Here is a 72,089-nt window from a genome sequence, read left to right on the forward strand (position 1 = left end):
AGTAAGAATTGTCAGCAAGGATTCATCAACACTTTCTTACTGGAGATTTTAATGCTGGGGAACCTTTCAGATATCAAATTTCAGTTCTTATCACAGGGATCAAGTTCCATTTGAAGCAGAAATTCAATATTAGTTGCACACTAATTGCTTGTGAAATTTTTCTGAATTTGACAGAATAATCACAGAGAGTTGGCTTTAAAGGGTCACTATACCCCGAAGAACGCTGTCATCTACAATGACAAGAATCTTCAACTCGACTCTCGTGTCAGAAGTTGGATGAAGTTGTGAATTCTTTCTCTCACACAGGGCAGGCGAATGGCCTTGACACAGTGTGAACTCACGGATGGGTCAGAAGGTTAGATGTATTCGGGAACCCTTTCTCCCACACGGCAGATGAATATTCTTTCCGCAGTTTGAACATGCTGATGGATCAGTCGCTGTGACAGTTGAGTAAATCCTTGTCTCAAATGGAGCAGGGGAATGAATAGCTTCTCCCCAGTATGAACCTGATCTACCAGTCACTCTGAGTGAATCCTGTCTCACAGAGACAACAGGTGAATGTTCTCTCACTTGTGTGAAATAGCTGGTGTTCAGCAGAGCTGTTGACTGAGTGAATCTTTTCCCAAACTGAGTGCAGGAGAATGGCTTCTCTCCAGAGTGACTGTGCGGATGAATTTCCAACAGGAATGAGTATATGAATGCCTTTCCACAATCCCCATGTTTACATGGTTTCCCTGTGGTACTGGTGTTGTTGCTTGTCTCCAGGTTGGGTGATGAGTTCAAGCCTTGCCCACACACAAGCATAGCCCCAGGGTAGTGGGAAATGGGAACTTACTGTCTGTAAGGGTGACAGAAGGAGAAACTCTCCAAATATTGAAGATGCTGTTATGAAGTTGAAGGCGTATACTGTACCTTTAAGGGAGAGTGAAGGCTGTTTTGGCAGTGAGAGCAACTGCTGTGTGACTGACTAGCAGTCTCAGAGTGTACTGGAAAATTGAAAATATGCAACATTTGGTTGTAAATTAGATACCTCAGTATTTTGACCACAATTTGAATTCAGCCAATCTGTTTAAATTATGCCCCAGTACACTAAAACGCAGAGAGAGAGAGAGACTACCATCCAAAACACTCTCGATCAACGGTACTTTTTTTACCCTTGCAGCAGAAGTCCAAAGACGACTAAGGGAGATCTGCAATCAGGTCTCCTCTCTTCCTCCTTCTCTCCAGAGAAAAAAGTCTGAGCTTTGTCAATCTCTCTTCATAAGGCAAGCCTTTCAGTCCAGGCAGCATCCCAGCAAACCTTCTTTCCACTCTCCCCAAAGCCTCTGTATCTTTCCTACAGTAGGGCAACCAGAACTGGACACAATATTCCAAGTGTGGTCTCACCAGGGACTTGTACAGTTGTAGCAAAACCTCACGGCTCTTAAACTTGATCCCCCTGTTAATGAAAGCCAAAACACCATATGCTTTCTTAATAACCCTATCCACTTGGGAGGAAAATCTGCGGGAACTATGTACTTGAACACCAAGATCCCTCTGTTCCTCCACATTGTCAACAATCCTGTCTTTAATCCTATATTCAGCATTCGAGTTCGACCTTTCAAATTGCATCATTTCGCATTTATCCAGGTTGAATTCTATCTGCCAGTTCACAGCCCAGCTCTGCACCCTGCCTATGTTGCGCTACAGCCTGCAATAACCCTCAATACTATTAACGGCACCTCCAACCTTTGTGTCATCTGCAAATTTACTAACCCATCCCTCATCCAAGTCATTTAGAAAAACTACAAAGAGCAGAGACCCAAGAACAGAGCCCTGTGGGACACCACTTAAGACTGATCTCCAGGCAGAACTTTCCATCTCACCTTCTGTCAGCTAACCAATTCTGAATCCAAATAGCTAAATCTCCCTGTAACCCATACCTCCTGACTTTATGGATGAGACCACCTTATCAAATGCCTTGCTGAAGTCCTCATACACCACATCCTCTTCATCGATCTGTCCTGTCACCTCCTCAAAGAACTCAATAAGATTTATGAGGCATGACCTTCCCCTCACAAAGCCACGCTGACTGCCTTTAATCACGCTATGCTTTTCCAAATCGTCATAAATCCTATCCCTCAGAATTCTTTCCAAAACCTTGCTGACCACAAACATAAGACTGACTGGTCTGTAATTGCCAGGGATTTCCCTATTACCCGTCTTGAAAAGGGGAACAACATTGGCCTCCTAGCAATCCTTCTGTATGACTCCCGTGGAGAGTGAGGATGCAAAAATCTTCACCAGCGGCTTAGCAACCTCCTTTCTTGCTTCCCGGAGTAGCCTCGGATAAATCTGGTCTGGTCCTGGGGACTTAAGAATCTTAATGTTTGCCAAAATTTCCAGCACATCAACCTCATCAATTTTGATCGGTTCCAGCCTGTATCCCAGCTCCTCAAAGTTCTCATTCACAACAAGGTTCCTTTCCTTAATGAAAACCAAAGCAAAAAAACTCATTTAGGGCTTCCCCTATCTGCTCAGATTCCAAGCACAAGTTCACTCCGCTATCCCTGATTGGCCCTACCTTCTCCCTGATCATTCTCTATTCCTCACGTAGGAGTAAAATGCCTTTGGATTCTCCCTAATCCTTCTTGCCAAGCCTTTTTCGTGCCCCCTCCTGGCTCTCCTCAGTCCAATTACTGAGCTCCTCTCTAACTCGCCTGTAATAATCTAAAGCTGTGTAATAATCTAATCCTTGCTTCCTCCACCTAACGTAAGCTGTCCTCTACCTTTTGCCGAGACGTTCCTCTGTCCTCGTCATCCAAGGTTCCTTAATCTGACCCCTTCTTACCTGTCTCACAGGAACAACTTCGTGCATCACTTGCAACAACTTCTCCTTAAATAGTCTCCACATGTCTGCTGTGCCCTATCTGTGGAACAATTGCTCTCAGTTTGTACTTCCCAACTCCTGTCTGATCGCATCATAATTTCATTTTCCCCAATTAAAATGTTCATTTAAATGTTCATTTTTGTTTAATGTTTCATATTCACTATTAGGGCTAAAGAATAAAATTGATAATTTTCTTTAAATAGTGGAATTTGGGAGTCCTCTGTCTCTCATACCTTAACATATTACGAGGCAAGGTGAGTTTTTCTGTGTGTTTGGTTTAAATTGCAGAAGGGCTTAAGGATCTTATTCTGTTCTGTAGATCTCTGTAACTCTATGCTGTCCAGGTCCTGTCTGCTGCGAATGGTGCAAAGCTTTTTCTAGGCTGAGCATCTGGTTGTAACACTTCTGCTTTCAATTTCAAAGACCGATAGCATTCAGTTCCTGATTAATTGTGTTGTATCAGATTTTGACTGCTTTTGGTTTGGTTTGAGTTTCCTTTCTCTAGCTCTCTCCTGATGCCCTGTAAAAGAAGTTTATAAAAGTGATCACTGTCAATACAGGAGAGAAGTTCAGACCATTCCAGTATTGGTGAATTATTTGTCCCTGTCCTGTCCCCCCACCCCCCGAGCTGTGAATGCCTGTCCCCCTCCATCCCCCAGAGCTGTGAATGACTGTCCCCCACCCCCTCCCCCAGATCTGTGAATCCCTGTCCCCCACCCCGTCCCCCTCCCCCAGAAGGGATTGCTCGCTCATTCAACCTGCTGAGACACCAACGTGTTCATAAGAAACTGCAGCAATGAGATTGTGCTGTTAACCACATCCAGGCCCAAGCCATGTTCACTGAGTCTGTTTATGCTCAGGTTAATTAACCTGTGTGAGACAGATTTAATATTTTGGATAAAAGTCAAATAAATTAGTTTTGCATTAGCTATATTGAGCCATTTTAGCATCTCTGACACAAGTTAGTTCATTTTTGAAGGGATCACCCCCACTGTGGTATTTCACCATTGGCCCTATTGAAGGTTGAAGGTTCATGGATTAAGAACTCCAGAAATGGACTGGAGGACAGTCAAGTTTCAGTATCTTAAGGAATAGCTGGTGAGAAACAAGAGAAAACCTGACTGAAGTCTGGGCTTTCCTTGTCAGTGTAAGTCTGGGGTGAATGATGCCTAACTCCCTGATCTGTCTGACATTGAACCAGTTTGGTACAAGATGGGCTCAGTTTCTACGAGAATAGGGACAAATATTCTTCACAACTGAAGGCAATAAATATAGTCATTAGAGAAGTGGAAATGACTTTAAAAAGAAGATAGTGAATTATTGTTATAGAACTGAACAAAACCAAAATGTTGCTTAAAGAAAAACAAAATTGAACATTTCTGCCCTACACTGGTCAGGATTAGAAGACAAGTAAGCAAACTGAAACAGGGAGAACCAATTAATGAGTGATAAGGATTGACATGGAGATGGAGCAAAAGCTATCAGGATTTGGGTAATCCAAGATGGAGGATGGGAAAAGTTTTGGCTGTAAGAACTGCTCGCTTTTGGAGTATTTTACGTGTTGGAAGTGAATTCTCCGAATTCCACAAGCAGAAATTACTGTTGTTAAGCTGTTGCATTGTTTTGGAAGTTTGGGAGAAAAGATCAAAACAATGGCTCTTTAAAAAGGAGGAAGTGAACACATGGTCAGGGAGAGAAACAGAGAGGGAGAGAGGGACAGAGACAGAGACAGAGAGAAAGAAACTTACACTGCTAACTGACACAGCAGTGAATCTGCACAGTTACTGCCTTTGCTGTTTGAGTTCAAGTGTTTCCAGATATTGGAGTGTGTTGAAGAAAAATTGACAAACAGCGACATTCACAGCTGACATTCGAGGAACCTATGTTGGAGAGCACACAGCACAGGAGGAGATAAGTGCATGGTTTTTAAGTGTAATATTGCTGTTATTTTTAATGGTGAGTGTTTTTTTTTGAGATCTGTCCTTTGATTAAAATTTAAAAATATGAAACATAGATAATAAATTAGACTGGAGTACTGTTTTTTTTTAGTGCATAAGACTATGCTATTTTCTGGAGGTTGTTAAGGTACAAAGATGGCCTTGAGTAGAGTGATGTGCTCTTCCTGTCAGCTGTTGGAGATTAGGGAGAGTTTCCTTCATACTGATGATTATGTCAGCAGTAAGTGTGTTTGGTTCTGAATCCTATCTGATCGCATCGATCAGTTGGAGCGGCAGTTTGAGGCAAGGAGGAATTTACAGGAAATGGGGCATCTGACGGATGGTAGTTTTAAGAAAGGGAGAAAAAACCAGGAAAAGTAGGAGAGGGAGGCAGGTAGTGCAGGAGGCTCCTGTGGTTAACCCCATCTCAAACAAGTATGTTGTTTTGGAAAATGTAGGGGGTGATTGCCTTTCAGGAGAGCGCAGCATGAACAGCCAAGTTTCTGGGACAGAGACAGGCTGTAATGTAACAAGGGGTATGTCAGGTACCAAGCGATCGATTGTGAGAGGGGACTCTCTAGTCAGAGGCACAGACAGATGTTTCTGCGGTCGACAGTGAGAAATCAGAATGGTGTGTTGTCTCCCTGTTTCCAGGATCAAGGCAGAATATTCTCAAAGGGCAGTGGGACCAGCAGCAGGTCACTGTGCACACTGGAACGAATGACACAGGAAGGAAAATGGATGAGATGCTGAAGAGAGGAGATAGAAAGCTAGGCAGGAATTTTAAAAGGAGGTCCTTGAGGGTAGTAATATCTGGATTACTCCCGATGCTGTGAGCTAGTGAGGCTAGGAATAGGAGGATCAAGAAGATGAACGTCTAGGAAAAAGTGAAGACCGCAGACGTTGGAGATCAGAGTCGAGAACGTGGTGCTGGAAAAGCACAACAGGTCAGGCAGCATTTGAGCAGCAGGAGAATCAACATTTTAGGAAAAGGCCCTTTATCAGGAATGAGGCTGTGAGCCAAGGGGGTGGAGAGATAACTGGGAGGGGGGGTGGGCCTGGGGAAAGGTAGATGAGAGTGCATTAGATGGATGGAGTTGGAGGTAAAGGTGAAAGGTCGGGGGGAGGGTGGAGTGGATAGGTGGGAAGGAAGATTGACAGATAGGACAGGTCATGAGGGTGGTGCTGATTTGGAAAGTTGGGGCTGGGATTGGGGGGATGGTGAGGGGGAGGAGAAAAGAGGAAACTGGTGAAATCCACATTGATAGTGTGTGGTTGCAATGTCCCAAGGCAGAATGTGAAACATTCTTTCTCCAGGTGTCGAGTGGTTAGGGCTTAGTGATAGAGGGGGACCAGGAACTGCATGTCCTCGGCGGAGTGGGAGGGGGGGAGGTGTTGAGAGGTTTTCAGCCACAGTGGTGGGGTTGGTTGGTGCGGGTGTCCTGGAGATGTTCTCTGAAGCGCTCAGCGAGGAGGCGACCTGTATCCCCAATGTAAAGGACACTGCATCGGGAGCAATGGATCCAGTAAATGACGTGTGTGGAAGTGCAGCGAAAGCTCTGTTGGACGTGGAAGGCTGCTTTGGGGCATTTGGGAAGTGAGAGGGAGTTGGGGGCACAGGTTTTGCAATTCCTGTGGTGACAGAGGAAGGTGCCAGGAGGGGAGGGTGGGTTGGTGGGGTGTGGGGTGTGGGGTGTGGACTTGACAAGGGAGTGGCGGAGGGAATGGTCTTTACAGAATACAAATAAGTGTGTGGAGGGAAATATATCTGTGGTGCTGGGGTCCATTAGTTGGTGGCGGAGGATGATGAAATGTATCCGGAGGTTGGTGGGGTGGAATGTGAAGATCAGGGGGATTCTGTCCTCGTTTAGCTGTGGGAGCCAGTGGGTTTGTAGAAGATGTCTGTGTTGAGTTGGACACTGTTGATGGAGATGGAGCGGTCCAGGAACGAGAGGGAAGGTGGTGTCTGAGATTAATGTGTAGCCACATTTTAGATCATTGGAAGATCTTCCGGGGCTGAAGTGACCCATATAAGAGGGATGAATTGCACCTGAATTCGAAAGGGACTAATATACTGGCAGGGAGATTGCTGCAACTGCTTGGGAGGAATTAAATGAATAAGGTGGGCAAGGGGATGGGACCCAGGGCGATTGTGAGGAAAGAGATCAATCTGACATTGGTACAGTTGGAAAAAGGAGCAAGTCAAACAGTCAGGGCAGGCAGGAAGGATTACGGAGGATATTCCTGGGAATACATCCGGGAATTCATTTGGGTGGAAGTGAGAAATAAGAAAGGGACTATTACCTTTTTGGGATTGTACCATGGAGCTCCACGTAATCAGCGGGGAATTGAGTAACAAATTTGTAAGGAGATCTCAGTTATCTATAAGAATAATAGTGTGTTATGGTAGGGAATTTTAACATTCTCAATGCAGACTGGAACTGGCATAATGCTAAGGGTTTAGATTGGATTAGATAAGGTTTAATTAGATTAGATTTACTTACGCTGTGGAATACAGGACATTTGGCCCAACGAGTCCACACCGATCCTCCGAAGAGCAACCCACCCAAACCCATTCCCTTACATTTACCCCTTCACCTAACACTACAGGCAACTTCGCGTTGCCAATTCACCTAACCTGCACATATTTGGACTATGGGAGGAAACCGGATCACCCAAGGAGTGGAATTTGTTAAGTGTGTACAAGAAGATTTTCTGATTCAGTATGTGGATGTACCTACTAGAGAAGGTGCAAAGCTTGACCTTCCCTTGGGAAATAAGGCAGGGCAGGTGTCAGTGGGGGAGCACTTTGGTGCCAGTGACCATAATTCGATTAGTTTTAAAATAGTACTGGCAAAGGATAGGCAGGATCAAACTGTTAAAGTTCTAAATTGGATAAAGGACAATTTTGGCAGTATGAGGGAAGAACTTTGAAAATGTGATTATGTGCGGATTTTTGCAGGTGAAGGGATGGTTGGAAAATGAGTAGCCTTCAAAAATGAGATATTGAGACAGTATGTTCCTATTGGGGTGAAAGGCAAGGGTGGGAGGTATGGGGAATGCTGGATGACTCGAGAACTTGAAGGTTTGCTCAAGAAAGAGAAGGAAGCATACGTCAGGTATAGACAGTAGAGATTGAGTGAATTCTTCAAGTATAAGGGCAGTAGGAGTATACTTAAGAGGGAAATCAGGAGGACAAAAAGGGAGCAGGAGATACATTTGGCAAACTGGGTTAAGGAGAATCCAAAATGATTCTACAAAAAAAGCATTAAGGACAAAAGGGTAACTAGGGAGAGGATAGGGCACTTCAAAGATCAGCAAAGCAGCCTATGCATCAAACTGCAAGAGATGGGAGGGGGATATTAAAGGAGTATTTGTGTCAGTGTTTACTGTGGAGAAGGGCATGGAAGAAATAGAATGTGGGGAAATAAACAGTGACATCTTGAAAAATGTCCACATTACAGAGGAGAAGATGCTGGATGTCTTAAAACACATAAATGTGGGTAAATCCCCAGGACCTGATCAGGTGTACGCTTGAACTCTGTGGGAAGCTAGAAGTGATTGCTGGACCCATTGCTGAGATATTTTTATCATCGATAGTCACGATGAGGTGCTGGAAGGCAGCAGGTTGGCTAACATGGTGCCACTATTGAGGAAAGGTGGTATGGAAAGCCAGGGAGCTATAGCCCAGTGAGCCTGATATCTGTGGGGGTGGGGTGGGGGGGGGGGTGCATTGCAGTTGAAGGGAATCTTGAGGGACAGAATGTATTTGGAAAGGCAAAGACTGATTAGGGATAGTCAACATGGCGTTGTGCATGGGAAATCATGTCTCTCAAACTTGATTGAGTTTTTTGAATAAGGAGCAAAGAGATTTGATGAGGGCAGAGCAGTAGGCATGATTTATATGAACCTCAGTAAGGCGTTCGACAAGGTTCCCCATGGGAAACTGGTTAGCAAGGTTAGATCTCATGGAATACAGGGAGAACTAGCCACTTGGATACAGAACTGGCTTGAAGGTAGAAGACAGAGGATGGTGGTAGATGTTTGATTTTCAGACTGGAGGCCTGTGACCAGTGATGTGCCACCAGGATCAGTGCTGGATCCACTGCTTTTCATCACTTACATTTAAGATTTGGATGTGAACATAGAAGGTATATGTAGTAAGTTTGCAGATGACACCAACATTGTAGGTGTAATGGATAGCAAAGAAGCTTACCTCAAATTATAACGGGATCTTGATCAGATGGGCCAATAGAGCAAAGGTTGGTAGATGGAGTTTAATTTAGATAAATGCAAGGTGCTGCATTTTGGAAAGGCAAATCAGGGCTGGGCTTACACACTTCACGGTAATGTCCTGGGGAGTGTTGTTGATCAAAGAAACCTTGGAGTTCATAGATCCGTGGAAGTGGAGTCCCAGGAAGGCAGCATAGTGAAGAAGGCATTGAGTATGCTTCCCTTTGTTGGTCAGAACATTGAGTATAGGAGTTCGGAGGTCATGCTGCGGCTATACAGGGCAATGGTTAGGCCACTGTTAGAATATTGCGTGCAATTTCCCTCATAAAGGAAGGAAACTGTGAAACTTGAAAGGTTTCAGAAAAGATATACAAGGATGTTGCCAGGGTTGGAGGGTTTGAGCGACAAGGAAATGCTGAAGAAGCTGCAGCTGTTTTCCCTGGAGTGTCGGGGGCTGAGGCGTGACCTTATAGAGGTTTGTAAAATCATTGAGGCATGGATAGGGTAAATAAGGTTTTCTTTGTTTAAAGGCAAATGTGACATTGATGTTCCAGATGTGATGCAACTGGTTAAAGCACTCTGCATTAAGCCAAACAGAATTCACTTAAACACTCCGGTTGAAACACAAACAAAAGAAAGTGGCATTAAACGATTGGAAAACATAACCGACTACTTGATACAGTAACTTACTAATTTCCTGATCCAATGTTATAACATCTCATAAACACACCCCTTGGCAAAAAGGTAAATTCAAACTCGTATTCTTACAGGCAGGAGGGAACAACATCCAGAGAAATGCCCGAGTGCTCAGTTAGGAATCATTTACTGAAGCTTGCAACCTTCTGATACTCAAAACATCTTGGGAATGCTGCAGCTCGACCAAAACTAGAAGAACCTGAACTGGCCACTCCTTTTCCATTGTTAAACTTATTTAAAGAAAAAGCTGCAAACACTCTGGACTCTTCAGCACCTCTACCCTTACAATCTCTCTTCAAAAAAACACAGGACAAAAATAACCTTTTTATGATAACAGCATCCTCACATCACCACACCCCCCCACTCCCCCTGCCCCCGACAGACACACACACACACGCACACACAGAGGCATGGTCTCTCTCTCTCTCTCTCTCTCACTCTCTCTCTCTGACTCACTCTCTTACACATGCTCAGGCACAGTGTTTCTCTCTCTCTCTTACACACACAGAGACACACACACACACAGGTATGGTCTTTCTCTCTCTCACACACACATGTACGCACACACACACACACACACACATAAAATGAACTATTATCTTTTATTTATTTTATGGGGTGTGGGTGTTGCTGCCTGGCCAGCATTTTATGCCTGTCCTTAGTTGTCCTTGAGAAGGTGGGGGTGAGCTGATTTCTTGAACTGCTGCGGGTTAACCCCCAATGTAAGTAGGGAGGGAATTCCAGGACTTTGACCCAGTGACAGTGATGGAACGGCGTTATATTTTCAAGTCAGGATGATGCATGACTTGGAGGGGAACTGAAGATAGTGGAGTTCCCACACATCTGCTGCCCTTGTTCTTCTAGATGGAAGTGGTTGTGGGTTTGGAAGTTGCTGTCTGAGGATCCTCGGTGAATTTCTGCAGTGAATCTTGTAGATAGGAGCAGCAGCAGTGTGTACTGAGCATGTGTGGTGGAGGGAGTGGACTCTTGTGGATGTGGTGCCAATCACGTGGGCTGCTTTTCCTGGATGGTGCCAAACGTCTTGAGTGTTGATGGGGCTGCACCCATCCAGGCAAGTTGGGGGAATTCCATCACACTTCCAACTTGTACATTGTAGATGGTGGACAGGCTGCAGTATTCCTTGCTGCAGTATTCCTAGCTTCTGACCTGCTGTTGTAGCTACTGTGTTTGTGGCAAGTACAGTTGAGTTTCTGGTCAATAATAATGCCCAGGATGTTGAGCAGCTTATTGCTGAGCAAGTGCTGCTTTATAGCACTGTTCATGACACTTTCCATCACTTTACTGATGATCAAGAATGGACTGATGGGGGCGTTAATTGGCTGGAATTTGTCCTTTTTTAATGTACAGGACATCCTGGGCAATTTTCCACGTTGTTGGTTTGGTACCAGTATTGTAATTGTACTGCAACATTAATAAGAGACAAAGATGATTTCATTTTAAAAACCTTCGTCTTAATCTATTATTACGTGACAATACATACACCTTGCATCACCTGTAACCATGCAAGTATTCACTACAGCATTCTGTTTCTGTCCATTTACTCCTGCCACCAAATCCCTCCATCGTACATTATCCAAGTTGTGACAAGTCATCAGCAAATGCATTTTCTCATCCTGCCACGTGTATCATTTTCAAATTGAATGGCTGCAGTAATAAGCTCCATGTAAACCATCTGGAAGTGCAGCCCTTACATTTCACCAAAAGCTTTAATGGGTTATGATCAGTCCAGACAATTGACCAAGGCCTATTACTGACAATATAAATGTTGAAATGTTGGAACACCAAGCTCAAGGTTCTCCTTCTCAATTGTGGAATATTTCTGATGAATATTCAATTTCCTGAAGAAATACCCAATGGGGTTTTCTATCTTCTCATTGTCATCTTGTAAGAATAAAACACCAACACTCATATCACTCACATCAGAAGCCATCTTGAGGAGCTTTGTGTAATTCGGCGTCGCTAACACTGGGGCAGTGGCTAACACAGCTTTCAGGTTGGCAAATGCCTTCTGACATTCTACTGTCCACTGAAATTTCCTGCACTTCTTCAATTAGTCAATCAGTGGAGCAACCACACTACTATAATTTGATACAAACTTCTGGTAAACCTTTTCACTCACAGGAATCATAGTCCTGCTGTCGTTGTCAATGGCATTGTCGGGGCCATCTGCCCATGCCTGACAACATGGCCGAGGGACATGACTCGGACTTTGGCGAATTCACACTTAGCCAGGTTTATCACCAGCCTGCCTCCCAATGTCAATTGAATACGTCCAATAAATGCTGCAAATGTTCCTTCCGTGTGTGACTAAAAGATCACAAGGTTGTCGATGTACACCGTACAATTGAATAACCCAGAAATTACTTTATTAGCTAGCCTTTCAAATGTGGCTGGCGCATTTTCTAAACCAAATTGCATGACTTAAATGAATTGGATGCGAGCATAAGAGGTACAGTTAATAAGTTTGCAGATGACACCAAAAGTTGAGGTGTCGTGGACAGCGAAGAGGGTTACCTCAGATTATAACAGGATATGGGCCAATGCGCTGAGAAGTGGCAGATGCAGTTTAATTCAGATAAATGTGAGGTACTACATTTTGGGAAAGCAAATCTTAGCAGGACTTCGACAGTAAATGGTAAGGTCCGAGGGAGTGTTACTGAACAAAGAGACCTTGGAGTGCAGGATCATAGCTCCTTGAAAATGGAGTCGCAGATTGGTAGGATAGTGAAGGTGGTGTTTGGAATGCTTTCCTTTATTGGTCAGAGTATTGAATACAGGATTTGGGAGGTCATGTTGCGGCTGTACATGACAATGGTTAGGCCACTGTTGGAATATTGTTTGCAATTCTGGTCTACTTCAGTGCTTTTATATTCCAACCCTCTTGAGATAATTGACAACATTGCATTCGCTTTCTTAATCATGGACTCAACCTGCATGTTTACCTTTAGAAAATCGTCTACTAGCACACCCAGATCCCTCTGTACTTTGGCTTTACGAATTTTCTCACCTTTTAGAAAGTAGTCCATGCTTGTATTCTTTTTTCCAAAGTGCAAGACCTCGCATTTGTTCACAATGAATTCCATCAGCCATTTCCTGGACCACTCTTCCAAACTGTCTAGATCCTTCTGCAGCCTCCCCACTTCGTCAGTACTACCTGCCTGTCCACCTAACTTCGTATCATCGGCAAACTTCACTGGAATGCCCCCAGTCCCTTCATGCAGATCATTAATATATAATGTGAACAGCTGCGGCCCCAACACTGAACCCTGCGGGACACCGCTTGTCATCGGCTGCTATTCCGAAAAAGAACCTTTAATCCCAACTCTCTGCCTTCTGTCAGACAGCCAATCCTCAATCCATCCCAGTAGCTCACCTTGAACACCATGGGCCTTCACCTTGCTCAGCAGCCTCCCGTGTGGCACCTTATCAAAGGCCTTTTGGAAGTCTAGGTAGACCACATTCACTGGGTTTCCCTGGTCTAACCTACTTGTCACCTCTTCAAAGAATTGTAAAAGGTTCCTCAAATGCAGGGCTGGGTATTAAGGTGCTGGTTTTATTCCTGCCTGAGGTTTTCCAGGTGCATGACACGTATGACATTTCTATCAACTGTAAACTCCATTTAATGCAGTCTCGACCAGTAAAAATGTTCTTGTATTTTGGTGAGTTTTATCACTCCCACAATGACCTACAGGTAGCTCAGGTGTTCCATGCCACACCTCCTTTCGAAAAGCCCCTGGTAATGAATTTGTGCCAGCTTCCCATCTGCCTGAATATGTGATCGCCTCCATTTCCTCATCAAGACATCATTTTTAGGTTAGTAACATTTGGGAATGCTTTCAGATTCTACTTCTGTGTGTGCCTTTCAAAATATTGCTTCAGTGTTTCATCTTTCCGTTGTAGTTCAGTTAATTTCTCTGAACTGAAAATATCCATTTGTTCGTCATCTGTTCTTGTTTTGTCTCAGTCATTCAATCAAATATGGTCTCTGATAATTCTGCTTGAACTTGCATATCTGTACTCTTTGTTTTCTTCTCCTGTGTCAACTGGTGGCTTTGTGACTTTGTTATCAGTCTGTTAATGTACTCCAATTTTTTCATGATTCACATAACAATGATGTTCATTGTATTTTATTTAGAGCACGAGATAATCCATCCACAAGAATGTTGTATTATGGCATTCTATTAGAGTGACAACTAACTTTTCACTGCCCAATTCTAACAGCAGACCTTGTCCCAACAATAGTCTTCACTTCTGACCGAAAAGTCAATGTTTCGGACAGGATACCCCATGAAAAGCTTTTGCCCCAAACGTTGACTCTTCTTCTTGGATATACTGCCTGACCCGCTGTGTTTTTTCAGTGCCACGCTTTTTGACTCTGAGCTGCAGTCCTTTCATACTCTCTTTCCCTTGGTTGTCTGGTCTGGAATAATCTGAGAGGTACGGATGCCCTTGCAAGGAGTTTTGTGGTCCTGAAACATGCAGAGGGAGGAGTGAAAAGGTATGGAGACATGCAGCATTTGTTGGGTTGAATTGAGATGTGGGTGAAGGTATCCCAGTTAGAATGCTGAGATTTGGAGGTGACATGACAAATTCTTGAATTCTTTGTCCTCTCAAATGGAGAGTTCCTAAATCATCCAACAAGTGTATCTTGGGCTTGTTGACAGAAGAGAAGCATGTGACATGTGAACTTACTTCCTGCATGGTGAGATTCCTACAGCAAGGCAGCTAGTGATGGACCAAAGGGTCCGCTTTAGGAATGCTGAAGAATGGTATGACAGTCTTTAGCATCGACTATACATGGAGAGAGTCCCTATTGGCTGAGAGAAATGAATGGGAAGATTTCCATTGGTTTGACATGTGCTGTCAGGGTGACCTTAGATGCTAAAACTAAAGATAATAACTCATCATGACACTCTGTAATTGTTAGTGAGAAATTGGTGATAGACGCTGTCTCTTATGAATCAGTCTTTTCATCAAGCAGCAAAGTTACATTGCATCGAGGCACACAATCTGAAATACATCAGAGCACCTTCCAGCAACTGGAGCATGCTGGTGGCCTCTGACAAAGAAAGTAGTTTCAAGGAAATATGATGTGCTTCACATGGCCACAGACACAGAAATGTACATGCACACATACACACGCACACACCCAGATACCATACACACAGACATACACCTTCACAGAGACACAAACAGATCAGATACGCACACATCCCCACACAGAGACACACACAGACACTCACACAACACACACATAAAACCACACAGAGACAGACACATACATACACAGACACACGCACACAGACACATGCGCACACATCACCACACAGACACACACACACAATTGCAGACACATAAACAATCACAGAACAAAATGACATCTTGTGTTAAGAATGAGCAAAGCTGCACTTCAATCATCGCATCTTGACACTTGGGAGGTGATGTGTCATTGAAATTTGAGTGGTTATGTCTCTATATTATTTTTCAGGTGGGATGATGAGTGATATTTTGAGTTAAATGGGGAAGCACTAATAGTGTCCATGGTTTTCTCAGGGCAATATCCTCTTAAACATAGAAGATAGGAGCTGGAGGAGGCCATTCAGCCCTTTGAGCCTGCTCTCTCATTATCATGATCATGGCTTATCGTCCAACTCAACAACCTCATCCTGTTTACTCCCCTTTGAACCCATTTGCCTTAAATGCTATATTGAGCCGCATCTTCAATACATTTAATGTCTTGGCATCAACTAATTCCTGTGATAATGAATTCCACAGGCTCATCACTCTTTGGGTGTAGAAATGTCTCCCTCATCTCTGTCCTAAATGATCCACCCCAAATCTTCAGTCTGTGTCCCCTGATTTGAGACACACCCACCATCCGGAGCATCCTCCCTGTATCTACCCTGTCTTGTCCTGTTGGAATGAGATCCCCTCCCATTCGTTTAAACTCCAGTGAATACAATCCTAAGCTGGACAATCTATCCTCGTATTTTATTTCCAAGCAAGAACACCCTTCCTCAGAAAATGAGACCAAAACTGCACACAGTATTTGAGGTGTGGCCTCACCAAGGCTCTGTATAACTAACTGTAACAACACATCCCTGCTCCTGTACTTGAAGCATCTCACAATGAAGGCCAATATAGCATTTGCCTTCTTTACTGCCTGCTGCACTCGCATGCTTACCTTCAGCGACTGGTGCACAAGGACATGTAGGCCCTGCAGCACACTCTCCTCTCCCAATTTACAGCCAGTCAGGTAGTAATCCACCACCTTACTTTTGTCTCCAAAGTGAATAACATGACATTTATCCAAAATAACTGCATTGCCATTGATTTCCCTGCTCACCCAATCTGTCCAGACCATGCCATAGGGTCTCTGCATCCTCGTCACAGTTCACCCTCCTACCCAACTTGGTATCATCTGCAAACCTTGAGATATTGCATTTTATTCCCTCATCCAAATCATTAAAATAATTGTTAATGGCTGGGCTCCCTGTGGCACCCCACTAGCTACTGGCTGCCAATTTGAAACGGACCCCTTAAGCCCTACTCGGTTTCCTCTCGACCGATCTGTTTTCTATCTATCTCAGTACACCTACCCCAATCCCATGCGCTTTAATACTGTACAGTGATGTCTTAAGTGGGACATTGTCAAAAACCTTCTTAAAGCCCAAATATACCATATTGACCAGTTCCCCTTTGTCGACTCTGATAGTTACATCTTCACAGAATTCCAATAGATTTGACAAGCATGATTTCCCCTCAATAAATCCATGCTGACTCTGTTTGATCTTGCCACAGCTTTCTCAATGCTCGGCCATAAAGTACTTGATAAAGGATTTGATAATTTTCCCCACTACTGATCTGAAGCTCACTGGTCTATAATTCCTTGGTTTCTCTGTACCTCTCTTTCTGAGTATTGGAGTGGCAGTAGCTGCCCTCCAATCTGCAAGGGCTGTACCAAAATCTAATGAATCCTGACAACCAAAGCATCCACTATTTCTAGAACCATTTCCTTAAGTACTTTGGGATATAGATTTATCAGGCCCTGAGGATTTATCGGGTTCAATCCCCTCAATTTCCCAGCAGCATTTCTCTATTAATATTGACCTCCTTCAGTTCTTCCCTCTCACTAAATCTTGCATTCTCCAGGATTTCTGGTACTTGATTTGTATCTTCGAGTCAGAGAGTCCTACAGCACAGAGAGAGGTCGTTTAGCCCAAACTGGTCCATACTGACCAAAATGTCCACCCATGCTAGCCCCATTTCCCTGCATTTAGTTCACACCCTTCTAACCCTTTCCTATCCATGTATTTGTCAAAATGCCGTTAAATGTTGTTAACGTACCCACCTCAACCACTTCCCCTTTACAGTAGGGGGTAAATTCAGATCGTGAGAAAAGAGAAATGTTTGAGGTGAGATGCGGTGAGCAATTCTAGGGGTCAAGGCAGAAAACAGTTTGGCAAGAGTGAGGTAAGGCTGCTAAACTGCATTTACTTTGATGCAAGAGGCCTAACATGTGAGACAGATGAACATAGGGCATAGATGGGAATGTGGGACAAGGATATCATTACCATTACAGAAATGTGGCTCAGGGATGAACAGGACTGGCAGCTTAATGTTCCAGGATATAAAGGCTATAGAATGTATAGACAGAGGAGCAAGAGAGGAGATGGAGTGGTGTTTTTGGTTAGAAAGAACATTACAGCTGGATGTAGAGAGGATATTTCTTGGCGAGTGCCCAGTGAAGTTAAATGGATGAAACTTAAAAATAAGAAGGAGGTGATGACCTTGCTGAGATTGTAAAATGGGCCTCCTAATAGTTAGTGGGAAATTTACAAGCGAATATGCTGTCTGTAAGAAAAAAACGATAATGGTCGTGAATTTTAACTTTCCAAACAGAGTTTGGGGTAGTGTTCAGATCTTGGAATGTGGAGAAATTGGTTAAGTGTGCACAAGAAAATGGTGTTATTCAATATGTGGATGCACCTACCAGACAGTTCACAATACTTGACCTTCTGTTGGGAACCAAGGCAGGGCAAGTGACAGAGGTGTCCATAGGGGCACGCTTCAGGGAAAGTGATCATAATTCTATTGGTTTAATAATAATGATGAGAAAGGATAGAATTGATTTAAAAATGAAAAGTTTCAAATTAGAGTGTGGCCAGTTTCGATGGTATTAGACTTTGAGAAGTTGGTTGGGGGAGGTTATTCACAGGTAAAGGGACGGCTGACAAGTGGGAGTTCTTTAAGAATGAGACAATGAGAGTTCAGTGATGGTATGTTTATGTTTGTGTGAAGGGCAAGGCATGGGGAAAGCTCAATGATGAGGGAAATTGTAACTCCTGTCCAAAAGTCGAAGGGACATTCATCAGATATAGACAGCTGGGATTGAGTGAATCCTGAGAAGGGTATAAGGGCAGTCGGAGTATACAGGCTAAGTGTCTATATCCTTCTGCACACTTTGCTCTATCACTCATTTAATTGGCTTCTGTGAACTACAACACTCTACACTTGGGTCTCTAACTCGAAGCAATCTATCTGAATTGTAAACAATTGCAGTCCCAACAATTGTAAATAATTGCTGTCTCAACACTGATCCCTGAGACACATCATTAGCCACTGATTTTCAACCAGAAAAACACCCATTTATCCCCAGATTTTGCATTCTGTTAGTTAACCATTCTTCTGTCCATGCTAATGCATTGCCCGTAACACTGTGCATCTTTATCTTATGCAGCAGCCTTTTGTGCAGCACCTTGCTGAATGCCTTTTGGAAATCCAGATACACCACGTTCACCAGTTCTCCATTGTCTACCACGCTCGTTATAACCTCAAAGAATTCCAATAAATCAGTTAAAGATGACTTGCCTTTCATGAACCCATGCTTCATTAAATAATTGTAGGTGTTGTATTTTTGGAAGGCAAACCAGGGCAGGACTTATACAATTAATGGCTGGGACTTGGGGAGTGTTGCTGAGCAAAGAAACCAAAGGTTGCAGATGCATCATTCCTTGAAAGTGGAGTTGCAGGGAGACAGAGTGGGGAAGATGGTGTTTGGCATGCTTTCCTTCATTGGTCATAACATTAAGTGTTATGTACAGAACACATGCTCAGCTGTACAGAACATTTGTGAGGCCACATTTAGAATTATTACAGACAAATCTGGCTGATCATTTCTATGAAGGATTTTGTGAAACTTGAGAGGGTGTAGAAAAGATTTCCAAGAATGATGCTGGAACTGGAGTGTTTAAGGTATAAGGTGAAGCTGAATAGGCTGGGGTTTTTCTTTTCCCTGCAGTGAGAGGAAAGGCGGCTGAGGAGTAGTCTGAACAAGACCTATAAAATCATGGGGGGCATTGGTATGGTGAATAGCCAAGGCCTTTTTCCTCGAGTGGGAGAATCCAAAACTAGAGGACAGCGGATTAAGGTGAGAGGAGAAACGTTTGAAAAGAACCTGACGGGTAACCTTTTCACGTGTATGTATGGTTAAAGATGGCAGTGGTAGTGGTGGAGGCAGGTTCATTTACTGCATTTAAAAGGCACTTGGATGGGTGTATGAACAGGTAACATTTCGAGGAAGATAGGCCAAATGTTTGGCAAATGGTACTCAGTCAGATTGGGATGACTGGTTAGTGCAGTGGACCGAAGGGTCTGTTTCTGTGTTGGATATCTGTATGACTATAATGTTTGTTAAAACTGAAAAAAAACCTCTATTCTTACCACAGCTGGAATACTGTGAATTGTTCTTTGGACTCATATCACAAAGAAAAGGTACACTGGAATGTGAGACAATCCACACGAGGTTTAGTCGACTGATCCTGAGGATGCAGGGACTGTCTTAAGAGTAGAGATTGAGTCGTTTGGGCCTATATTCAATGGAACATAGAAGATTCAGTGGTGACATTCTGAAACATCGATTATTTTCAGGAAACTTGATAGTGTAAATGCAGAAATGTTGTTTCCCCTTGTGGGAGAGTTTCGGACCAGGGAGTAGAATCTCTGAATTAGAGGTCACAATTTTCAGGCAGAACAGAATTTTGTCTCCCAGAATGTAGTGAATCTGTGGAATTCATTTCCACCGAAGACTGTCGAGGTTGGGTCATTCAATATTTCGAAGGCTGAAATGGACAGATTTTGATTTGGTAATTGAATCAATGCTTACAGTTAAAACGCTGGGAAGTGGAGGTGAGGATTATCAGTTCAGCCATGATGTCATTGTTTGGAAGACCAAACTCCATTGGCTGAACAAGCTGCTTCTGGTTCCCTATCATTGACCTTTGCTCTGAGTTACTCTTTTCAGAATTATATCGGCCTCATTTAAATTTCATGTTTGAAGCCCAGCTGCTTCAATCTCTCCTCATCATGAAAAAAGACAGGGATCATCTTTCTCCCTGCTTGATGGCATTGCATTCTGCCTCGAATGCAGTGACCGCATTTATAGTCATAGAGTCCTCCAGTTCTGTTGAATATTTGTCAAACACAACCACGACTGTCACAGAAAAGGTTAAAGACAAATCAAAACTACATTTAAACTACCATATCAAGCACACGGTCGGCACGTGTTGCATGGAATAGACACGTATTGCATATTAAAGCTCTCTCAGCACTCATCCATTAAACACTACAAGGGTTGTTCATAGATGATTTGCGAATGTGCCTGTAGATGATAATCTGCTTGTATAACAAAGTTTCGGTGCATAGTGTTGTTCCCTTTTTATTCTGGTATCAAGCATTTCAAAATCAGAAAGACAGTGGGTCGGAGTCCAAGCCCCTTTACACAGCTACATCAAATGTTTTCTGTGATTGTACAGCTCATGTAATGGGCTGGGTAAATCTCCCTCTATATTGTGCTGTCCAATGCAATCATGTCAAATATATTTTGGTTTAGACATAGAGTAGAGCTGCGTCCAGGATTCCCTAAAGAAAACCCTCCGAGAGTAGGTACAACACAGAGTCGATACAGAATAAATCGACCTCGACAATATTAAACATTCCATGAGATGTGCAGTAAAGGTTAATTATAGTCTAAATAAGCATTGCCCTGAACCATTAAACATTCCTCAGCCAAGAATAATACTGCTGAGATACAATGAAAACGCTATCACAGTCTTGCAGCCTCATTCCTATCAAGTATTTCCAGATCACTCAATACTCAGACAGATTTTTGAGAAAATCTTGACTCAAATCTCTCGAATGAAATGGATGAATGTGGCTGAGAGGATATGTTGGTGAGGTGTTGGATCAGGTTATTAAGGAAAACATCGTCCGATTGTGGAGAGGCAAAACACGGCATCAGATAGAAAGAAAAACGGGGAGAAGGCAGGAGGGGAAGAGAGAAAAATAGAGACAGAAATATTAGCTGTGCCAATGTATCTCTGACCTTTGACTAAACATGACAACTGATGCCTCTGTCATTCAACAATCATACAACTTATGTATTAAAAAGTCCTAACATCAATTAGTATTGGAATCCATTGAGTTATTTGCATTTTTTCCACAATTCGTGTGCTGTGCTTGTGGGGAAATATAAATTAGGGTTTTGTGGTTCTTTAATCTATTCTGAGAAGTCTATTTCTGTGTTTATTTACATAAATGCTTAATTGGCTTCAAGGAAGTGATGATGACAGCAAAGCCAGATGAACAAAGTGATTTGTTGGTAAGATTCAAATCGAAACAAGTATGTTTTAAGAATATTGACCATTTGTAGAAGTGAATACAAATTTATGAAGACGAATTGCAACAGATTTTATTTTTTGAAAACTTTTATTTAGGTTAAAAATTCAGTGCTGAAAATTCTGCAATTAAACTTCAATGTTGAACTGTATCTACTCTGAATGACCAATGATTTATATTGTAGTCCGTTTAGACGGTGCAGCATCACTCAAAGTGTGTGTTAGAATATTCACGTGAAATACTTGAAATGACATTAGGAACTGCCGCAACAATTACATTTAATTGATATAGTTGTTGTGAGGTTTTGTTCCACGTATTATTTTCTGGTTAGGGTCAGCAATGAGTCCCTACCCCCAATTGCCCATTGAATAACTTGCTAAAGCCACTTCAGAACACAGTCAATTCCTTCCTAGTGGGTCTGGAATCTCATGTCAGCCAGACCATGGAAAGGTGACAGATGCCTTGGCATTCGTGCAGCAGCTTGTTTTTGTATTTTTCCATTGACTCGGGCTACATGGTCACCATTTGGCTTTCTTTCCGATTCCAGGATTTCTTTAAATTCAAATTTCACCCTGGGCAAACGATGGTATTCCAAACCCTGGCCATTCAACATCAAACTGGAGTTCGAGAATACTGGTGTCATGATATCACCACTGTGATCCTAATGTGGGAACTGCACAGAAAGCACAGAAATGCAATAAATCTGACACTTTACCTCATGAACAAATATTGGAGTGCAATACTGGCAAGAACTCTTTTGCTGTTCACAGCAACACCACAGGAGACTTTGCATCCAATCATCAATCTTAAATGTGTAACGGACTCTGTCTGAACAGCCTGACTCACCATAATTTGCATTTTTGAATTCTGCACTGACTTATGAAAAAGTTAGTCACATATCCCAAGAAGGTGGTCATCAGCTACCTTTTTGAAGGCCTGCCATCTTACTCGGCTAATTATGGTTGATCTTCCTTAAGCTTTATTACAACCAAATGGCTTCTCAGTCGAGACTGTAGTGCTGGAAAAGTACAGCAGGTCAGGCAGCACCCGGAACAGGACAATCGGCATTTCGGGCATGAGGCCTTCATTAAGATACCTGATGAAGTTGTTATGCCTGGAACGTTGATTCTCCTGCTCCTTGGATGCTGCCTGACCTGCCGTGCTTTTCCACACTACACTCTCAACTCTGATCTCCAGCACCTGCAGTCCTCACTTTCTTAGCCAGGTTCGGCACAGGAAAGGAACCATCGCCTTTTTGTTGAACAGGTAGGCAGGCCAGGTAGGAAAGTCGCACATCCTCCTCTGAAGGACAATACTGAACCATGTAACATGTTTCAAAACTTTGGTAGGTCTGTGATTATCATTCATTTCCCCAGCATTTTCATTTCATACTCTTTCATTAATTGAAGCTACCATGGTAGAGATTGGAACTTTGCTCCAAACCTTTCGATTGTTTATTACATACCCATAGTGCCTCCACAACCACTTTCTCAAACTGTCATGTTAGCTTGAATGATTTTTTTTATTGACTCATGGAACACGGTGGTTGCTTTCAGTTGTCTGTAGGTGTACTTCAGAATATGGCAGAAAGCTGCCTTTCTGAAATAACATGTTCCAAAATGGATTGAGGAAGGGAGTTCCAGATTTTGACCCAGTTACAGGAAAGGATCGATGATATATTTCCATGTCAGGAGTGGTTTAGCGAGGAGCTTACAGTGGTGCTGTTCCCAAGTATCTGCTATTCTTGTCCATCGAGATGCAAGTGGTAGTGGGAAGGTACTGTCTAAGGAAGTGGCTAAGTTTCTGCAATGCAGTATTTTAGATAGTGCATATGGCAGGTATGACTGAAGAAGGCTTATGCCTGAAACGTTGATTCTCCTGCTCCTTGGATGCTGCCTAACCTGCTGCGCTTTTCCAGCAATTCATTTTTCAGCATACGGCTGGTACTAAGCATCAGATATGGAGGCAATGGACGCTTGTTGATGTGCTGCTGATCAAGTGGGAAGCTTTGTACTGGAGAATGCCTAACTTCTTGAGTGCAGTTGAAGGTGCTCCTATCCAGTCAAGGGGTGAGCTGTGCTATTACTCTCCTGACTTCTGTCTCTTAAATAGTCAATTGGCTTTGCAAGTCAGAAGGGTGAGTTACTCGCTGCAGTATTCCTCACCTCTGTCCTGTTGTTACAACCATTGTATTTATATGGAGTGTCCAGCTCAATTTCTAATGAACAATAAAACCCAGGATGTCAATGGTGAGGGATTTAGTGATGGTAACACTATTGAATATCAAGGGGTTTTGGTTAGATTCACTCCTATTGTCAATGGTCATTGTCTCGCAGTTTTGTGGTGTGAGTGCTATTTGTCACTTGTCAGCTCAAGTCTGGATATTGTTCAGATTTTGTTGCGTTTGAATGTGGATTGAGGAGTCACAGAAAAAGTGCTAGATCAATGCAGATTTCACTTCTGACCTTCTGATGGAGGGAAGGTCATTGCTGAAGCAGCTGAACATGATTGGGCCAAGAACACTTTCTTTAGGAACTCCAACAGAGATTTGCTTTGGCTGAGATGACTGACCTCTAACAAGCAGAGCCATCTTCCAATGTGGGAGGTCTGACTGCAGGCAGCAGGGAGTTTGTCAACTGATACCCATTGAATCTAGTTTTGCTAGGACTCCATAATATCACACTCTGTCGAATGTGACTTTAATGTGAAGGGCTGTCACTCTCCCCTCATTTCTGGAATTCAGTTCTTTGTCCATGTTTAAATCAAGTCTGTAATTCAGTCATGAGCTGAGTAGGCCTTGCGTAACCCACATTTTATGTCAAGAGCAGGTTATTGCTGAGCTAGTGCTGCTTGATATCACTGTGGAAAGCACCTTCCTACACCTAACTCATGATTGAGCATGGACTGATGGGGCAGTAATTCACCAGGGTGGTTTGACCTGTTTTCTGTGCCCAGGACATGCCTGGCCTATTTTCCACATTGTCCATGCCAGTGTTGTAGCTGTACCGGGAGTGCTTGGCTAGCACAAGTCATCAGTATTATTGCCAGAATTTTGTCAAGCTCCATAGCATTTGCAGTAACCAGTGCCACTCGCCCAACAGTGTCTTGATTTCACGTGGAGCGAAGCGAATTCTCTGCTGACAGGTATCTGTAATATTGGTGATCTATGGAAGATGCTGAGATGGATCAGACAATTGGCACATCTGGCTGAATGTTGCTGTGAATGCTTCAGCCTTAACTTTTGCGCTGATGTGTTGTTCTTTCCAAAGCAGAGCAAGGGAATATCTGTGGAGCTTATTCCTTCAATGAGTTGTTTAATTATCAACCTTAATTCACGACGTGATGTGGCAGCACTGTGGGCTCAGACCCCAGCTTCCTGAATTAATGGTCTAGCCACAATATCGAGGAGAAAGTGAGGACTGCAGATACTGGAGATCAGAGCTGAAAATGTGTTGCCGGAAAAGTGCAGCAGGTCAGGCAGCATCCAAGGAGCAGGATAATCGACGTTTCGGGCATGAGCCCTTCTTCAGGATTCCTGAAGATCGCTTATCCTTTGTATTTTGTAGATTCCAACAATACATCATATATTCGCTTAAATTGTTAGTCTCGAAAATGCTTTACTTCACAGACTTTAGGATATAACGTTCTGTTTTCAATTCTTCTCTCCAACAGGCAAGGTCATTGATGTCACACTCGCTTTCCTCCTCACTAATTGCAAAACCAAACGTTTTTCACCTCATCTTTTAACTTACTAATCACATTTGCTCCATTCTTGACTAAACCGTTTATATATGCTGCAAACAGCAAAGGATCCAGCACCAAGTCATATAGTAAGCTACTGGACACAAGATGTCTTCACAATGACTACCTTCGACCATTACCTTCTGCCAACAAATAAACCTTCGATGCATTTGCCAAACTGCACCAGATCCCATGAACCCTTACCTGATTGAAGATGCAAGACCTGGTCAAAAACCTGATTGAAGTCAAGAAGCATTACATCCACTTTTTACACCCGATGTTACATCTCATTGCCTCTCTGGAAAACAGAATCAACCACTTCCGATATGATATCACTTCCACAGTGTCAAGAACAAACGGACAGATTGCTGTAGGTCTCAACATTGTATTTAATTCCATTCCCATTTTCCAGAATGAAACAGAAGAGACACAAGATTATTTCAGGTAGAGTAAATTATCTGTCAGAGAGATAAGAAGAGTTACCATGCTGAATTTTATTGCTTAAACTTTACTTTTCCAACTTTTAATGAATGCTGTCTCTTAGATTTACTTATTAACTTCCCTCAAGCTTTCTACTTTTAAACACAGGTTTATGAGCGAAACTACATATTGTCATTTAGCTCCTTTCACCCGATGGTAACTCTTCTTATCTCTCTGATAGATAGATAATTTACTCTAGCTGAAATAATCTTGTGTCTCTTCTGTTTCATTCTGGGAAATGGGAATGGAATTGAATACAATATTGAGACCTACAGCAATCTGTCCATTTGTTCTTGACCCTGTCAGTGTGTGTTCACCCTCAGAGGTAGGAAGAATGTGCTGATAATACGGAAAATAGCACCTGATGGATCATTCTCAGCTGGCGCACAACTTCCTGTTTCTATGTGCCAGCAGCAAGCCACACATCTCACTTCTGATCAGAAAATAAACCCAGGGGATGCAATCTGGCGGAAACATCTGCCAATGTGGCCTATATCAGGACACAGAGTGTGAAGTGATCACATCGAAGTGACATTTGCAAATCGACATTTCGATCTCTGTTTCATGGTCTGAGTCCAGGACGACATTGGACGAGTCTCTCGACCATCGAACAAGCTCATTCGATTCACTAACGTCTGGAACATATCGACATGCACCTTGTCATGTCTTTGATCTTGTACTCCTTGTTACTCTCTCTTCAGATTTAATGTTCCCAGTTTTTGATTCTGCCTTCTGTATCCATCACCTCCCCAGCCGAATACATTCTGTTTGATCTGTTTCCTAAATTTTGATCAACTAAACAAATAATACAGTTTTGTACAGACAGGTATGTCGGTGTGTCAGATTAACAGAATCAATATATGGAGAGATCACCTTGGCTGTATCTAACTCTGACCGACATGGAATTCAAATAAACCACAGCATTGTACGATTTCAAACTTTGCAAATCCTCTCTCTTTGAAAGAGCTGTTCTAACGGTTAATTATTTTCTTGATTATTTCAGAAACTATGACTAAAAATCCCCATTTTTAACAAAGTTTCAAATATTATTAAAAGTTGCAGCACTGGCATTTCCTACAGCGAGCTTTGTGGTGTTTAAATGTTCTGGTCAAAATTTGCTTCAAGCAGAAGACCTAATAATTGGTTTCTCCGAGTTCCCAGCCATTCCACTTGCAGTGCCATAATAACTGCAAACAATTGATCAGCCCCAGAATGAACAGAATGTCCAGGCCGTGGCACATCCAAACGCCATGATGTAGGCCTTGAAGATCTCCGTTTCTTCCTGTCACCCCAACCCAAGCAGTACATGCTCAACCTCAACTACATTTCCTTTCAATCCTCTCACTTCCTCCAAACCAAAGGGGTAGCCATGGACCACTATATGGACCCCAGCTATGCCTGCCTCTTCCTCAGATATGTGGAACAGTCAATCTTCCACAGCTACACTGGTACCATTGCCCACCTTTACCACCGCTACATTGATGACTGTATCAATGCCACCTCATGCTACCACTAGGAGGTTGAACAGTTCATCAACTTTAATAACACCTTCCACCCTGACCTAAACTTCAGAGGGACCATCTCGGACACCTCCCTCCCTTTTCTAGACCTCCCCACCTCTATCTCCAGTGACCAACAAAACATTTACTACAAGCTTTCTGACTCCCACAGCGACCTGGACTACACTCCTCCTACCCGACCTCCTGTAAAAATGCCATCCCTTTATTGTCAATTCCTCTGCCTCCACTGCACCTGCTCCCAGGAGGACCAGTTCCACCATAAAACATCCCAGATAACCTCCTTTTTCAAAAATTGCAATTTCCCCTCCCACGTGGTCGACGATGCCCTTGAACTCCATTCCTCCAATCTCATCAGGGAGCCCTCCTGGTCCACAACTTCCAATGCACCGACCTTGCATACATCATATCATCCTCCGCTGCTTCCACCGCCTGTAAACAGACCCCATCACTCGGGTATATTTCGCTCCCTACCCCTATCTGCATTCCGGTGGCACCATTCCTTCCGCGACTCCCTCGTCAGGTCCATGCCCATCCACCAGCCCACTCCCCATCCCTATCACCTTCACTTGCCACCACAGGAAGTGCAAACTCTGCGCCCACACCTCCCCCTCACCTCCGAAAAGGCCCCAAATGATCCAGAGAAATTTATCTATACTTCCACAAATGTCATCTGCTGTGTCTGTTCCACCTGATGTGGTCTCCTCTACATCAGGGAGACAGGACACTAACTTGCTGATCATTTCAGAGAACATCTCTGGGACACCCATGCCAACCAACCCCACGGCCCAGTGGCTGAACACTTTAACTCCCTCTCCCACTCCATCAAGAACAGATCAGTCATATTCTGTTCATTTCCAATGAATAAATACAAAATAACTGAGTCTGAATTTGGGATGATATTAACAGGATTTATTTCGAACTAAGCATGAACAGATTATTTTGACATAACAGGTGGAGAGATTCACTTCCTGAAAAAGCAGCTCAAGTGATATAAGCTGGCACCAAACCGAGTTTGGTCAATACTGAGGCAAGAATACAGCATACAGTCTTGAGTGAAGTAAATAAAGAAACTATCTTAACACCGGAACAAGATAGAGTTTATTAAATATGAACGAAGACGAAAGTACTTTAGGATATAAGAGAAAAGTGATTTATAGTATATTGAACTGCAAACAGAGATGAGAATTTGTGTCTCTACATTCATCCTAGCTAAATTAATCATTTCAGAAATGCCTTTGTTAAATTTCATGAATCATTCTTTGGTCCATTCACGAAACTTGTTAGGTCCTTGTTAAATTCTGAACCATCACCTTCCAGGTTCACAGTGTTTGCGAATTTCATGTTACAGAAAATTGTGAAGTTGTGCACTGTATGCCAATGTCTTAGTTAAAAATATAAGCAATCACAGCTCCAAACATTTACAAAATATCACTATGGATCTTCCTTGAATCCAAAAAAAATTGTCCCTTTGATCAATGATTTCTAAAATTTACTCACGTATCTGTTATGAAGGACGTTTTCAAATAACTTGAAGTGCAAATGGTTCACATCAGTGGGAATACAGTAACATTTCATGTGTTACCCCACACAAAAAGAAATCAAGCAATATTCACGAGTTGCTCTAAGCAAGTCTATGATGGACTGTTTTATCAAACAAAATCATTCCCAATGTTGTGAGGGCTTGTCTATCTTCTGTGCAATGGTCTGAATTTTGTGTCTGACTGCAGATGACACTGGCTGATCTGGGTATAAGTACAGTTTGTGCCTTTCACATTGTTAATGTATATTGCTGACTTTAGTTGAATAAAGTGATATTGTCCCAGGCATCGTCTGGCACCATTAATTAGACCATTAATTTCCACATCACGAGCCAGACTATCAGGTGGAGTGTATTGATCTCATTGAAATGAATGCTTGGAATATTTCTGGTATGAAGAGCCTCTGAACGAGACAAAGTAGGAAAGATGAATTTAGAGTAGTAGAAAATTTTCACGACAGAGAGATCACTTCGCCCATCGCACCTGTATCACGTGAAAACAGAGCCTTCCAGCCAACACCCAATTTATAGCATGTTGTCCATAACCCTGCAGGTGATAGCACTGTAAACATTGGGAACATTGTGTAGGGTCGAATCCATTATAAACATAGATATGATCTCCAATGCTGTAAATCCTGGCTTATGGGGAGAAAGTAGGGGCAGAACTGTATCAATATTCAAAGAGTTGGTACAGACCTGAGGAGCTAATAGGCCCATTTCTAAACGTTGTTTCTCAGAAAATTTTGACAATTCTTGACTTAATATCATTGTAAACTGACATGAAAAAAATGCAGACATGTTCCCCAGAAATGCTGACAGCAACAAACCTTTACTCAGCCAAGATCAGCAACATGAATTAAGAAAGTTTAAAAAAAAACTTTCTTTTAACTGATTATCGACAACACGGATTTCACAAAGTGCAAAGTACAGAGGGAAATGGTGGAGGGTTGGGTGTGGGCGATGTTCATTGTTCCCTGATGTCTGGTTGCATTTGTGAGCAACAGATGAACCTGCGAAGCAGATTCAGGATGGTATGGCAGGTATTTCAGCAGATATTGTGTACACGGCATTCTCCCATAAATCAGCAATGACACAAACATTTATTTTTGATGGTGTTTGAAGCCAAAGAAAATTGAAAAATATGGTGGGACAAGTTCCTTTCATTTCTTTGAAATGGTATCAAGGGACACTGTCTGTGGACGTGGGGTGGCAGGAGGATCTTAAACAGCAGATTGTGAGGGAACAGAACCACCGTTGGAAATCCAGATAGACTGGAACCTTTATCACTGGAGGGTGAGAGTGCGGGGGGGCGACCTCATATAAGTTTATCAAGCCATGAGTGCAAAGGTGAATGGCTCTAATTGACATGATTCTTACTGGAAATGTACGAAGCTTTCGTTTCAAAAATATCACATATCAATAAACTCCACCTGATAATCTGGCTAGTGATGTGGAATTTAATGGTCTAATTAATGGTGCCAGACGATGCCTGGGACAACACCTCTTTATTCAACTAAAGTCAGCAATATACATCAACAATGTGAAAGGCACAAACTATACTTTTACCCAGATCAGTCAGTTTCATCTGCAGTCAGACACAACTTAAAATTCAGACCATTGCACAGAAGACAGACGAGCGCTCACAACAGTGGAAATGATTTTGTTTGATAAAAGAATCCATCGTAGACTTCCTCAGAGCAAATCCTGTTAACAAACTAGTTCTTTTTTTGCGTGTGGGGTAGTGCACGAAATGTTACTTTAATCCGATTGATGTGAATCATTTGCATTTAAGAAGTTATTTGAAAACGTCTATCACAGTAGATACACGAGTAAATTTTACAAATCATTGATCAAAGGGGACAATCTTTTTTGGACTCGAGGAAGATCCATAGTTATATTTTGTAAATGTTTGGGTGGGGGATTTCAACAATAGGGAACATGTTTTTACAATGAGAGGAGAAAAAAAACATATCAGAGACAACTTTTTACACAGAGAATGGTTTTTGTGTGGGATGATCTTACAACCTTTAGAAGACATTTGGATAAGTAAATGAATATCAAATGTTTGGAAGGATATGGGCCAAGTACACACAGGTGGGATTAGTTTAGTTTGGGATTATGACTGGCATGGACTGGTTGGACCGAAGGGTCTGTAACCATGCTGTATCACAACATGACTCTCTGACTATTTATCAATTTTTCTCAATATTAAACAGTGCTGTAGTGATCCTCGAATGAACTGTTGATGTTAAGGTTGTGTCTGAGACTCTGCGAATATTTCCTTCAATGAGAGGAGTGACTAGTTCTCCAAGTTACATAACTGAAAAATAAACTTTCCTCCAGCATTGTTGCTGAGTCGATTTGTTTCTGAGGAGGCGGTGGTTATGGTTTGCAGTTTGCTTTCCACCAACTGGTCAACAGTGAGACAAAATATCTTTGATCCACTGCAGAACCTCCACCTGCTTCCAGTAAATGAAACTGGAAAATCAAGGACCTTTTCTTCAGTCAGTTTAATTGCTGCCAACTATTGTATCTGGCCTATTTAAGGGAAAATGAATAAACTCAAGTAAAATCCTACCAAACAAACGATATTTTCCCATTTACTCACAATGGATACATTTCACTTGGCATTTCTTCTTTAAAAAGGAAAGTCACAAAATACAGCATTCACTGTGTGACTGTCAGAAAACAGGACATTGAATGCAGTGACGTTCTGGTTAGTTCAGCCTGTTTATTGAGTATCTTTAAAGCTCCTGAATATGAGTCCAAACTGTTTAGTGACACACACTCACCTTCTAATGGATCCAAAATCCCACATTGCAGTCACATTTGTTATCATCCCAAAGTAAATTAACAAACTTGAATTGGTTCAAACTCACATCACTTGTTACACCATTCTCTGATTCATGCATCTCATTGAAACTGAGTGTAACAGCGAATTTTTACTGATTTTTATGAGTTATCTGCTCCTGTCAGAGCTATTAGTGAGCAGAGACTTGTACTGTTTATAACCTACATCCGTGGTAATGATTATTGCAATACTCTCTAATTTAACCAAACATTCCTGATGTACCCAGACTGTTAGATATGGATGTATGGACTGTCCTGTTCTAGTTCATTAGATGCTCTTTGAAAAGTTTACCTAGGTGTTATGTATCCCTGCCAACTCACTTTTTGTTTCTCAGGCACACAGCTTTCCTTTACTATGCATTTTAGGGTCGGAGCAATTTGAAAAAAAAGATGCAGGGAGAGACATTCTGCAATGTAAGGAGGTGCTTCTAATCTCCGAGTCCAAACTATTTAGTGACACACACTCACCTTCTAAACATAATCACTTTAGACATGCTCCATATTAGGTTGTCTGAACTGAATTTAGAAACGCAGCTTATTTTGTAAAGTGTGTGAGAGAGAGAGAGACTTTGAGTGACAGCAAAAATAAAGTCACTAATTTTGTTAGTTAATAGTATTATTGAAGTTCTTTTTAGCTTTATCTGCTTGTGGTGGAATGTAGAATTAAAGGGAGTTAACTTCTAATTGAATATTCTAAATATAATCACTTTGGACACGCTCTGTGTTCAGTTGTCTAAATTGAATTTTGAAATGTTTAGCATGAATTACATGTTATTTTGTAGTGGGACAGGGACTGGCAGTGTTCTGGGAAAACAAGCTCAATTGTTTCACTAGCTGGTAATATGTTTGAACTTTGATTTTAGTTTTATCTGCTTGTGAATGAATGTAGAAATAAAGGGAACTAACATCCGAATGAATTTGTTTTTTTAAAAACAAAATACTTGTAACTATCATGTGAAACACACCTGAAGCTACTCAATTTTACTTCCACCATTTAAATAAAAACACTCCCAAAGAAGCTATTCAGCAAAATAAATATCCCAAGATGTGTATATGTCCATGTTTAAGCGTAACCTCGTAAATACAAGATCCCATGTGTTCGGTCTGTACAAACTGATACCAGGATCCAGTCTGAGCCTCCAGCAGGAAACCAACAGGCGGAAGCTGTAAGCCTGCCCTTTCCGATGGCCATATAAATCCTGGGCACTAGACCGTAATTCAACACTCCTGGGTCGGCTCTGTTTAGAAAGATCTTGACAGAACCGCTTCCCACAAGTTATCAGAATGATTGTGTCGACAATTTTTCTCAGTTTATTTCTTACTTTCTTATCATGTGAGTGTTTTTTGTTCAAGTCTGTCTTTGTCACTGTCTCAATGTTAGTCTACCGCAGGAATGTAAAAGACTCAGCCATCATTTAATCTGCATTAATGCTCATGGTTTATTTGTTTTCTTTTTTAAAGGTGTCCAGTCGGAGATTGTGTTGACTCAGCCAGAGGCAGAGACTGGCTGTCCCGGAGGCAACCTGAAACTGACCTGTAAAGCCAGCGGCTTCGATCTTAGCAGCTACTACATGAACTGGGTCCGACAGGTTCCCGGACAGGGTCTGGAGTGGCTGCTTCAGTACTATAGTTCATCCAACAGTAACTATGCACCAGCGATTAAGAATCGATTTACTGCGTCCAAAGACAATTCAAACAACATTTTCGCGTTGGACATGGGGAACCTGAAGATCGAAGACACCGCCATCTATTACTGTGCAAGAGACCACAGCGAGAGGAACCAGGGCTGGACCCATTCGAAAACAGCTCGAGTGAACATTTTGTCAATTCCATCATAAACTGACGGTCAGTACGAGTTTTAAATGCAATTATACCAACTGCGATCAGAAGCAGACCTCAGGCTGCCTTTTACAAAACTATCAAAGAGGAAATGTACCATTTAAACTAGCAAACTGGTGACACAATGGGACAATGTTTTGGGCATGTCGTATATACTGCTAACACTTCCATCAATTAAATGCTCGGACAAAATGTTAGTTTTAATATATCTAACAGCTCAGGAAATCACTGCTAATTGTTATGTCAACTATGGCATTAATTCTAAACATGATCAGTACTAAATGGCTCTTTCAAATGAAAATTGAGAGCGAGAGTAAAGAACAGAGAATGAGTGTACTGGTCTACATCATTGTGATAGCTGGAGTGACACTGCAATTATGATCAATACAAAAACCTATTTAGCCTCCATTGTTTGAAACTAGTCAGTGATTACATCTACAAACCGTCTTAACTTGCAGTGCAGTATTAATTCTGTGGGGTTTAATGCCAGTATCACTATTTAATTTGTAAAAGTGTTGGGTAATTATCGATACACCATTTGGGGATTTTGAGAATCAGGTCATGTGTTACTCTGTGAAGTATAAAACAGTATTAAAATTTATCAAGAATGATCAGAATTCACTTGCACAATTATGTGATGAAGATTTATTGTGACTTTATTTTGCCTGTGGTTCTGAAAATTTTAAATGATGGTAAACTTTTGATTTGTTTTATGCAGAGCTAGTTATTGTGTGACCCAGTCCAGAGAATGTAACACTGTGACTATCTTGATTACTGGGGCCAAGGGACCATGGTGACAGTGTCTTCAGGTAAGAACTATGAACTTTCCTCGTAACTTTTTAAAAATTTTCTATTCATGTGACTAATTTCTGAATTAAATGAAACTCAGATTCTGTGCTGAGTTTGGTTTGGTTCGGATTGATTTTTGTTCAGACTGATTATAGACTTCAGTTAAGGCTCAGCAAATAGCTAAAATGGTGATGATGGCGTCAGTTGCTCCGTGTATCTCTTTTTTTTGATCAGATGGGCATTCTGTGTGGCTGGGTTACTTGAAACACCTAATGTCTCTTAAACAGTCAGCTATAAATAATGTTTAATGTCAGTGACACCCTGACTGTGAGTTTTATTGTCAACAACAAACGCTAAGAATTCAAAGATGTTTGAGATATTACCAAACATGATTAAAATATGCTAAAATATCATTATTCATTTCTTGAATATATGTTCTTACCATGATTACATTTTCTCATTTATTTTGTTGATGACAAGCAGGTTAGAAACTGTCATAAAATTTTCTTGCGGTGCTATATTGCAATTTGTTGATTAGATTCTGAATTGTTTTACTTGATTCTGTTGAATTGAGTTGATTGGATTTTGGCTTTGTATTTACTTGGTTTTGTTGAAGTGTGTTGATTGGTATTTGAAATTGTTTTATTTGATTCTGTTGAAGTGAATTGGTTGGATTCTGATTATGTTTCATTCCAATCTGTTGTTTTGAGTTGATTGGATTCTGATTATATTTTCCTTGATTCTGTTGAATTGAGTTGATTGAATTCTTATTCAATTGGTGGAATTGATCAGCATTTTCATGCTTTCTGTAATTGGTGTTTTCTTTCTGGGGAGGAGATTGTCTCTCTGGATTACTGTTCATTACCAATATTTGTGAAGTTCTATTGTTTTTCATGAATCATTTCTGCATTTGTTCAACTTATATGACACATTTTTCTCTGCTTGATTGAAAACATTACATCCATTTGTAACGGTCTGAAAACCAACTTATGGCAGAAACCCAGAAGTGTGAGAAATGAAAAAGATAAGTTTTTAATGCATTGAATTTTTAAAAAAAGAACTCAGTTCTAATTGTAAACTAACTGAATTTTGTTTTGAGTAGCCTCATTCAAAATAAAACTTGGGACTAAAATCTGAAACTGCAGAATTGAACAGATTATGTAATTGAAACTAACTTAAAATTATAATGTGGTAATATTTGTCCATTCAGTAATTTTGTTTTGACCATGAAGTGATTAATCAATATATGCCTTCAACCACTCTACTGTGTGCTGCACAGGATTGTCATGATCAAGAAGGGTGTGCAGGTTGGAAATAAATTGAACTGTTGCCAGAAACGTTACAGCTTTAAGTGTTAAGTCCCCTCACAAACAAGGTTGCTGTTATGACTTGTTATTTCTATTCAATTTAATCATTAGTTTGCTTGATTCTGAGCAGCTTTGTTAGACTTCAATTTATTTTTTTTGTGTGAGGTTAAATCATGTTCTTGGTTCTGTTGAAAATGTTTGCAGAGTCAGTTCTGCTGCAAACACACCATGTTGTGATCTGGTGATTGTTCATCTGTTGAGGAAGGACTGTGCTTGGGTAACATTAAATGTGTTATATTTGGGAAACCGTTTCTGGTTTCTACATTGTTTTGCAATGTTAAAACGGTTGGTGACAGTGAACCACTCCAGGTTCCTCATTCAATGCAATCAGCATGCGAGTTGAAATTTCATAAAGCCTATTATTAAGTGAAAGGCAAATCGCAAAGGTTTTAGAAATGAAGGGAAAACAGATACCTTTGGGCGCCATTTTTACCTAAAAGTAATAATTAAGGATTAATCTAATCCATGCTTTCCAATCCAAATTCAGAACTCCACTATCTAGTTCAATCACACGGTCTGTCTTTAAACAGTTTACAAGTCAGAGAGAAATATAAATAGCATTTCAAAAGTCTAATGTTCTAATAGTTCTTGCTCTTGAGCAAAAATGCCATGACTGTGTTATAATTGATCAAGAAACACCTTTCAATTCCGCTGTACACTACATACATATTTTTCTGACTGGAAAAGATCATTCGCAAAGACCATTTGGAAATTATGCACAATTCTATGAAGAACAGATCAGTTTCACTGCTTTGATCAGTTTCATACGTAAGTTGAGTTAATTCATTGTTATGTCCCTGATTAAACTGGATTTGCAGGATAAAAATAAAACATTAACTGAATTATTTAATCTGCACAGTGCTTTATGTGTTCCCAATCTGTGCATTTTAATTAAATAGTTACATTTTACAAAAAAAATCAACTGAAGAGTCATTCTTTCGGAAACAACTGCAAAAGTGAATTATGTGACCAAGGACAAATTTTGAATTAATTAAAATAATTCACTCATGAACTCGCAGGGCAGCATGGTGGCTCAGTGGTTGGCACTGCTACCTCACAGCACCAGGATCCCAAATTCGATTCCACCCTCTGGTGACTGCCTGTGTGGAGTTTGCACATTCTCCCTGTGTCTGCATGGGTTTCCTTCGGGCGCTCTGGTTTCCTACCACAATCCAAAAGATGCGCAGGTCAGGTGATTTGTGCAATTTATCACAGCCGTAGTGTTCAGGGATGTCTAGGTTAGAGTGCATTAGTCAGGGGTAAATATAAATTATGGGGAATGGGTCTGGTTGGGCTGCTGACTGTTCAGAGGGTCAGTGTGGAATTGTTGGGCCAAATGGCCTGTTTCCATACTGTAGGAACTCTACTCTTACAACCATGGTAGTACTTGCTGCAAACGCAGAGAATTCATTTTACATCGATGTGTTCAGACATATGCAGAGTTCACAAATTTGCAGAAGACATGAACTAGAGAATAACGGAGCACATTGTTTATTCAGACACTGAAAATAGAGTAATATTTATTTTAATTAATATACTTGACCGATTTATTGCAATGTAGCGATCCGAAGGAATCTGCTCACATTTGTGAAGTGTGACAATCGTTTAGATTAGATTTCCTGCAGTATGTATCGGGCCGTTTGGCCCAACAAGTCCACACCGACGGTCTGAAGAGTAACCCACCCAGACCCATTCCCCTACCCTATATTTACCCCTGACTAATGCACCTAACACTATGGACAATATAGCATGACCAGTTCACCTGACATGCACATCTTTGGATTGTGGGAGGAAACCCACACAGACACAGGGGAGATTGTGTAAACTCCACATAGGCAGTCACCCAAGGCTGGAACCGAGCCTGGGTACCTGGATCTGTGAGGCAGCAGTGCCCACATTTACTTAGACATCTGTTAAAGCGGCCAACTGCAGACAGAAGCATGTTTTCAATTCATACCTTTTTAAACATTTTCGTTCATTAAAAGCAGTAAACAAGAAAATGACCTTGCCCTGATTCCTTCAACAGAAATGCTTTCCACACTGAAATGCAGTATTGACTTTATGCAGTGCATGCAAAATCTCCCCAGTTCAAGGAACGTTTTAAGAATATGTAAAAATAATTTAGAGAATAATCCATTGCCTCCGGATCTGTGCTTTAATTGGCGATATTTCCCACCTCAATCATTTTATTAAATACAATGACTTATTAAGTTTATTAACTCAGTGGTTATTCATGTTCATTGTGAACACATTCTCGTTCACATTAATCCACTGGTTAGTTCCTCTGAGGAATGTTCAAGTACAGTGAATATATTTGACGTGAGGAGTTGAGCAATGTATCCTGTTGGATTAAGTCTGTTGTACAGTTTGTTTCAGTGCTATTTCTGACTAACTTGTCAACGGTCCTGACCATTTGTAAATTGTCCAGTTCGGATCCCTGAATCTCAGAAGTTCAATTTCATCTCTCGCTTCAAAACCATTTTTATCGGTCAGAAATACAATATTCGATTAGGTGTCTCAGAATTGAGAGCCCTGACTAAGTTGTTCCAATCAGAACGATCGTTTCAGGAACAAAAGGCAGATAGCAAGAGTTTTGAAATTGGTTGTTGGCAACAAGAGATACTTGATTGAGCGAGGCAGATGGAAATATGCTGTATACTTTCTTTGTGCCCCAGTTATGCAGGACATGTTTCGTGGCACAATGTAGAATCAGAATTTTTTTGCATCTTATTATTTGAAAACCTATTATCAGCTGTTAATGTCACTGGCAATGGTCATATTACACTTCAAAACATTTTAATCTTTTTCAGACTAAGTAGACCATCTGGTGCAGCAACATTCACAGGGGAAAGAGGAAGGGAGTTCGAGGTTGGAATCCAGTGACAGTGAATTGATGGCAATACAATTCCTAGTTTTATTCCTCTGTAGTTCCCATAGAGTGTGAACAATTCGGAGCTGCTATCAAAGTATTCTTGGATAAATGTTGAAATGTTACTTTCATTGTACAAACATTCTGGAACAATTCCTGGTTGTTGGAAGGTGTTAATAACTAACATGGTTTATGTACTGTCAAAACAGGTGGGCTGTGTTCTCTGTGATAGTGTCGAGCTCATTGTGTTCAGGTCTGTTGTGATGTTGTAGTAGTGTCCCTGAGTCTGTGCCAGGTGGCCTGTGTTCACTTACAACCTGTTAGAGAGGTATGTAACACCATCTCTTATCAGGTTACTTCAGTGCAAGAAAGCAGATTGAGATGTTTGGGTGTTTGTTGGAATTCCACTCACAGAGGCCAGTGAAATCTAATCAATCGCTGTCCTGACTTGTGTCTCTTAGATATTAAACAGAATTTTGGCAGTTAGCAGCTTTTTCCAGATCAATATTTGTTCACAAGCGTTTGGGCATCGCTAGATGGTGTTAATGGAGTAAGTGTTCACCTTTATATTAAACCAGTGCTGTAGCTGAATTTGATTGTTCAGTCCGGTGGGAGTTCCGCTGAACCCAACACTTGCAGCAGATGGAGATAGCTTTTGAGTTGGTCTTCAATTGCAATCTCTGACCATCCAGTACCTCTGCTAAGAATCCTTTCTCCAACAGGAGTCAAGCCAACGTAATCACTGTTTATCTCAACAGGTGTGAGCTCTTGTGCCAAATTCATGAAAACAATTTGGTGAAGAGGGGGTCTCTGGATGTGAAAGGTTAACCTTGCCTTCTCTCCACAGGAGCTGCTAGACCTGCTGAGTTTCTTCAGAAATTTTTGTCTTTTATTTTGGTTTTCTAGCATTTAAAGTTTGTTGTTTCATTGAAAAAAGTTCTGTTTGATTAAACACATTCTTCAGAGAAAAGATGCATTTGAACAAATTGCGAATGTTCAGAGATATTAAATATCAGAGAATCATTGAATTTGAGCGCCCTGATCTCGAGCTGGAGTTTCACAAGAAACTATTATGAAGTAACAACCCACTCCAGAGTGCAGTGGCTGCTGTAATTGGGTGGAAATTATTTTGATCACTCAAATAGAGAATGTCAATTATCTCGTTCCAAATAATCAACAGAATTTTTTTCAAGCATGTGTGAAACAATTAATTTGTTGAAATATTTTAATAAAAAGTGTTCACCGCCAGTGCTAGCTTAATGAATGACACAATGATAGGAAGGTAGGAGCAAGAGGAGGGCACTCAGCCCCTCAAGCTGTTCCACCACTTACTTAGATCATGGAGCATCTGTGAGCTCAATCCCTTTGGCTAAAACTCTTCAACACCTTTGATTAACAAGCAAAAACTATCCCAGATTTACTGATTCAGTAAACAAAGGGAGACACCATTTCTGAAAGACATTCCTGTGAGTACTGTGAAACAATGAGGCTGGAATTAATTGCTCATGAAAGTAAACTTTAAATCTCTGACTATTCCCAATTGAAACATCCCAATCATCATATTTCATTAATTTAACACTATACTTCCCTGGAATAAAGAAATATAATGTGTGATTGCCTTGCTAAAAATGAGGGATGCTTGATTCCTATTATATGATTAAGAAATAGCTCTGTTCCTTCAGTGAAAACACAGTCAAATCACACAAAAGGAAACCATGTCATCTTGTGTAGACACACAAGTGCCTCTATTAATTTACAATTCTTCCAGTGGTTGTTTGAATCTCTAGACCGGTGTGGAAGTGTCAGACTTTTTATATTGCCTTGAGAAACCAGTTGTCATCAGTCTATTTGAATTGCTGAAGTTGGTGTGGTATTAGCACATTGACAGCGCTGGTAGGAAGTGAGTCCCATGGCTGTGATTGAGGAAGAGGAAACTGGCAGGGAAATAGTTGAGAGTCAAGTTGAAGTCTGATTTGGAGGAAAGCTTTCAGGAGAAGCATTTGCATACATGTGCGCCCTTATCCTCAAGGGTCACAATTTTGGAACATGCTGCCGAAGGGATATGACAGCATACAAAATGGAAGCTGAAGAAGGCACCTTGACCCCTCTAGAAGGCTATTCCATTCATGGGATCATCATTAATCTTGCTGCTCACCAATCTTCCCAACACTCGATAACATTGAACCTGATTGTTTACTATTCAGCAAAAGAATGGTGAACCTTTGGAATTCTCCACCACAGAAATTGATTGAGGACAAAACATTAAATGATTTCAATAAGGAGATAGATTCCTTCAATCCTTAAAAAAATGCTACAGATATGTGGGAGAAAGGGAAACAGGCTACAATATTGGTTGAAAGCCATGAAAACATTGAATGGGACATGGTTTGTAAGTTTGCATGTAATGCCAACATTGGTGGTATAATTGGCAGTGAAAGTTATCTAAAGGTACAATGAGATCTTGATCAGCTGGGCCAATGGGCTGAGGAGTGGCAGAAGGAGTTTAATTTAAATGAATACGACGTGTTGCTTTTTGAGAAGATAAATCAGGTCACAACTTACAGAGTTAATGGTAGGGCATTGGATAGTGATGTTTAAACACAGGGCCTTGAGGGTCCAGACTCATAGAGTCTTACAGAGTTAATGGTAGGGCACCGGATAGTGATGTTTAAACACAGGGCCTTGAGGGTCCAGACTCATAGAGTCTTACAGAGTTAATGGTAGGGCACTGGGTAGTGATGTTGAACACTGAGGAACCTGAGGGTTCAGACTCATAGATTCTTGAAAGCGTTGTCTCAAGTACCTAGTGTGTTGAAGGTGTTTTGCACATGTACCTTCATTGGTCAGAGCACTGAGTGCAGGAGTTAGGGCTTCATGTTGTAACTGTCCAAAACATTGGAATGAACTGCCAGAGGAAGTGGTCCATGCAGAGATAAATCCAACATTTAGAAGACATTTGAACAGCTTCAGGAACAGGATAGGTCTGGATGGATATGGGCCAAAGGCAGGCAAGTGGAATTAGTTTAATTTGGGAACTCTGGTCAGCATGGATGAGTTGGACCAAAGGAAGTGTTTCTGTGCTGTACGACTTTATGACTCACTGACTTTATGTTGGAGTAGGCTCAAAGTTGGAAGGTGGTGAGCAAGTGAGGGGCTAGATTGGGCATGTGGGAGAGTTTGGGCTGGTAGGCTGTGAGGTGTTGGCTGGCTGCTGGGTAAGCTTGCATGCACTCTGTCTGGCAAGGTGGCATCAAGGTAAATGGTAATGGTCACAGGATAATTTGTTCGAATTGTGCTTGGTAGGTGAGGGGTAGTTTGAGCTGAAATGCAGGAGGTCTGTCTTTGCCAGACAGGTTTATGGAGAGGTGGGCAGGATGCCAGGCTGGTTAGTGTAGCGGTGGGCAGAGTGCCAGGATGTTTCAGGGTGGAAGGTCACTGTAATGAAGTGACAGGTGGACGTGTTGTCAAAATGCAAAGCTCGGAGTCTGGCAAAATGGTAGGTTGTAAAGCACAGATGTGAAAGGAGTGAGGATGCAATGTGCACAGGTTGACTTGGGTAAGATGTAAGGTCAGTGATCAAGGGCTGAGGTCATGTCTTGGGTAGTGGGCTTTTGTCAGAGGTTGTGAAAATGATGGTGCCATGTCCAGTCAGGGCCAGATTCACCATGGGCCAGGTGCAGGGCGGCAGGAGTGTAAATGAGTGAAAGGAATTGAGATCATATGTCCATCTGGAATATAGAATATAGAACATTACAGTGCTGTACAGGCCCTTCAGCCCTCGATGTTGCGCTGACCTGTGGAACCAATCTGAAGCCTATCTGTCCTACACTATTCCATTTTCATCCATATATTTATCCAATGACCTTTTAAATGCCCTTAAAGTTGGCGAGTGTACTATTGTTGCAGGCAGTGCGGTCCATGCCCCTACTCCTCTCTGAGTAAAGAAACAACCTCTGACATCTATCATCTATGTCCTCTCCTGCTAGCCATCACTATTCAAGGAAAAAGACTTTCACTGTCCACCCTCTGTTTATCTTTTATGTGTCAATTCAGTCACCTCTCAACCTTCTTCTCTCAAACAAAAAGAGCCTCAAGACCCTCGTCCTTTCCTCATTAAACCTTCCCTCCATACCAGACAACATCCTGGTAAACCTCCTTTGATCTCTTCCAAAGCTTCCACATTCTCTCTATAATGTGGTGACCAGAACAGTACACAATACTCCCAAGTGCGGCCACACCAGAGTTTTGTACAGCTGCAGCCTAACCTCGTGGTTCTGAAACTCAGTCCCTCTATTGATGAAAGCCAACAGAAAGTATGCCTTCTAAATAACTCTTATCAAACTGGCTGTCAACTTTTCAGGATCTATGTACATGGACACCGAGATCTCTCTTCTCAGCTATACTACCAATATGGATTGCCTTGGATGTGTTTTGTATGATAGGGGTTGTGTGTTCCGGGCATGAATGGGTAGGGTTTGTCAATGTGAGTGGAAATTTAGGTCTAGACAGAGTAAGTGCAGTGGTTAGTCTGAAAGATGAGGTTTGGTAGTGAACTGCATGTCAATTTGATAGTTATTAAAGTTAAAGATTACCAGTTCATTTCTCAAATCATATTTACGTAAATCCTCAGCTGTAACACTCCAAAGTCTCTGAACCTTAATGGTCCTCCATTTTTCAGAGGCCTCCAGAATTCAGATAATTGTAAATTAGATGTTTCAACTTCCAGACAATTGGCATGAGTTCAGCCGTGACAGCCCTCCTCCCAGTCCCAGTGCTCAGCTCCTGCCTGTGCTGCTGCTGCAGTGACCTTCCTCCCAGAGAGAACATTCTGCCTTGCATTGATAAGTGAGGAAGGCTCACTGGACCTGATTTCCAAGTATGGGGACGACAAACACGAGGGGACACAACTTTAAAGTGAGGGGAGATAGGTATAAGACAGATGTCAGAGGTAGTTTCTTTACTCATTGAGCAGTAAGGGAATGGAATGCTTTGCCTGCAACGGTAGTAGATTCGCCAAGATTAAGTCATCATTGGACAGGCTTGGATGCTGCCTGAACTGCTGTGATCTTCCAGCACCACTTATCCAGAAATGGGATTTCCAGCATCTGTAGTCATTGTTTTTACTTCGGCATACAGACGTACATGGAATAGTGTAGGTGGGATGGGCTTCAGATTAGTATGACAGGGTGGCGCAACATGGAGGGCCGAAGGGCCTGTATTGCACTGTAATGTTCTATGTTCTATGATTCACTCTGATTTCTCTCCGGGTGTACTGCCAGCGGTTGGGTATTTCCAGCAGCACGGTACCTAGTGGACCAGCACGCTGGTTCCGTGGTTAGCACTGCTGCCTCACATTGCTAGGGACTCGGGTTCCATTCCAGCCTCGGGTGACTGTCTGTGTGGAGTTGGCACTTTCTCCCCAGGTCTGTGTGCGTTTCCTCCCACAGTCCAAAGATGTGCAAGCTGGGGGAATTGCAAATGTTGTGTTCAGTGATTGGGAGGTTCGGTGCATTAGTCAGGGTTAACTGTAGCATAATAGGGTAGGGGAATAGGTCTGGATGAGTTACTTTTCAGAGGGTGGGTGTGGACTTGTTGGGCCAAATGGCCTGTTTGCACACACTGTAGAATTTCGATGAATCTGCATTTCCTTGGTTTGTATTTTGTGAAACTTCTTTGCTCTTCACAGCAATCCAGTGAAAGTGTCAGTTGGTGACATCTTCAAAGTTACTGGGGTGGGATCAGGATGTTCTTCTTCCTAAATTATATGGCAATGGTCAAGGTCGAGGGCATGTTTCTAAAGAAGGAACCAATGATCATGATCAGCAACTGGTAGGAAACAAAAATAAACTCCAGTTATGCTGTAGACTTCAGCGGGAGCATACTGGCAAACGTTTACAGCCTAGGATACATTTGAGAAACTGGTAAGGTCAAATGAACAGAAACTAACTTGCTCAATTGGTTATTCTATTGTAGAGACACCATCTCCCCCCACGCTTTATGGCCTGGTCTCCTCCTGTCAGGAGCACGACACCGGTTCTGCGACCTTTGGTTGTTTGGTGATGGATTATTCCCCTGACGTCACCAAGGTAACCTGGAAGAAAGGTGGGGAGTTAATCACGACTGGATTTAAGACTTACCCATCAGTGAGAAACAAGAAGGGAACCTACACCCTGAGCAGCCAGTTAACCCTGCCCGAGTCAGCGGCAGATTGCCCCAGCAAAATCTACTGTGAGGTTCAACACAGCGGGTCACACAAGAGCAAAGGAATGCCATGTTCAGGTACGTGTTGTGGGAACTGAGATAAACAGAGCATCTAGGATTAATATGAAGAAGGCATTATTTATAACCGTTTTCACAGAATCACCTTATACAGCACAGGAAAAAGGCCCTTTGATCCATCCAGTTCACGCCTATCAATAACAGCCACCGAACTATTCCAGTCTCATGTGCCAGCACCTGATCCATTGCCTTGTGGGACTTGCCCTTGCAAGGATGCATCGCAATACTTCATACCTATTATGAGGGGCTCAGTCTCTACATGACTTATAGGTGCTGAGCTCCAGGCTAACACCACCCTCTGTTTGATTTTGTTTTCCCCTGAGATCCACTTGGGAGCTCCTGGCCTTACCTTCACCCTGTGCCCCTGAGGCATTGATCAATCCATCAAGGGGAAAGGTTTCATCCAGTTTACCCTGTCTATGCCTAAAATAATTCTAGACATCATGATAATCTTCTCCCTAATTGTCCTCTGCTCCAAGGAAAACCCCTGTCTATCTATACTAGTTTCATAACTGAAACCCTCCAACCCAGGCAAGATCCTGGCAAATCTCATCAATACTGCCTTCAGTGTAATCACATTCCTTCGATAACATGCATACAACGCTTCAGTATGGCCAAACCAGTGTTCTATTAAGTTCCAGTATCATCTCCCTACTCTTCATTGTCAATGTCTCTGCTCATAAAAGAAAATATCCTCTCGCCTTCTTAGCCTCTTTATCCAGACGACACAGTACTATAGGGGATCGGTGGGTACATGCACCAAAGATCCTCAGGCCTTTCCAGGGTTCCACCATTCAAAACGTCATACCTCACAGGTTCTTCTGCCGAATTACATCACCTTACATTTATGCAGAATAATTTCCATTTGCAACTTCTCTTCACATACAACCAACCCTTTTATATCCTCCTGCAATCTAAAGCCATTATGCTCATGACTTACCAACATGACAGTTTTCATTTCATCTGTGAATTCACTGGTTAATCCTCCTAAATTTGAGACTTAATCATTAGCATGTAAGTGAAATAACAAGGAAATCAAACCAATCCCTACAGAGCACCAGGAGACATAGATTTCCAGTCACACAGACACCCGATGACTATTATCCCCTGCTCCCACCACTCAGCCAGTTCTCGATCCAATCTGTCAAATTAACTCCGATCCCATTGGCTCTGATTATTTCTATCATCTGGACATCGAGTTATCTCTCTGAAAACTACTATCAAATTCTTACACAAGACTTCCTCTCAATAAAACTGTGCTGAAAATTGTTGATTTATCTTCCAAATGAAGACTAATTTCACTTCTCAATAGTTTCCCTACCACTGAGATGAGCTTGACAGATCTGTGTTTTCATTATTTATACCTTCCTTCGTCCTGCATGACAGTGCAACGTTGGCTGATCTACACTCACTTGGCACAACTGCTGTGGCCAGACAGGAATTCTAAATTATTGTCAGCGACCCAAATATTTCATCCTTTGCATCGCTCAACAGCTCGGTATACTTTTCATCTGCCCTGGAAATATAACCACTTTTCATTCAGCAAGACAACACAGAACATCACGTCATGTGTCCTAATTTCTGAAAACTACATCACAACACCCCTCCATGTTTTCTGTCCCCACATTGTCCCTCTTACTACTGAACACTGGGACAACACGTTCGTTTTGACCACAACCTAATCCTCTGGCTCCACTCCAATAATACACTTAATGAGCATTACTGTTTCCAGAATAATTCTTTTATTATGAATGAGCGTGTAACTTTTAAAAATATTTTTCTTTATTTTGACTGCTATTATTTTCTCATGGTCCCTTTTGCTCTTCTAATTCCTCTGTCTTTCAAACTCCCCCTTGCACGTTCTGTACTCCATACTAATTCCTATTGTTTTGAGATTTCAGTATCGACTGGAAGCCTCCCTTGTTTCTCTTTATCTCATCCTCCATGCCCTTTGGTGTCCAGAGCCCACTGCATTCTTGGTCCCACTCAGTGGCTTCCTGGGAAATGTCCTCCCTGTGATTTTCTTATCTCTCTCTTAAATGTGTCACACTGCTCTGACTCAGATTTACCAATAAGTGTCAGCTTCTAGTCCACTCTGGTCAAGTCATTACCTGATCTTACTAAAATTGTCCTTAGCTTTTTCAGAACTTTGGGCCAATTTCTATTCCTTTGCAGTACAATCTGAAATCCAACTGATTTACGATCACTGTCTGCAAAGTGCTCCACCATTGAGGTTTTACCCACTGGGTCGACTTCATTCCCTAAAGTTAAGTCCAGATTCACCCCTCTCTTGCAAGGTCTGGATTAAAATTCTCAGTATTAAACACATACTTTGTTAAAATATTCTCCTGGGGCATTTTCAGAATTCTGCTCCCTCTAAATTTTTGACAAAATGAATATCCAAGCCTATGCTGAGGAAGTTAAAAACCTCTTTTCTCATTCCCCTATTTAATTTACATTTCTCTGAAATTTGCCCATGTATGTTCACTTGGTCTTTTGGACCTATAGTAAGGTCTATCGTGCTCTCCCAGTAGTTATGTTTGCTGTATTTTGGTTTTGAAGTACTGTCCATTTGCCTTTGTTCGAGGAGGTATCCATGGTTTCATTTCTCTTTAAAGCCTAAAATACTCTTGTCAAAATTGCGACAGAAGCAACATTCTGCACTGCACACCCCCAGCCCTCATCCTTTTCCATCTTTCCTTGTCTCACCTGAAGGCACTAAATCCTGGAATGTTGAATAGCCACTCCTGCCTGGCTCTCAATATGTCTCTGTGATGGCAACCGCATCATTTCCTCATTTATGCCAGTAATTTGTCTGCCTTGTTCATCAGACTCTGTCATTAAAACGAATACCATCCAACATTGCTATCTCCCTTTTGATGTTACCGGCCTATAATTTCTATGCCTCCTTGACTCCCTTGCTGTGTCCTATAATTTTAGCTTTTCACATTGTCCTGCTGATCTTTCTGTGTGGATCCCAGCTTCTCCAGCACTCTGCACAATTATGATTCTTGTATCCATTAACCACAAGAAACCTTGATATATGAGAACCGATTGTACTTGTTCTGAAATTCGTCAGATAATTTATGCGATGTGTTTCCTAATGATCTAGGTATTCTCTCACCAACTCTTCTCCTAACCGTGAGCTCCAGTGAAGAAATCGCAAGCAGCAAGTTTGCAACGGTCGTCTGTTCAATCATCGATTTCCATCCGAAGTCAATCTCCGTGAGTTGGTTGAAAAATGGCCGACCCTTGGATTCTGGCTTCTTCACGTCTCCCGTGTGTGAGGCAAACGGGAACTTCTCGGTGACGAGTCGGCTGATGGTCCCTTATGGTGAATGGTTCAACAGCGCAGTCTATACCTGCCAGGTCACTCATGGAGAGAACATTCAAAGTAAAAACATCACCGCACTCCAGGGTAAGAGACACACACTGAGAGAGCTACAAATCATTCTAAACTCTGATGTGAATCAAACACGCTCATTTATCAGGCGTAGTAAACAGTACGGTACAGCTTCTCGTTTCCCAACATGCCACATATCGCATTTCAGTTTGAGTGTTACATTAGCATCGCTCATGACTCAACATTTTGGCAAGTCAGAAAAGCATGTTTCCTCTCTGTTGAAGATAGATATATAGACAGTGAGCTTTGTTAAATAGTTTATTGCCTGACCATGCTGGGAGAGGCGTTCAGAGGGCCGCTTCAAGGATAAGTTTGGGGGTGGAGGGGGGGATATTGGAGAGATATCTGATTGAAACATAGAAAATACTGAGAGACTGAGGTCGAGTGAACGTGGAATAGATGTTTTGACTGGTAGGCCAGACGAGGACCCAAGGGCACAGTCTCAGGGTCAAAGGGGCACCGTTTAGAACTGAGATGTGGGGAGAAATGTCTTCAGCCAGAGGGTGATGAGGCTGTGGAACTTGTTGCTGCAGAGGGCTGTGGAGGCCAGGCCATTGTGTGTATTCAAGCCAGAGATAGATCGGCTCTTGTTTCGAGAAGACAGTAGAATGGCTGTAGTCCGAAACGTCGATTTTCCTGCTCGTCGGATGCTGCCTGACCTGCTGTGCTTTTCCAGCATCATTCTGATCTAAACTCTGGATTGGCCGTACAGCCTTATTCTGATCCTCTATCTTATGATGTTGTGGTCTCAAAAAGACGTGGTTAAAATATGCAGTGACCCTTACTTGAAAATAAATCAAATGCGTTCAGTGCATCATTCCCTGCTCAGGAATGACCTGTTGGCCTTGGACATTGTACGACATTGATTTTTATCTGGTACTGAGCTCTTTAACTTCATTTATGGGATCAGACCCCAGACCAAGTGGGTATCACATCAACTGGGATAAACGTGATCTCACTGAGCTTCTTTAAGATGCTCTCTGTAATTAGTGGATGAGGCAGGAGAATAAATTCTGGTAAGAACGGTCCAATAGGGATGAATGAACTAGGAACTCGAGACAGGCTGATTTAGCCTGGTTTGTGGTGGCAATGTTTACATAGTGAGTAGTGGATGTCTATAAAATTAGTGCACATTTCCATCGCGTTTGTAGATTAATTTAAGACGCTTTTGTTTGTTTTTTTTCTCCCCTGCTCGATGAAGAAATTAAAAAACGCACCTTCGTAAATAAAGTGAAAGTACAGACCAGTTATGAACAAACTGAATGGAGGGAAAGACTTAGGGAGATGGGTGTCCTTCTCGATATCCAATGCTGTACTCAATGTCTTGTTTTCCGATCTACTCCAAACACAGCTCACGAGGAACAATGATATAAATTAGAGAATGACATCACACCAATAACACAAAGTATTTTTGATCACGTTAAATATAATGAACAGAATTTCCATGGCTGTTCACCACTCCTGTAACACTTTAGAACTCTGCAAAGAGAATAATTATTATTTATTATAATTTGTCTAAAATGTAGGATGTGATTTGGCAGTCAGCATGACCAGCAGCATTTGCACCTAAGGGTTATGAACATAGAAATGAACTCATTATATTGAGAGTACTCTTGTCACAAGTATCAATAGATGGTGTTAAGTGAGAGACAGACTCTGAAAGAAAGGTAATTCCATGGGTTACATGATGGTATCTTCGATTATTTTATTTTTTTCAGGATTCACTTGTTACAAAGCCAGTGTTCTTTAGGAGTAATTACACAGGGTATGTTATAGGTAATCACAAATGCTTTCACAAATCAAAATACATCAACAACAGTAAGCATCGTTTCAGCAATAGTTGGAGTTGCCATTTTGAAGGTGGTGTCTTCACCCTGTGAAGAAGTAATCTGAAGATTGGCTGTTTGTATCATAAAGGGGCATTTTTCATTGACTTTGATTTTTGTTTCATAGAAGATACCGAGTGCCACCCTAACACCGTTAAAATCCTCCCACCGCCAGTAGAACAAGTCTTACTGGAGGCGACGGTGACGCTAACCTGCGTTGTGTCCAATTTTCCTTCTGGAGTCAACGTGACCTGGAAACAAGAAAAGAAGCCTCTGAAAACAGAGATTGCTGACCAGCCTGGACAGAATCCCGACAGCGTGATCAGCAAATTAGACATTTCTACTGAAGCCTGGCTGAGTGGCGTTACTTTTGAATGTGTGGTGTACCATCAGAATCTACCGACTCCGCTGAGAGACTCCATCCACAAGGAGAAAGGTGAGCAATGAGATTAAAGCACAAAGGATCCCATGTGTAATCCAGATCCAGTTACATCAATGTCAGACTTTGATTGGTAATGAACAAACACCATTGGGAGGATTAATGATGCATCTGAAGGCAGGATAGTTAGGTAGCTGATTAAGAAAAAGATGGACCAAAGGATATTGTATTCTGATTCAGTCAGATAAAGTGGGAAGAAGCCTGGGTTGTGACGTCAACATCAGCAATGTCAGTTGGACAGAATGTCCTTGTTGTGGGCTGGAAACATGGAGGCAACTTTCACATTAAACTCGACTTTTTTTACTGGACAGAATGTGTACCATTCTGCTCCTTTAGTAAACGGAAGTGAATAAATCCCAAATTAAACATGGCATATTTTAATATTTAGTGAAATTGTGATATTGGTTCAGGATTTTTTGGTTGATTTATATTTGTCTCAAATATTCTGCAGTGATTAATCCGCTGGAGCCATCAGTGTCAGTCCTCCTGCCACCAACAGAAGAAATCTCCGCTCAGAGGTTTCTCTCCCTCACCTGTTTAGTGAGAGGTTTCTCCCCCCAAGAGATCTTCGTCAAGTGGACAAATAATGACAAGCCGGTGAATCCCAGTAACTACAAGAACACCGAGGTGATGGCGGAGAGTGACAACATCTCCTTCTTCATGTACAGCCTGTTATCCATTACAGCGGAGAAGTGGGCCAGCGGTGCTTCTTACTCCTGTGTGGTGGGACATGAAGCGATTCCACTGAAGATCATCAACAGAACAGTCGATAAATCCAGCGGTAAACCGAGTTTTGTAAACATTTCGCTTGCACTGATGGACACTGTTAATTCATGTCAATAAAAATCTCAAAGTTGCATTTAATAATTCAACAGAAGTAATAGAAGTGTTTTTTTTTTCCTCCTGTTGTGAGTTAAATACTGAATTAATTGTTTCCCACCCTGACTTCCATTCCATCTGTGTAGTTAAAGTGGATTATTAACAGGTCTAGGACGAGTGTCTTGTGCAGTTAATGTTCTCTGCTCAGATACACCCTGGGTTAGAGACAGAGTAAAGCTCTCTCATTGCAGGATTCCGCCAAATACCTTATCCATCCTAAATCCCTCTGTGACAAAATCTGACAACGTCCATTTTATGTCAAGGGTAGAGCACGAGTTATGAACTTGGTGTTCCTGATTCCCCCGATTGGACACTTTTACAAACTTCACGTCAGTTTTAAACTGCCACATTGCACCAATTGGAAATGTAAATTTAAGACACGTTAAAATTAAATTTGATTGGAACATACCAATCGTAAATCGTGCAGAACAGTTTGAATGTAACCTTTGTTTCTGGGGAACTGCCAGGGATCTTGCACCAGCGCATGAGTTGACAGAATGTATCTTCACTTTCACACCAAAGAGAATCAACAGATAAGTTGTCGTGAAGCAGAGGGGAGGGGAACGATGAATGGTCTGTCCTCTTGCTCCCTCTGAAGAGTTTTCATGGAAGTTGTCCTCTGTAATGTAACCCAGTTACTAACAGGAACAGTCAGCTACTTGCTTACTGTCCAAAGATTTAACATTTCCTTGCAAAATAATACCTTAGAAGCATGTTGGACATGCTTGGCTCTGTTAACAAATGATTAACATTGATTCCCATAATCCAAAACTGGTGTTTGCATCGTCCCGGTTTGTATTCCATAGGTTTGTCTCAGTTTTCTGGAGCACATGGGATCAATTCTGATATCATTTTTTTTCACATACAGAACACAAGTAGACATTTTCTAATAAACATATTCAGAAATGTTATCTCTTGGGCAGTGGGGATTTGAACTCAAGACTTTTCTCTCAGAGACAGAAATTCTATCACTGCAACAGAAGTGTTGCTCGTAAAACACTTATCTCTCCATGACGATGGGAAATGTTTCCTACAACACCAAGGTCAGATCTAATTATGGACAATCCATTAAAATTTGAACAATAAATTTGAATAATAAAAATTGCAGTCTGGTATAAGAACAGATACAGAGAGATGATCACAAATACACTCGTAATGACACATATACAAGCTCTCACCTAAAGACACATATTTATGTGCACACTCAAACGTGCATATAGATAAGATGTCACACATGCATACTCGCACAGAGCCACACATGCAAGTGGCACTTGAACACTCTCTAAGCTCATACAAAAACTCACATACACCGAATGAAAATCATTTGCACAAATGAACAGGGGTACTCACACATAACCATGAGAAACATAGACACACGGTAACACACAAATACATTTACATTCATACAGTACAATGGGTACAGACATACACGCATGAACACCGATACAAATTCCGAAAAATGTCCTCCCACTTGTCAACTCACACAAGCACGTAAGTGCACAGAGATAAATATTAATATCATAACTTTCCTATTTTCAGAATCACAAACATATAATGACAGAGGCAGCTTAATTCGTTATTTTTAAACCACATTGATCAGCATGGATACAATATCACACGTACACACAAATTCAGAGTCTCACATGCAGACACACAAGTGCATAGATCAACAAATATAGGAGTGTTTATTAAATAAGGAGAATGGGCACAAGCATCAGCAAGCATCCACAAACAATAACACAAACAAGCTTCTCAGGAGATGGTTTGGGAAAGATTGCCACACAAGCAAACATCATCATATAAATATAAACATCCAACAAAATATAACGTTGCATGCTAACAATTATTAAGCATAAACATGAAAATAACCTAGTTGTCGGGAGGATCTGAAACAGACACATAAGCACACATTTTAGATAGCACTAATGAAAAGTGAACACTCACAAAGACATTACAAGATAAGCATAGGCAGCAACGAAGTGGAATATTAGCATGATGATGCTTACACAATGTGAAAAGACCAAAATCTAGGTGCACAAACACATGAGCACACCAGCAGTAAAGGAACAGGAATATGTTTATTCATGCACAGACTCCAACATGGGCAAGAGTGAAGTAAGAGACTCTCATAAGCACATACACAAACATTAAAGGAAAATCAAACACACCAACCAGTAGATCAAATAAATTAAGGGACACACGTACAAACACTTATTCCTAAATGTACAGATCCTACAAACAAAAATATGAAGCAATGTCCTAACTGTGATGTCACTTATATTCATGATTTGCCAAGCAATTGGTCACCAATACATAAAGATGAGAATCACATTTGAACTTTTATTCAGTGATGGCCACAATTTTCAACTAAAGTGCTGTCACAGCCTATATTTAAAATATAATGATATAATTAAAATAATCATTCATAATAAGCATTCCTCAAATAATAATATCCTTAAATAATAGATTGAAAGAAAAATAATTTAAAACGTTCTGACATGGACAATGAAGAAAGAACATGTGCAGTTAGTATTTGTAATTTCTTGCTGAGAGTCAATAATGCACTAATAGATACAGATAAGAATCACACTTGAGAAATACCTGACTGCTTTATGAAGATGTAATGGTCTCTAATTACATGACTTGGATGCAGATAGATCGATCTGGATCAATAAACAATCTAAATGCGTTTTCTCGGCTTTATATTCATAGATTCAATAGATCGCACTTGGATTGAAGACTATGAGGATGATAACAGCAACATCTGGACAACTGCTTCCACGTTCATCACCTTGTTCTTCCTGAGTATTTTCTACAGCGCTGCCGTCACTCTGGTGAAGGTGAGAATAATCACATCTTTCTCACGCCAAGCAGCCCAATATGTTTTGTGAAATCTCTAAGTGTGCCATTGAATAAACATTGCTTTATCTCTCTTTTCCAGGTTAAGTGAATGAATTGTGGAATCCCTTGATTTTCCTGATCTGCTTATCAAGGTCTCTGAATTCCCAATCTACAATCTGTCCTGTTGCTGACTCTAACAGTGAGATTACTTCAGTTTATCAGCATGTAACTGAGACAATTATTGATGGATTTTCCTTTTTATTTTGATATCTTTGAGATAGTTGTGGTTGGAAGAATTTGTAGCTTCCCAGTTGTTTGAAGCCCATTTGTTTTGCTTTTATTAGTTCCTTACTCAGAATGGTTGCCTACCCTTTCTGATGGGCCTTTTTTATTCCCTTTCTTGTGACTGTTACTGATGTAACCCTTTCTGATGAGCCTTTGTACTCCCTTTCTTGTGACTGTTACTGATGTACAGAAAATTCCCAGCTCACAGCGCATGTGTTCTCATCTCAATGTGGCATCCAGCCATTATATTCACTTCTGTTAGCTTTTACATCAACTTTTTGGATAAAAATGCTTTCTGAAATTGTTAATAAATCTCGAATGAATATGCACTAACCTTGAGTTTACTTAATTCTTTCTTCAAGACCAGTCAGTAATAATACATTTTCCCACATCCTACTCCTTGCCCAGCCAAATGCTTTCATTTGTTCTGTTTGGTTGTGTTTCATCCAGTCATTTAGTTTAATGCTGCGCTACCATGCAGCCCACTAATGTAAATACATCTATCACACGATATGCCTGATGGAACACTCCAGAGGCAGAAGGATTAGAGAACATTCCCTCTTATGCACAAAGGGTCACAACCTCGGGTCACCTAATGATACGAATGAGGAGCTTTGCTCCACCAGAAGCCGAGAAAAGGCAGGCAAAGGAGTTTGAAACTTTACTCTCCACCGTCTAAACTAAAAGTGCTCCCAATGTCGGGACAGCCTGGGTTAGTAATGCAGAAATCGCCACCTAAAGTGCCCAACGAAACATTCATCAGCCAAAAATGTCAACGTTCAGTCAGGTATTCAGACACAACACGTGCACAATCCAAGGGCAGATTCTCAGGACTGGAGTTTTTCTCACACCTAAGTCTCATGGAGCACAATTCCTGGGGTCTATTTGACACACCACACCTGTCAAATCCCAGGGAATGAGACTGAGATCTATCTGAGACAGGGATATTACAGGACAGCAACCCTCACAAATAATAAATCAGAGGTCGATGTTGATCAGGCAGAGCTCATGAGTATTTGAAATATTCAGCCATTGGGATCTATGTGACGCAAGACAGAATTGAGAACCAATCAGAGAAACTGTTCACAGAGTCTGGAAACTATCAGCAGAGGAGAACATTCTCAATTTCTCAGAGTTGGTGAGGTGTAGCATTCCGGGAATAGTGTTGTGAATCAGTCACACACTCAATCTCATAACTTGACATCTTTTCAAAAATGTGGCACCGGAAACAAGATGCAACATTTCAGGTGAGACAAGAGACTGTTTTATTTGAGTTTAATTATAATTGCTTTGTGTTTGTTCTCTACAGCGTTATTGATGAAGTAGGGATTATTTGCTCTTCTGTCCACGTGTCATGGTACATTCCCTGATTTGTGCACATACACACGGGGGATCCTCTGCTCCTTCACCCCTTTGGGTTTACTCTCTTACTATAGTATGTTCCTCTGAGTTCATCACAAAACAAACAAGCACGCCACACCTCCCTGAGACTGAGATTTATCTGACACACCGATATTAATGAATAACAATCCTCAAAAATTGTAAAACGCAGGTTGATTTTCATCAGGGAAAGCAGAGATGAGCAGTTTTGGAAACCCTGCTGCTTTCCTGCAAGTTTTAAACTTCCAAACATCCAGTGGGACAGCCATGGTCTTAAGAGCTTGGATGGTGAGGAATTTGGTAAGTGCTAAAGTCAATTTTCTTCATTAATATGCAGATGTAACTGTCACAGAAGGAGCAACCCTGACCTACTCTTGTAATACAAGGCAGGGCAATTGACTGAATGGTTAGTAGGGGAGCTTTTTGTGGCTGGGGTCATAATTCGATTAGTTGTACCCTGTCCCACAACCCTCTGTCAAACTTGATGCTCTTAGCTGTTCTTCCAATATCCTAACATTTTACCTTAAATTGCTATTAATATTTTTCTGTAATTTTGCATTATATACCAAAGCACAGGGTGAACCAACAAGGACCCCAAACACTGAACTCTGAGAACGTACACAATAAGGCAACCTACATTCTGAAACGGCAAACCCCCGTTAACAAATAGTTGACAAGTACAAAACAGCGGCTGAGATTAACTTGAACTCATCAAAATAAAAGGAAAGTCCTCTGGAGGTACAGCGGTGTAGGCAAGACCTGGGCAGACAGAATGGAGATCGGTTTGTAAAATTCTTGTTTATATCCAGAATTTTCCTTCCACACAATGTAACCTTTTATTTCCCATCACCCAAATCACCCATGGTATCTTTATTTTCAGCTACGAACCATCACCAGTAAACTGAATAATTTATGTTCAAAGCCCCTCCCACCATCAAATGCACGGCAGAAATAGGAAGAGCTCGAAGGAGATTGGAGTCAATTTTTCTTGTGGTGAAATATAAGTGCTGTTCTAACACAAGATATTTCTGAGGGATGGTCCAGTGAAGCTATGTGGATGGAACTCATAAATAAGAAGGGCATGATTACTTTGATGCAATTGTAATAGTCCCCCCAGTAGTCAGAGTGAAATTGAGTAACAAATATGTTGAAAGATCTTATTTATATGTAAAAATAATAGGATTGTAACAATCGCAAATTTTAAACTTCCAAACATACAGTGGGACAGCCATGGTCTTAAGAGCTTGGATGGTGAGGAATTTGGTAAGTGCTAAAGTCAATTTTCTTCATTAATATGCAGATGTAACTGTCACAGAAGGAGCAACCCTGACCTACTCTTGTAATACAAGGCGGGGCAATTGACTGAATGGTTAGTAGGGGAGCTTTTTGTGGCCGGGGTCATAATTCGATTAGTTGTAAAATATCTATGGAAATATCTATTATATATAAGTTATATATATTATGTATAAGTTAAAGTTCTTAATTGGACTAGGACAAATTTTGATAGTCTGAGACAAAAAACTTTCAAGGGTTGATTGGAGTAGACTGTTTGCAGCTCAAGGGACAGCCGGCAAGAGTGAAGCTTTCAGAAGTAAGATAACGTGAGTTCAGAGGCGTGATGTTCCTGTTAGTGTGAAGATAAGGCTGGTAAGAGGAGGGAACACTGGAGGAATAAAGATATTGAGGCTCTGGTTCAGATTAAGAATGAATCATATATTAGATATAGATAAATGAGATCAAGTGAATCTCGAAGAGTCCAAGAGGTGCAGGGACATTCCAAAGAGGGAAATGAGGAGGGCAAGAAAGGAAAATGAGATAGCCTTGGGAGATAATGTTCAAGATAATCCAAAGAGATTCGACTAGTACATTAAGAGCAAAGGGGTAGATCATAGAGTCATAGAGATTTACAACTTGGAAACAGGTCTTTCAGTCTCACTTGCCCATGCTGACCAGATAATCTAAACTAATCTAGTCCCATTTTCCAGTACTTGGCCCATTCCCCTCTAAACCCTTCCTATTTGTATACACACTCAGATGCCTTTTATATGTTGAAATTGCACCAGCCTCCACCGCTTCCTCTGGCAGTTCATTCCATACACACCATCCTCTGCATGAACATGTTCCTCCTTAGGTACTTTCAACTGTTTCCCCTCTCACTCTAAACCTATACTCACGAGTATAGGTTTAGGTGAGACTCCACCCACCTCAGGGAAAAGACCTTGTCTATTCACTGTATCCATGCCTCTGATGATTTTATAAACATTTATAAAGTCACGCCTCAGTCTCCAACGCTCCAGAGAAATCAGCCCCAGCCTATTCAGCCTCTCCCTATATAACTCGACATGGCTGTGAATATGTATAAGCCTAGAGGGATGGCTTCATAAATCATGTTACGTTTTATATAAATGCTGTTTTTTTAAATTATCATTTCGCTTAAAATGGAGGATGGGTGCCTTTTCAATTTCATACCAGTCGCACAGAAAGACCTGAGGAAATAAACTGCAACAAAAAAATGGACAAAAAGTTATTGCACTACGGATAATCTCACCATATCATTCATGTAAAAAATAATTCCCTGTTTTGACCTTGCAGTTAATAGAGTCTATCAATTAGTCACGTGTTTGTTAAAATTTTTCATCTATCTGTCATTCTACATTTAGTTGTTATAGTTACCATGTGGATTACTGCACCTCTCTAAAAATTCAAAACAAAATAAAGTAAACCTGCAAATTAAATTACGACAAAAAAGTTAGCAATTCAATGACACCAAATTGGAAAGGAATGTTGAAATGTAGCCAATTCTGAGGACCAGAAGACGTTGCAAGCGATCATTAATTAATTTGCGGCATGTTCAGATAATTAGCAAATGAAGATCCACACAGATAAACGTAAGGTGTTAAACCTTGGTAGGAATAATGTGCAGGTCATTTATTCAAAGATGCACGTCTAAGTGAGGGAGACAAACAAAGGGATTTCAGACAATTACATCAGTCACTAACAATTTCACCACAGGTTCCAAAGGCCATAAAAATGCAAACAAAGCTCTAAGCTTTATCTCGAAAGGGATAGATTTGAAAGTAGGGTCCCTATAAAAATTTGGTTGACTATAATTAAGAGTATTGCCTGCAGTTCCAGTTGACATATTATAGAATGTATGAGAAAGAGTGAAGAAAAGATTTATAAAAATGCTACACAAGTTTCTGGCTGTGCATATCAAGGAAGAATTGTTGTGCTGTTCACTTCTCTCTTGAAAAGAAGGCTGACAGTTCTAAAATTATGAAAGGTTTTGAAAAAAGAAGATACAGAGAAAACATTTCACTTTGGGATAGAACATAACTAGAGGCTGTCAATATAAGGCAGTACCTCAAGAGATCCAGAAGGGAATTCAGAAGAAACCTCTTCACTGAAAGAATGATGAGAACGGGGAATAAGTGACCAGAAGGAATAGTTGAACTCAATAGTTTAGATGTATTTCAAGGAAACTAGGCGAGCACTTGGAAGGGATGGGAATAGAGAATTACAATGGACGATTTAGATGAGGAAAGATGTGAAACACCTTGAGTGGAACATAAGCACTGGCATGGACTGATTGTGCCAAATGGTCTGTTTTTCCTCTGTAATCCTATGTAGAAAATCACCATTGTATGAAACAAAAAGTGTATTCAGAACAGCTAGAAAAATTATAAAATTTCTCACAAAAAAGTCTCGAGTATTCAGCAGTGAATGTAAATGATTTTATCACATGGCCACACTTCACTATTTGCCTAATAGCACTAAAAAGCATTAATCACAATACTCTTACAAGGAGTAGGAGTAACCCATTGTTCATGCACCAATTGCGGGATCTTAATGACTTATTAATGGCTTCAGTAGGACCTGCCAACCTGGTCCTGGGAATGTTGTGAACACTCTTGCCCTCACGGCTTCTTTCACTCACATACTCTGATTTCCAGTTCCCATAATGATCGCCACCATGGACAGGAGACTTCCAGTATGCAGATGGGATACCCTGTTGTGAGCCATAAGGTACTTCATTAGGAGGGACATCCTGCAGGCGTGTCTCTAGGATGCAGGAGGAGGTCTCCCACTCAATAGAGCACCCACTTACTGCTCATAAACTGCCAGCACTGACGGGAACAGACTCTACATTGACCACCTGAGTGGTAATCATTTCCCTAATTTGGGATCAATAAAATACTACGGAGGTGGAAATATGAGAGCCACTGAAACTCCTTCCTTCCCTTGTCATCTTCCACCGTATTATCCACCTAATGACCTTGCTGCCTGTCCCTTGAGGCCTGATAGACCCCAGTCCCATTCCAATATTCAAGAACATGAAGAGCTGGAAAACTTGTCAAAATTGATAAAGCTTAACACAAACAGTCTTGGCCTGACTGTCAAATTCTAAAGTGTAGCTTGAGATGAGTTCAATAAAAATGGCAGAAGTACAGAAACAACCGCTTCCATCCATCAGAAACAAATGTCTCTGAATGGGAACGGGATGGTCCGCTATTTGGAATGGAGCAGTGTATTTGAAGAGTTAATGAGGAGCATCAATGTGATGTGATGGATGTGAGCACAGTTTGAAGCTGTTTGCTGATTCAGTTTTGCTAAAGGTTTGGCAGATATATTCCAATTAAATCTGCCAAAAGTGGACGTTATTACTCACATTTATGAGATGCTTTAACGTAGAACATAGAAAAGTACAGCGCAGAACAGGCCCTCAGACCCACGACAGTGTGCCGAGTTTTAATCCTAATGTAAAATATAATAACAACCTACACATTCCTCAACTCCCTGCTAACCATGTGCATGTCCAGCAGTCACTTAAATGTCCCTAATGACTCTGCTTCCGCCACCACCGCTGGCAATGTATTCCATGCATTCACACCTCTCTGTGTAAAGAACCTACTCTAACGTCTCCTCTATACCTTTCTCCTAATATCTTAAAACTATGACCCCCTCGTACCTGTCAATCCTGCCATGCAGAAAATTCTCTAGCTTTGATTTTATCTATTCCTTTCATTATTTTGGACACCTCAATCAGGTCTCCTCGCTTCCTCCTTCTCTCCCGAGAGAAAAGTCTAAGCTTATTCAACCTTTCTTCATAAGGCAAGCCCTCCAGTCCAGGCAGCATCCTGGTAAGCCTTCTTTGCACCCTCTCCAAAGCCTCTATCTCCTTCTTATAGCAGGGTGACCAGAACTGGACACAATATTCCAATCGTGGTCTCACCAGGGACATGTAGAGCTGTAGCAAAACCTCGCGGCTCTCAAACTCGATTTCCCTGTAAATGAAAGCCTAAACATCATATGCTTTCTTTACAACCCTATCCACTTAGGTGGCAACTTTGAGGGATCTATTTACTTGCACACCCAGATCCCTCTGTTCATCCACACTACCAAGAATCCTGTCTTTAACCCTATATTCAGCATTTGAGTTCGACCTTCCAAACTGGAAAAGGATGCACCGAAATCCAAACAGGAGAAGGTTGTTGGCATGTATCAGTAGAGTTTGGACCAATGACCAGAAACATGAAACTGCCTTTTAAGTAAGCTTTCAAAGAGAGAATGAGTAAAGAGGGCATCTGAGGAAGTTTATCAGTAAAGTACAGCTAATTAAGGGGACTTGACCATACTCGTGGACAAAAAGATATAAAGCAATCAGAGAACCAAAAGAACAGAGTGTGTATACTAGGGGTACAAGAGGCAGCATGGATCAAGGCCTTGAAGAATTTACAGACAGACATAAGGTTAAACTTAATACATTAGATGATAATGAGCCAGTTAAGTTCTCAGTGTTTTCTCTATAAGCGCCAGTTTAAATTTACCAGTCTTGTCCAGGCCAGCAGTAAATGGGATGTTCATTTGCATTGTGCACATCTCCTGATTTCCCAAGATATCTTAGTTTTGTAAATGCAATAGAATGTATTTTCCACCGGTTCAGCAATTCATTAAATGAAGTTAACATAAATAAACAACTTTCCAAAGCTGTCTTTCAACAGCCAGACTGACACAATATTCAAAGAGGATCTGCATGTACAAAGTGGGCTTGTCAGGGGGTTAAATTATTTCAATTTCGAAAACTAGATTCCATTTTAAACATGGGAATCGATGTTTCGGGCATAAGCCCTTCTGCCCAAAACGTCGATTCTCCTGTTCCTTGGATGCTGCCTGACCTGCTGCGCTTTTCCAGCAACACATTTCCAGCATCTGCAGTCCTCACTTTCTCCTCCATTTTAATCATATCAGCAGGATGTTGGATCCTCCATTAGCAAAAAGTTCCCATTTTCAAACAGTTGTTTGCAAATACAGAAATTGGGTATTTCTGTAAAATACGACATACTTTTTTTTTTCTTGCATGCATCAGCAAAGCTGCAAGGATTTTGATGTAAAGGGAAACAACAGTTTACACTGAACAGGAAAAGAGATCTGCTGCTTTGGAAAGTACACAATGATTGATCGAGATGTCCCCAATGGAAATGGGCTTGTCAAATGGTGACGGACAGTTAACAGCTAAACTTTGTTAAGTTTTCAATTGGCAGGTTGCCTGAGTGGTCAAGGTATTGCCTTGCTAAATGAATCAGAGAATGGCCATCACCAATTTAGTCGAATCACAACAAGCATTGGCAGTTAACTGCCAATCATCACCTGGTCCATTCTCCATGCCGTTACCAATCAGTACTCATTACCCAGACAGATTAAATGTCTTCTCCCTTCCCATTGGCATTCTTGAGAGTGTCCTGATAAGTACAATAATAAAGACTTAAATTTTTTTAAAAATCCTCATTTTCATCAACATTCAAATTTCCACGTTGTACCAGCTGGCAGAGGTGAAACTTAACTATAATGTATCAGGCCTACAATGAACTGGTAGAGTTCTGCACTGGCCTCAGAGGAAAACCAGCAACAATGTCCTTCTGGAGAGAGAAGAATGGCATTACTTTGCCTTTGATCCTTTTACAGTAAGAATTTCAAAGTCATTGAGGAACAGAAATAAATAGAAACAAACCGCACACAGTACACTATTATTTAAAGTAATAGAGAGAAATTCTGCATGAGCAGAAAAACCAATTGTTATTCTGAATAGTGAATGTGGCACCAAAAGCACCCTTGTGATAATGACAGTTGGAAAATCTAGCCCACATTGGTTTGTAGCAGTTGTCAAGTTGGTCATTCTATTATGAGCCCTACTCAGTTCTGACACCAGTATGTGACCACAGATTCAGATTGTTTTTAAAGGCAGATATCAATATGCAGTTGCACAGTGGCAGGAGCACGGCTATCCTATGGACAGCACTAAAGAGATCTCACACACATTGGCTCTTTAATAAAGAAATGGGGCAAACCTCAGAGATAGGGAAATGTAAATAAATGAACCACTAACAAGATTTCATCCAATTCGATGGTAACTGATACCTGACCAACAAATTCAGCTGCCACTTGAAAGGATGCAAGAAGCCCCAAAAGGGGATACTCCAAATTTCACTTGATTCTGTGTCACATTATTGCAGGAGAGCTTTGTAGTTGCCTCCTAGCAGACATTATTTGTTTCCACAAACCACATAGGTTTGACAGAGAAGCATTGGTTCTGATCAGAGATCAGACCCGAATAGTGCAGAACCACATCATAACTCATCTCGAGAAGCTGTGTCAATGGGTGCTTGGGTTTACAGTGCCTCCATGTTCTGAGCTTCGGCCCCAATCTCTCCCTGTTCCCTAGTTTTTCTGATAAGTTGCAGTTCCAGTCAGTTTGTATTTCATCATTGTCCCAGATTATAAAGGTTTCAGTCTCAGTGAGTTCACCAGTATAGCGCCTTGGGTAAATCAGCAGTGGCCTCACTGAAAAGGCTTTTAAATCCTGTGGGGCATAGAACAGCACATAGTTATCCCTGTTAAATGACCTAATAACAGTTAACAACATTATATTTGATCTGCTATATTTTCCATTACTGATTGCAATGAATCTACCTCATGGGATACAGAAACTCACCAATGTGAGTAAAAACCTCTTAAACTTTGGGCAAAACCCAGGCTGTTGACTTAAGAGAGTAAACTCCACACAATAATGCAAAAAAGAAAAGCAGATTGAAGTCAAATGATGCACAGGTTTGATGAAGAGCAAAACCCTCTCTACCCTCGCAGGAAGACAAGTAGAAAAGTTGTGCATTTATATAACATCTTAATGCAACCTCAGAGTATCCTAAACATCTATTTCCAGATCTCTGAAACAAGTGCAGAACCCCTGGGGCCACTGTCAATTACATGTTATCAAACCCAGGGAGTCATAGATGGAAATATCAGCATGTGTCCATGTAACAGTTTAAAATGTGTGTTTAATACTTCCACTTGAGTAACTAACAAAATTGTTTCGAGGTATGAACAATGAACGAGGATAGGTCACTTCGCCCTTCGAGCCTGCTCCACCATTCAATAAGATCCTGACTGACCCGATTTGAACAGACTTATAAAAAATTCAGCTGACAATGTCCCACTTCAGCTTCTCTCATTCTATCATTTTAGTATATTCCACTGCACATCTATTCTAACCTGGAGAATACTGTTCCTGCTGTTCATCACTGATCCACACTGTACTCCTTTCCTCATTCTCAAATTGAAGGAGCCCATAATGCACTGCTCTTTTCCTCAGCCTATTCTTTCGACAAGATAAAATAGAATGGAACAGACTCCACTGTTTGCTGGTACTTGACACAATGAGAACTATTGAAATATTTCAATACACTCCTTTGGTGAAATATATAATATGTTTTAAATGTTTAAAACTGGTTCAATTCGTTTTATATTTGCATTGAATGGTATTTTAGTTTGATCCAGATGTTAGTACAAGGTGAAATATTACAGCACTGAGCTTTGTCTCATTCTCCTTTAGTGGAAGTTGGAAAGGAGTTTTTTCTCACAGCATAGAGTGAAGAGAATAAAAAATGAACAGCAAAGTTGAGTAACAATACATCCAGCTTCTGACAAATCAATTTTCAATCAGAAATATTCTATACAACAACCGAAGTACTTTTGATCATGTAGTCACATGTCAGAAAAGTGATATTTAATTTGTGTGCTATGAGAAAACCAGGAAGGAGATGATGACTGGATCATCTGCTCATCGGGATTGAGCAATAAATATTGGCCGGGACACCAAGTATCATCTCCTCACGTTCGTTCAAAATAATAAGGGTCCCTTTAGCGGGCAGAGTGGCTTTGGTTTAATGCCTTATAACACAACACTCTGTCAAGTGGCTTATTACTTACATCCCCAGGGATTAATGAAGCAATTAAGGGCAATTGCATCAATTCTGTATGAGATGCCAAACAGGCCTCTTATCGTCGAATGGTAGTCTCCCTACCCTAGATCAGTAGCTTTTGTTCCCAGGTTAGACTGAGTAGGCTTATCTTCCTGTCCCTCCTACTCCAGAAGTGTATCATACATCGATGGGCATTTTAATTTTAAATAAAGGAAAACTTCTTCAACCAATGGGCTGTTGTCATTTGGAAAGTACAACATGTGTAATGAGGAATCAGCACTTTGGGTCACCTTTGCTGATTCCCTGTGAGTTCTACGGAAGTCAGTAATTTCTGTCACTGTCCACCGTTACTTCTACAAAAAGTCCTCTAATATCTCTCCTGAATAGGTCATTCTTCCCTTTTGAATATGGGCAGTGAGCACTCAGTCCTATCTCTTCCTTAGCAACAAATGGCTACCTTGCTTGCAGCCTGCTATCAGCAAGAGGTTAACTTGCACTGTCAAAGTGTGGCAATACTGAGAACAACCCTCCCCATATTGACCCAGGCTAAGATCACAAGATGTAGCACAAGTCAGTGTTTATGTCCAGAATTAGATAACCAGGAAGGATGTTCTGTACGGCTGGGGAGTCCAGAACCAGGGCTCACGGTCTCAGGATACTGGCTCGGCATTTTGGACTGAGATGAGGAAACCTTTCTTCACCCTGACAGTGGTGACTCTTTGGAATTCACTGTCATAGAAATTGATTGAGTCCAAAACGTAATAGTTTTTTTTCGGGCTAAAGGGATCAAAGCTTACAGAAAGAATGATGGAACAGGGTACTGAGTTGAATAATCAGCCACCGTCATTTTGAACAGCAGTGTATGCTTAAGGGGCTGAATGGCTTACTGCTCCACTTATTTCTGTGACCATTCTGTGGCTTGAAGAGATGTGTTTTGTTCGAAAGCTATTTTGATAGGAAAACAAAAGAGAATGTGGTACTGGTTACAACACAGAGTGACGAAATAATTTCAGATGATTGTGAATTGGTCTCCTCAAATTAAATTGAACAATGAGGAAGTTCTGGGAAACTGGGATAAACTGCTGAGTTCCCTTCCAGATGAAAATCGAAATGACCCAAAATAAATAGTATAATCACATGGGGAGATATGTGGGAATAACCTGGGAATTACTAATCTCACTACACATAATATTGATTGAGGAAATGCTGTTCCAATCAAATAACATCCGACAGATTTAACCTTTGAAGGTTGGCACAGGTTCAGAAAGAGACTGAACACTTGCTGAAAGACAATATAATCAAAATCTGTCGTAGTGAATAGAGCTCACCTACATCAGTGGGACCAAAGCCAGATCATATCCAATGACTATGTGTGGACCTATGCATAATCCATGCAGTTACTAAATCTGATACATGTCCTAAATCAAGTTTGGAGGACCATATTGAGAAGATGGGACTAGCAATTTATATTTCTCTGTACGACTTACTCAAAGGATCCCTTCAGCTACTTCTATGCAAAAAGGTGAAGACAATTTCGGCTTTCGTGACACCAAATTGTACTGTACAGTTTACAGCCATGTCATGTGGTATGAAGAATGTGCCAGCCACATTTTAAAGACTAACCAATGACGCAATTTCTTCGTTCCCCAATTGCATGGTACACATTGATGACCTGGTTTTTAGTCACACATGGATGGAAGATTTGCGGAATTTCTCAAAATTACTCACTCGACTTTGAGAAGCAGGCTTGGTGATAAACCCGGCTGACAGCGAACTCAAGAAAACACAAATCACTCTCCTGGACCATGTTATTGAACATGGACAGGTGTCCTCATCGACCAAAAGAGCAGTACGACTACAAAACAATCTTGCTTATCCACATTAGACGGTGAGGATAACTAATTGTTCGGATAACTAATTGTTCAGATAATGCATTGCTCGGATAACTGATCAGATTGCAAACAAAGGACCTTGAGGTCTTGTTCGGATAATCTGAAATTTTGATAATTGACGTTCATATAACAGAGGTTGTTCTGCATTTGGTAGTACTACAAGTGGGTTTTATCAGAAAGTTGTAGGGAGTCTTAGCAGTGTGGCTGCTTCACTCACTGAATTGCGTAGAAATGCAGGAAGTTTCAATGGATGGAAAACTGTCAGAAGGCATTTGTCAGCCTGATAGTTGTGTTAACTACTGCCCCAATATTAGAGACAACTAATAACCCAAAGCTATTCAATGTAGTTATCGATGCAAGTGATAGAAGTGTTGGTGCTATACTCTTACAGAAAGCATCAAGAAGATAAAAAGACTTATCAGTTGTTTCTTAGGAAGCTAAACATTCATCAACAGGAATATTTGACAGGTCAGGCAACATCCAAGGAGCAGGAGAGACGACCTTTCGGGCATAAGCCCCTCTCTTGTGATCATAGCATGGGTCATGTATGGGGAGGATTATTCTCAGTGTTGCCACACTTTGACAGTGCAAGTTAACCTCTTGTTGAGAGTAGGCTGGAAGTAAGGTAGCCGTTAGCTGCCAAAAAAAAAGATAGAGCTGAGTGCTCACTGCCCACATTAAAAGGGGAAGAATGACCCATTGAGGAGAGATATTAGAGGATTTTTTGTAGCTGTAACGGTGGACACTGATAGAAATTACTGACTATTGCTTATGCCCGAAACATTGATTCTCCTGCTCCTTGGATGCTGCCTGACCTGCTGTGCTTTTGCAGCAACACATTTTTCATCTCTGATCTCCAGACTCTGCCATTCTCAATTTCTCCGTGGAACGTTTAAAGTTGAGAAAGAGACCTTGAGTTTGGTATTGGCGTTACAACATTTGCCAGTAATGTATCTGAGACAACCATACATATTGATCATAATCCTTGAAAGTTTTTTGGAAAAATTCAAGGACAAATAATGTAGACTGGTTTTCGGGGCATGTCTTCATGAGAAAGTCTCTACATTATTTTGCAGGATATTCTGACTCTCCAGCAATTTCTCTCATGTTGTTCGATTCCACATTAAAAATACAATTTAGCCACATGACAAATCAAACTTACTTTTTCGTCACTTTTTTTCTGTAGAATTGAGTCGATAATTTTTTTGAATGCTCTGTCTGTTAAATTGCAATTGATCAATAACCACAAAATTAAAAGCAAACTAAAATGGTGTCTGGGTCTATAATTTATTGCCAGACATTAAAAAAGCAGAAGTCTCACAATGCTGCATTTCAAGCCTTGATCAACTAATTTAATGAAACAAGGTCATACTCCAATCAGCCATGATCATGATGAATGACAGGGCAGGCTCGAAGGATTGCATGGCCTGCTCCTGCCCTATTTTCTATGTTTCTAAACTGGATTAAATATCCAAGAAAACTGAAGATTCAGAATTATGAGCCTTCATCAGTTGATTTAGGTAAACAGGTTACATATTAGATTTTTCGTCAGCATATAAATTTAGTCCATATGATCTCCAAGTATTGTTGCTTGAGCTGTGATTACACTTCATTAGAAACTTTCCTACCACTAAGATGAATCTGGTTGCTGGATTTATCCAGACAATTTTGAACAAAAGTATTTTAAATGTTGTGATTCTCCTGTCTCTGATTCCATGCCTCTATTTGAACAGGATTCGGTTGTTGTGGATATTCCCACTGCAGCTTCAATGTTCCTTTCCTCTGTATCCTCAGGTATCTCCAATTTCGCTGTTATCAGTTACAACACTCAATGATGATCAGCCTTTCTCATTGAAAAAGAAAGAGCTGGATATACTCAATGGGTCACAGGACTCGAAAACTAAAACTCTGCTTTCCCGCCACAGATGCTGCCAGACCTGCTGAGATTCTCCAGCAGTTTCATTTTTGTTTCAGATTTCCAGCATCTACAATTTTGTTTTATTTTAGCCTTTCTAAAATTCTGTCAAACTTCATCTCATCCAAGTCTCAACTACATTTTGTTTCACCATGAACTGGACATCAACTTCCTCTTCATAATACCTCAGCCAGGCCCCTGCCCCTATGACGTTTAAACAGGAGATGAATGATAATTGGCCCCACTCATTCCTTTGCTACCCTTTCACTGTTTGTGACTAATGATGACTTTTGGATTCCCTTTTGAAGTTAGCTGCCAGTCTCCCTTACTCTTTATTTCCTCTCTGAACAGTCTATATTTAGCATGGTCCTCACTGGAGTTAACAATAATCCATATCCTTTGCAACATCATGCAGGGAATTAGAGTACTGTTTTTGCCACCATTTCCTGCTTGTGGAAATGTTAAGCTGTACTGTACAGCTAAAGCTGAACGTTGCCCAGATTTGTGCTCAAATGTCCTTGCACAAATGCCCTCTTGCCCCATTGCACTCAGCCCTCCGCCAACTCAGAATTATTCTGGATTGTTCTTTGTTCATTTTATAAACAAGCTAAAATCTTTTGATACAATGATCAATGCTTTCTTGAATGATCCCGGTATAATATTTAATGCATTTTATGCATATTGTGTGTATGCACACAAATTATGAAGTTGGCAGTGCAGATTGAAGATATCATTAGGATTCTGAACATTAGACATAGGACCGTCGCATGCAAAATAAGGAAATTATGACAAATAGTTATAAACAGTCCTGTTTTTCCCACATGTTTAGTATTTATGCAGCACGCTTCAGGAAGGGATTTGAGAATGTGCACAAAAGGTACACAAACATGGTACCAGAGATGAGCAACTGGAGAACTATGTGGATAGTTTGAAGAAGCTCGGGCTGCTCTTTATGGAGAACAGAAGATGAAGAAGACATTTTTCATGTGTTCAAAATCATGAGGGATTTGGATAGAGTAGAGTAAAAGGGGAGGAGAATACATTTGGATTGGTTACTCTGTGGAGGGTTGGTGTCGACTTGTTGGGCCAAGTGACCTGTTTCTATACTGTACGGATTCTATTTGAAAAAGGCTTGAGAAGAAAAGGACACTGATTTAAGATGATCAGCAAAATAAAACAAAGTTTACAAGGAATCCTTTTTTAAAAAAAAGCATAGTTCGGGAACTGGAATGTTCTGCCTAATAGTGTAGTGGTGGAGGCAGCTTCAACTGAGGTCTTCAAAGGGAATCTACGATTTTCAGACGGAGAGGTTTTGCAGTATCACCTCGTAAAAGGACTTGGGAGTGAACACAGGCAAGTTCCTCTTTGAGAGCTCATCAAATCATTGCCTCCGAGTTGTTACCACTGATCGTTGTATAACATTGCACAAACTCCCAGCTCACCAGTTATTTCCTAATGGTTTGTCATATTCTGAAATAATGACTTCGTCAGTCATGCATGAAACTAAACTGACTTTGCAATTACTTCACTTGATCCAGGAGAACCTACATTCCCATTTTCCTCACTGTTTGCACTGACAATGTTTCCAGAACTGCAATTCATCGAAGAGCACAAATTAAGTAATTTGCTATCAGTAAACTTGTGCAGAATTTATTCCAAAGCAATTTAAACAAAAAAAACCGCAGACTTGCGATTCAATATTCCAAGCCTGATCGATTAGTTTTCTTAAGTTAGTTAATGACTGCAATTTTAATAAATCACATTATTTTGCCATAGCGATTATAACAGAACAGAGATATCCATACAAAGTCAGAATCTGGTGTAACAGACCTTTAGCTGATCGTTGTTCTGTTCAGAAATAGAGATTATAGACAGGAAAGGTCCTTTCAGTGTGAGGCTAATAAATTGCTGCAGTTCATTCCGTAGAGTGTAAGTACTAGGTAGCCCAACATCGTAGCTCAGTGATGGTGAAGGGAGTGGAGATTAGGTTCATTAGTTCTTTTGCCAGTCAATCAAACTGCTCTCTCTTTGATCATATTGAGCTTCTTGTCTATTATTGCAAATAAACCAATCACCAGGTGAGCAGTAAAGATTCCAATGCTCCCGATTTTAGCCTTGTAATGGTGAAGTTAATGAGGGGGTAATGACAGACCAGTATACCTTGAATCCCAGTCTTGTAATCTTGCTCATGTAACTAGTTATTGCTGCCTTCACCACCCATCCCCCTGGAGTGTGTTGACAATGCTGTTCTATGATCTAAAAAATGGTGCTGGGACTTTATTTGTTTTCAAGATGCATCATAAACCATCTTGGTCCTGTTGTTATGGGGTTCTTTTGACTTTCACAGGATCCCTACAGTACAATACAATGAGGGAATGCTGGGGTTGGGGTGTGGAAGAGACAGTACAGAGTGAAAAGAAGAGAAAACCATTTATTTAGCATGTCACCATTGTTTATAGCTATTTCTGGTCTATGCAAGACCTTCATACTGAAAGACAAGCAAAATTCAACCGACCATTGAAAAACTTTGGATATTTTAGGCTGATTCAAGATTGGTCTTTCGAAATAAGCCAAGCATTTCTGAACCAGTCAAGCAGCTGTTTTCTGTGATTGTTCTCATCTGTGTTGGTGTTCACCACACTGCCATGGGATGCCTTCGTGAGGCAATCCTGACATAATCTTACAACAACTGCCAGCACTTCCTTTTCACATTATTGGATCCCTAATATAGCAGATTTAAATCTTACATTAGACCAAACTTACTTGCCAATTTGTTCCCTTTAGTTTCTGACAAACATAGGTTTCCACCTCATTCACAATGTGAGGTGTCAACATTTTCACAGCTGCAACTGGTTATAAATTACCAGTTAAATCATTTTAAATATGTGCATGATCACAAAATTAATGTTTGGCACTTCTTATTAACATCGAAAGTTTTGGTTGTGAGGGTAGGAGTTGGTGGGTGGGGAGTAAAACGGTCAAATAAAGACTTGTCTGCACTTGAACAGAGGGACAACATCCCAAATGCAAGGATTCAAGTTTAACTTCTTTATCTCTGAAAAAGTAACTCAAGCCCTTTATACACTATGGCTAATTTAACCCTTACAAGCACAATTTGTAGCTCAATGTTTGATTCAGAATCCGAATATAGTAATTTCTCATTATTCAAATTCACTGAATGTTCATGTCATATTAGTCAGTATTGGCTGTTTTGTTGAAAAGAGAATTTTATTCCTTTTCCTTTCCTGCTCCTTCATCCGTTTGGAGTT

The 72,089-nt window shown here is 41.1% G+C and overlaps 2 gene segments (V, D, J or C); both read left to right on the forward strand.

Annotated features, from left to right (window-relative positions):
- The first annotated feature begins 23,263 nt into the window (after nucleotides 1–23,263).
- LOC140456866 (Ig heavy chain V region-like) lies at nucleotides 23,264–33,398 on the forward strand. The segment is given in 2 exon segments: nucleotides 23,264–23,270; nucleotides 33,022–33,398. Coding segments are annotated over 2 exon segments (384 nt in total).
- LOC140456924 (Ig heavy chain C region, membrane-bound form-like) lies at nucleotides 32,781–54,709 on the forward strand. The segment is given in 9 exon segments: nucleotides 32,781–32,893; nucleotides 33,022–33,405; nucleotides 34,118–34,208; nucleotides 44,398–44,703; nucleotides 47,816–48,121; nucleotides 50,060–50,368; nucleotides 50,823–51,152; nucleotides 53,963–54,090; nucleotides 54,192–54,709. Coding segments are annotated over 7 exon segments (1,407 nt in total).
- The last annotated feature ends 17,380 nt before the right edge of the window (nucleotides 54,710–72,089 follow it).

This window comes from Chiloscyllium punctatum, chromosome 31 (assembly GCF_047496795.1).
Source record: "Chiloscyllium punctatum isolate Juve2018m chromosome 31, sChiPun1.3, whole genome shotgun sequence".
Lineage (NCBI taxonomy): Eukaryota > Metazoa > Chordata > Chondrichthyes > Orectolobiformes > Hemiscylliidae > Chiloscyllium > Chiloscyllium punctatum.